Below are 72,089 nucleotides of genomic sequence, written 5' to 3' on the forward strand. Positions count from 1 at the left end.
GATATGGCTTCACATCCGGCCTCAAGTGAAAAGACCAAAAAGCCCCTCATTAAACCCAAAATAGAAAAAATAGAATTCTGTCGCTGGGCTCGTGCGCGGCGCGCACCCATGTCTGGGTAGAATCTGAGCTTTGTTTAATTACACAATGCTTCCTGCACTTTATGTAGCATAATTACACTTCCGTATAATAAATATTAGGATCTTACAACTCTCCCCCACTTAGAATCGATCACGTCCTCGTGATCCTCGTCACTTAACCAAATGGACCACACTCCACGGTCCTCAAACATAAGTCCCAACCGACCTTCCTAGGCAATTCTTCCCAATGAATCGCCTTTAAAAACTAAATCGTCACCCGCGATTTATCAAATCCACCAATCCGAGCACTAAAACCATGCTCATTCCCCAATATCGGGAGAATTCAACCAATCTCGTGCCGAGATATCAATCCCTCAGCGTACTCTTACCGAGTAAAACGCTAAAAGCAACCAAGTCTCAACCTAAGGTCAACAACCCGAAACGATGAAGACCGAACCAAACGAATCCTTACGGATAACACCAATCACTAAACATCCCTTGTAGTGCGCAATACGACCAATACGCAACTACCGTAACATCATAACAAACGGTTAAAACCGATAGCGCCCAAAACGATCATGGCAACGCTAGATCCCAAGGTGTACCAAATCGACTATCGTCACACCCGTAACAACATGTGAGCGAAACACGGCTATCGCATCACTAAATCATACAACATGGTCCTCACGACCCCACCATCGGTGTATAAACAACTGATAGTTCCCACAACATGGTCCTTACGACCCCACCATTGGTGCATAAAACAACCAATAGATCACACCACACGAAGGCTGGCCAAAAACACACGCGCCTTAGTGAATTCGAACTACACGCGACTCACTACCTTCACCACAACACAATCAGGAATGGCCGAACTACACGCGCCATAGTGAATCCGAACTACACGAGAGTCACTATCCCAGAGGAATGACCGAACTACACGAGTCATTTGTGAATCCGAACTACACGAGACTCACTCCTCAATACAATGACCGAAACCACACGAGTCATTTGTGAATCCGAACTACACGAGATTCACTTCCACAATAAGATGACCGAAACCACACGCGTCATCGTGAATCCGAAACCACACGCGATTCACTATCATGATGAAGTCAGCGGACCCGAAGATCATGCTTCACCAATCAATAATCCCATGATGAAGTCAGCGGACCCCGAAGGTCATGCTTCACCAATCTTAACATCGGATGAAGTCAGCGGACTCCGAAAGTCATGCTTCACCGATATAACACCTCGCTCATGATGAAGTCAGCGGACCCTAAAGGTCATGCTTCATCAATCACCAATACCATGATGAAGTCAGCGGACTCCGAAAGTCATGCTTCATCAATCAACGCCCTTTTAGCCTCGAACGACGAGTAGCGTAACATCGCGCTCTGCTACGCCATAGTGAATCCTAACGAATACCACTAACCATTCACCATACTTACGCGTACACAACGCTAATACAATCGAGCAAGAACCACCTATATCAAACATAGGTACCGAACAATAATTCTCCAAAAGAGAACCCGACACACACCTCCCTTAACCGAAGGATTTCACCTTGCTCGCCACACACGTCAATTATCTCTCAACGAGATTTACCACATTACCACCTCGGTGGAAATTTCCAATCCAAACCATAAGTACAATTTATCTGAAATCGTACTCTACCACAAATCGACCAGAACTAGGTCTCGACAAAATTTCCGGATCTACCAAAAACATCATCCGAAATCTCACACTAAAACTTCCTCGTGCGGGAGTGTAACTCCCCCACTTGGAACCACGTTCCGATACCACAACTTGTATACCCGTACAATGTTACCAAGGTAGACTTTACCAACAATTGGGTACACACGACCCATCACCACATCTTGCTCCAACCTTGAGCACACGATGGATTTTAAACCATCCTTAAACACTTCGAACGAAAAGTGTACTACGATTTCACAAACCATACCCTCGCAATCATCCAATTGCTTTAGTTTGTCAAATTTTACCTAGTCACTCATGTACCTAAGGGTTTCTCCAGGTACCCTAAGTACAATGTAACCACAACCTAATCGGAGTCGAACACCACGCTAGTAGGTATAAAAGAGGCACCTAATGTTGCGTCATAAAGACTCCATTACCAACACACATCGAGATTTAAAACACTCGATCTCAAGGGTTCCAACCAACTGACGAACCTCATGATTCATCACTTCATCATAAAAGCGAACACGCGCTTAACAACCAAACACCAAAACCATTTCCGTGGCTTGGTAGAAACGTTTCCCAAATACTAAGGAATGCTTGGTTGCACCAAGTCTTACGCCCTTTGCCCGTCAATCAAACATCAACATATGGTACTTCCTTTAGGAACGTCACCCACAATAATAACATGCACAACAAAAGGCATACTACACAAACTCAAACAGCACTTAATAAATAATCAAAAGACATATTTATTAAATTGAAACGTACCTTAACGTCTCCTTGTTGCACCCGTCCCCGCTAACTTGGGACATTCCGACTTACGATGTCCTTCTTTTTGGCAATTGAAGCACACCATACCATCACCCTTTGGTACCGAACATTCCCAAGACTTGTGACCCCTCACGCCACAATTGTAACATCTAGCCGCACTAGAATCCGACATACCCGTTCGCGTACCACCCGTGCTCACACTCGGACCCTTAGCCCTCTTACTCGGAGCACCATACGAAATGACCCTTCGCTCACTTGAAGGTTCACCCTTTTTAGATCGTGAATACGACTCGAAACCTCTAGCCAAGTCGAATAATTCCGAAAACGATTTCGCTTGACCCCGACTAATTTTACTTTTCAAGTCATCATTCAAGGTCCGATAGAAATCCCCCATCAATAAACGATCATTCCCCAAATACTCTGGACAAAAACGAGCCTTCGCCATAAAGGTCGTCTTGAGAGTACTCAAATCCATAGATCCTTGTCGCAAATTTCGCAACTCATTACGCAATTCCCACAAATCGGCCGAAGTCCGGAACTCCTCGAAGAATTCCTCCTTAAAGTCGTCCCACGATAAAGCCATAAACGTCTCGCCACCGACAAGATCAATCTTACCATCCAACCAATCCCTTGCCCAACCCCGCAACAAACTCGTAGCGAGTCTCGTCTTTCTCTCGGGAGGGCAATCAATAGTACGGAAACACCCTTCGACATCCGAAATCCAAGTTGTGCTTATCAAAGGATCCGGTTTCCCGTCATACATCGGGGGTTTAGTCCTCATGAAGCTCTTAAGACAACGCTCCATTTCACTACTACCCCGAAATTCAGAATACTTCCTATCCATTCTTTCTTCCAACGCACCCATTTGCTCCGCAACGGCGGCCGCAACTCTAGTATTAAACTCCTCGTCATTCGTCTCGATCTCGTTTCGCGTCGCCATTCTAAAGAATGCAAAACGATTAGTCCATGAACGTATAAAACCATACGCACCACACCGCCCCATCTTGCTAAACACTCGTCGTTCATCACTTGTTTGACACGATTTGCACCCGTAATAAGGTTTGCAAGTCCTTATTACGCACACACGCCGTATCAACTCGTTAGTACAACGACCGCTTCGCTCGATGATATAAACAAACACAAACAAAATTCTACGCGATATAAACACGCGCGAGAATTACACAACAACACAATAATATATTAATAATATCCGCATTACTAATATAAACGTTAGTCCACCTACAAACAAGGCACTAACTATAACCCATTCCGACTCGTAATCCTACAAGTCCCGCAACAAATTAAGCACACACAAAAGTCTAAGTCTAGGCACCTATCTCAAGTCACCTAAATCCCTTAGACCATGCTCTGATACCACTTGTAACAACCCAACCCGTTAACCAACCAAAAACACGGAATAAAAAAAATTTAAAACTGATCTGGAGGGTGCGCGGCGCGCACCACTGCCTGTGCGCGGCGCGCACAAGGCCTGAGACAGTTCTGATCAAAATGTCCATTTTTCGCGAAAAGATCTTCGACTTCCCGACACTTTTAGACCAAACGCTTTTCACAACAATTTATATTAGTTAAAACTAACGCGTTCCAATAATAAAATGAGTTTTACGAGACCGGGCCCACATCGGCCGTTTTACGACTTTCGTACAAAATACAAGTTTTCGACCACATGATTTTTAACACAAAATAAAGACCGAGCATGGTGATTGGGGATACGCTACCCAATCCTAATCAATCCAAAAGCAAGATCTTCTAAAGCAACTATGCAAGTCCTCTAATCCTCGCGCTTACCCGAGCCACCATCCGCATGCAATCTATAAAAAGAGTCAACAACGAGAGGGTAAGCTAACGCTTAGTGAATGATAATATACTACATACATATATATGTATAAAATGAATACGCCACACAAATATAAAATACCGCATACCGAACAACCAAGCATAAAGGCAAGCTAGTCTAGGCGTACCGTACAAACACTAAGCACGAGCTAAGATACAACAACAAAAATATAAGTTCACCAACGACGATGTGAACCACGCCAAATAGCTACACCCGGAGGGTTAGCTACAACACAACAATACATTAATATATAACAATATAAACGAACAAGGTTAACACCTTAACCCAATACCGAGAACCAAATACCACAATGAAGATTGGCCGAACTACACGAGCCTTAGTAATCCGAAACCACACGAGATTACTATCTTCACAACATCGAGGTTGGCCGAACTACACGAGCCTTAGTAATCCGAAACCACACGAGATTACTACCTCAATAAGATGACCGAACTACACGCGTCATCGTGAATCCGAACTACACGCGATTCACTTTTCCAACTCAAACCCACGGTCACGGGATTATAAAATCCACCACATCGGGGTTATCCACAACCACATCACAATACATGTGATAACGTACACACAAGTGTACACCTTGCCAAAAGGAGGTCAACCAAAACGCACAACCGTGCCAATTGGACTCATACCAAAGTCCATCGAATCCACCTATATGTGAAGTGAGCTCTATAACCGAGAACCACTTCACCCGACCCGCACCCATCCTACACATACATATGCACATAGGATATTAACACTCACCTTGTCGTCTTGATGAATGCTTCCAAGTAAACCGCAACTCGCCAATGGAAAGTACCTATTCCATTATCACATATTCAACAACACACTTAGATTGGATTTACAAACCAAACCAATTTGACACTTAATGCAAATTCGACCCAAATGCACTTCCAAGTACAAACCGCGCCCATAATTAACCAATAATCACTAACACAAGTGAGAATGGTCCTAACACGCCAATTAAACCCGAGCACAAGTGTTAAACACTTACAAATCTCCAAATTGCCTATAAACCCTAATTTTGACCCATAAGGTCGAAATCTCACCATTTACAAGTTTTGACACCAAAACACCTTTAACACGGTTTTATACTTCAACTTAATCCATTTTAAGTTTATAAACCTCATTAAATCGCCAATTGGGTCATAATCATCACTAAACCCTAATTTTGACCCAAAGTCAAAACTAGTCAACCAAATAACCCTAAATGGGTTTCAATACTTCCATAATCACTAACTTAAGTGATTGAACCTAATTTCAAGTCCTAATCATGGCCAATTAGTTCACCAACCCAAAATCCACCAACAATAACAACAAACCCGATTACTAGCATCACTAAACTCACTCCAAGAGTTTAAATGGGTTTCTCATCAATTTAAGTTCAAACTCTAACTTGATTATCAAAATCAAACAATGAAATTCGGAGTTAGAACTTACCACAACCACCAAAACGTAGCTAGGAATGAGGTGAACAACTTTAAAACCCGAGACTTGATCAATTCAAGCTCCTTCTTCTCCAAAACCCCAAATCTCTCTCTAGAAATCTCCCTCTCTCTCTAGAATGATTTGAGAGTGTTAATGGATGTGAAATGTGATCCAAAATTGAATCTAACCAGCTGATATGGCTTCACATCCGGCCTCAAGTGAAAAGACCAAAAAGCCCCTCATTAAACCCAAAATAGAAAAAAACGGAATTCTGTCGCTGGGCTCGTGCGCGGCGCGCACCCATGGGTATGCGCGGCGCGCACCCATGTCTGGGCAGAATCTGAGCTTTGTTTAATTACACAATGCTTCCTGCACTTTATGTAGCATAATTACACTTCCGTATAATAAATATTAGGGTCTTACAGATGCACCTACAAAGAATTCACTGCCTGCAAACCTTTGGAATTTGATGGAACCGAAGGGCCGATCGGATTGAAACGGTGGACCGAGAAGGTCGAATCGGTGTTTGCCATAAGTAAGTGTACTAAAGAGGACAAAGTGAAGTACGCTACGCATACCTTCACAGGTACTGCGTTAACATGGTGGAATACCTATCTAGAGCAAGTGGGACAAGATGATGCTTACGCACTACCGTGGTCAGCATTCAAGCACTTGATGAACAAGAAGTACCGTCCCAGAACCGAGGTCAATAAGCTCAAGACAGAACTTAGAGGGTTACGAACCCAAGGATTTGATATTACCACGTATGAAAGACGATTCACAGAATTGTGCCTATTGTGTCCGGGAGCGTTCGAAGATGAGGAAGAGAAGATTGACGCGTTTGTGAAAGGATTACCGGAAAGAATCCAAGAAGATATAAGTTCACACGAGCCCGCCTCCATACAACAGGCATGTAGAATGGCTCACAAACTAGTGAGCCAGATTGAGGAAAGAATTAAAGAACAGGCGGTTGAAGAAGCCAATGTGAAGCAAGTCAAAAGAAAGTGGGAGGAAAACGGTGATAAGAATCACCAATACAACAACAACAACAACAGCAATTACAACAATAATCGCAACAACTATTCCAACAATCGCAACATCAATCGCAACTACAACAAACGGCCCAACAACAACAACAACAACAACAACAACAACAGCAACTATAACAATCATCCCAACAACAATAACAACCGCAACAACAACAATAATCAGAAGCAGCTATGCCAAAGGTGTGAAAAGTATCACTCGGGGTTCTGCACCAAATTTTGCAACAAGTGTAAAAGAAATGGTCATAGCGCAGCGAAGTGTGAGGTCTACGGACCAGGAGTTAACAGAACAAAAGGAACAAATGGTGTCGGAAGGAGTAATGGTGGAGCAAGTAGTGTCGGAGCAAGTTATGTCAATGTAGTTTGTTATAAATGTGGAAAACCGGGCCACATTATTAGAAATTGCCCGAACCAGGAGAACACGAATGGACAAGGCCGCGGAAGAGTTTTCAATATTAATGCGGCAGAGGCACAGGAAGACCCGGAGCTTGTTACGGGTACGTTTCTTATTGACAATAAATTTGCTTACGTTTTATTTGATTCGGGTGCGGATAGAAGCTATATGAGTAGAGATTTTTGTGCTAAATTAAGTTTTCCATTGACACCGTTGGATAGTAAACTTTTACTCGAATTAGCAAACGGTAAATTAATTTCAGCAGATAATATATGTCGGGATCGAGAAATTAAACTGGTTAGCGAAACATTTAAGATTGACTTGATACCAGTAGAGTTAGGGAGTTTTGATGTGATAATCGGTATGGACTGGTTAAAAGAAGTGAAAGCAGAGATCGTTTGTTACAAAAATGCAATTCACATTATACGAGAAAAAGGAAAACCCTTAATGGTGTACGGAGAAAAGGGCAACACGAAGCTACATCTTATTAGTAATTTGAAGGCACAAAAACTAATAAGAAAAGGTTGCTATGCTGTTCTAGCACACGTCGAGAAAGTACAAACTGAAGAAAAGAGCATCAATGATGTTCCCGTCGCAAAAGAATTTCCTGATGTATTTTCGAAAGAATTACCGGGATTACCCCCACATCGATCCGTTGAATTTCAAATAGATCTTGTACCAGGAGCTGCACCAATAGCTCGTGCTCCTTACAGACTCGCACCCAGCGAGATGAAAGAACTACAAAGCCAATTACAAGAAATTTTAGAGCGTGGTTTTATTCGACCAAGCACATCACCGTGGGGAGCTCCTGTTTTGTTTGTCAAGAAGAAAGATGGTAAATTCAGGTTGTGTATCGACTACCGAGAGTTGAACAAACTTACCATCGAAAACCGTTATCCACTGCCGAGAATTGACGACTTATTTGATCAACTACAAGGCTCGTCTGTTTATTCAAAGATTGACTTACGTTCCGGGTATCATCAAATGCGGGGGAAAGAAGATGATATTCCAAAGACTGCTTTCAGAACACGTTACGGTCATTACGAGTTTATGGTCATGCCGTTTGGTTTAACTAATGCACCAGCTGTTTTCATGGACCTTATGAACCGAGTGTGTGGACCATACCTTGACAAGTTTGTCATTGTTTTCATTGATGACATACTTATTTACTCAAAGAATGACCAAGAACACAGTGAACATTTGAGAAAGGTGTTAGAAGTATTGAGGAAGGAAGAATTGTACGCTAAGTTTTCAAAGTGTGCATTTTGGTTGGAAGAAGTTCAATTCCTCGGTCACATAGTGAACAAAGAAGGTATTAAGGTGGATCCAGTAAAGATAGAAACTGTTGAAAAGTGGGAAACCCCGAAAACTCCAAAACACATACGCCAGTTTTTAGGACTAGCTGGTTACTACAGAAGGTTCATCCAAGACTTTTCCAGAACAGCAAAACCCTTGACTGCATTAACGCATAAAGGGAAGAAATTTGAATGGAAGGATGAACAAGAGAAAGCGTTTCAGTTATTGAAGAAAAAGCTAACTACGACATCTATATTGTCATTGCCTGAAGGGAATGATGATTTTGTGATTTATTGTGACGCATCAAAGCAAGGTCTCGGTTGTGTATTAATGCAACGAATGAAGGTGATTGCTTATGCGTCTAGACAATTGAAGATTCATGAACAAAATTATACGACGCATGATTTGGAATTAGGCGCGGTTGTTTTTGCATTAAAGACTTGGAGGCACTACTTATATGGGGTCAAAAGTATTATATATACCGACCACAAAAGTCTTCAACACATATTTAATCAGAAACAACTGAATATGAGGCAGCGTAGGTGGATTGAATTGTTGAATGATTACGACTTTGAGATTCGTTACCACCCAGTGTAGGTAAATGTGGTAGCCGACGCCTTGAGTAGGAAGGACAGAGAACCCATTCGAGTAAAATCTATGAATATAATGATTCACAATAACCTTACTACTCAAATAAAGGAGGCGCAATAAGGAGTTTTAAAAGAGGGAAATTTAAAGGATGAAATACCCAAAGGATCGGAGAAGCATCTTAATATTCGGGAAGACGGAACCCGGTATAGAGCTGAAAGGATTTGGGTACCAAAATTTGGAGATATGAGAGAAATGGTACTTAGAGAAGCTCATAAAACCAGATACTCAATACATCCTGGAACGGGGAAGATGTACAAGGATCTCAAGAAACATTTTTGGTGGCCGGGTATGAAAGCCGATGTTGCTAAATACGTAGGAGAATGTTTAACGTGTTCTAAGGTTAAAGCTGAGCATCAGAAACCATCAGGTCTACTTCAACAACCCGAAATCCCGGAATGGAAATGGGAAAACATTACCATGGATTTCATCACTAAATTGCCAAGGACTGCAAGTGGTTTTGATACTATTTGGGTAATAGTTGATCGTCTCACCAAATCAGCACACTTCTTGCCAATAAGAGAAGATGACAAGATGGAGAAGTTAGCACGACTGTATTTGAAGGAAGTCGTCTCCAGACATGGAATACCAATCTCTATTATCTCTGATAGGGATGGCAGATTTATTTTAAGATTCTGGCAGACATTACAGCAAGCATTAGGAACTCGTCTAGACATGAGTACTGCCTATCATCCATAAACTGATGGGCAGAGCGAAAGGACGATACAAACGCTTGAAGACATACTACAAGCATGTGTTATTGATTTCGGAAACAGTTGGGATCGACATCTACCGTTAGCAGAATTTTCCTACAACAACAGCTACCATTCAAGCATTGAGATGGCACCGTTTGAAGTACTTTATGGTAGAAAGTGCAGGTCTCCGATTTGTTGGAGTAAAGTGGGGGATAGACAGATTACGGGTCCGGAGATAATACAAGAAACTACCTCAACAACTTGCGAATGTACATAACACTTTCCACGTCTCGAATTTGAAGAAATGTTTTGCTAAAAACGATCTCACTATTCCGTTGGACGAAATCCAAATCAATGAAAAACTTCAATTCATTGAAGAACCCGTCGAAATAATGGATCGTGAGGTTAAGAGACTTAAACAAAACAAGATACCGATTGTTAAGGTTCGATGGAATGCTCGTAGAGGACCCGAGTTCACCTGGGAGCGAGAAGATCAGATGAATAAGAAATACCCGCATTTATTTCCAGAAGATACGTCAACACCTCCAACTGCTTAAAATTTCGGGACGAAATTTATTTAACGGGTACGTACTGTAGTGACCCGAACTTTTCCATGTTTATATATATATTAAATGAAATTGTTATTTACATGATTAAGTGTTTCCAACATGTTAAGCAATCAAACTTGTTAAGACTTGATTAATTGAAATAGGTTTCATATAGACAATTGACCACCCAAGTTAACCGGTGATTCACGAACGTTAAAACTTGTAAAAACTATATAATGACATATATATGGTTATATATATAGTTAACATGATATTATGATAAGTAAACATATCATTAAGTATATTAACAATGAACTACATATGTAAAAACAAGACTACTAACTTAATGATTTTGAAACGAGACATATATGTAACGATTATCGTTGTAACGACATTTAATGTATATATATCATATTAAGAGATATTCGTACATCATAATATCATGATAATATAATAATTTAAAATCTCATTTGATATTATAAACATTGGGTTAACAACATTTAACAAGATCGTTAACCTAAAGGTATCAAAACAACACTTACATGTAACGACTAACGATGACTTAACGACTCAGTTATAATGTATATACATGTAGTGTTTTAATATGTATTCATACACTTTTGAAAGACTTCAAGACACTTATCAAAATACTTCTACTTAACAAAAATTCTTACAATTACATCCTCGTTCAGTTTCATCAACAATTCTACTCGTATGCACCCGTATTCGTACTCGTACAATACACAGCTTTTAGATGTATGTACTATTGGTATATACACTCCAATGATTAGCTCTTAGCAGCCCATGTGAGTCACCTAACACATGTGGGAACCATCATTTGGCAACTACCATGAAATATCTCATAAAATTACAAAAATATGAGTAATCATTCATGACTTATTTACATGAAAACAAAATTACATATCCTTTATATCTAATCCATACACCAACGACCAAAAACACCTACAAACACTCTCATTCTTCATTTTTCTTCATATAATTGATCTCTCTCAAGTTCTAACTTCAAGTTCTAAGTGTTCTTCATAAATTCTACAAGTTCTAGTTACATAAAATCAAGAATACTTTCAAGTTTGCTAGCTCACTTCCAATCTTGTAAGGTGATCATCCAACCTCAAGAAATCTTTGTTTCTTACAGTAGGTTATCATTCTAATACAAGTTAATAATCATATTCAAACTTTGGTTCAATTTCTATAACTATAACAATCTTATTTCAAGTGATGATCTTACTTGAACTTGTTTTCGTGTCATGATTCTGCTTCAAGAACTTCGAGCCATCCAAGGATCTGTTGAAGCTAGATTCATTTTTCTATTTTCCAGTAGGTTTATCCAAGAACTTAAGGTAGTAATGATGTTCATAACATCATTCGATTCATACATAAAAAGCTATCATATTCGAAGTGGTAAACTAGTAATCACTAGAACATAGTTTAGTTAATTCTAAACTTGTTCGCAAATAAAGTTAATCCTTCTAACTACAGTTTTAAAATCAACTATACACATGATCTATATCTATATGATATGCTAACTTAATGATTTAAAACCCGGAAACACGATAAACACCATAAAACCGAATTTACGCCGTCGTAGTTACAACCGGGGGCTGTTTTGGTTTGGATAATTAAAAACTATGAAAAACTTTGATTTAAAAGCTATAATTGTGGGAAAATGATTTTTCTTATGAACATGAAACCATATCCAAAAATCATGGTTAAACTCAAAGTGAAAGTATGTTTTTCAAAACAGTCATCAAGATGTCGTTCTTTCGACGGAAATGACTACCTCTTTCAAAAATGACTTGTAACTTGTATTTCCGTCTATAAACCTATACCTTTTCTGTTTAGTTTCATAAATTCAAGTTTAATACGAAACCGTGGCTGCTTAAATCACTCAAAACGGATTAGAAACGAAGAAATGGCGAGCAAAACAAAATTGGTAAAAACTACTCATTTTAGCTACGTGAAAATTGGTAACAAATTTATTCCAACCATAACTTAATCAACTTGTATTGTATATTATGTAATCTTGAGATACCATAGACACGTATACAATGTTTCGACCTATCATGTCGACACATCTATATATATTTCGGAACAACCATAGACACTCTATATGTGAATGTTGGATTTAGCTATACAGGGTTGAGGTTGATTCCAAAATATATATAGTTTGAGTTGTGATCAATACTGAGATATGTATACACTGGGTCGTGGATTGATTCAAGATAATATATATCGATTTATTTCTGTACATCTAACTGTGGACAACTAGTTGTAGGTTACTAACGAGGACAGCTGACTTAATAAACTTAAAACATCAAAATGTATTAAAAGTGTTGTAAATATATTTTGAACATACTTTGATATATATGTACATATTTGTTATAGGTTCGTGAATCGACCAGTGGCCAAGTCTTACTTCCCGACGAAGTAAAAAATCTGTAAAAGTGAGTTATTTTAAAATCTAATATTTTTGGGATGAGAATACATGCAGGTTTTATAAATGATTTACAAAATAGACACAAGTACGTGAAACTACATTCTATGGTTGAATTATCGAAATCGAATATGCCCCTTTTTATTAAGTCTGGTAATCTAAGAATTAGGGAACAGACACCCTAATTGACGCGAATCCTAAAGATAGATCTATTGGGCCCAACAAGCCTCATCCAAAGTACCGGATGTTTTAGTACTTCGAAATTAATATCATATCCGAAGGGTGTCCTGGAATGATGGGGATATTCTTATATATGCATCTTGTTAATGTCGGTTACCAGGTGTTCACCATATGAATGATTTTTATCTCTATGTATGGGATGTATATTGAAATATGAAATCTTGTGGTCTACTGTTACGATTTGATATATATAGGTTAAACCTATAACTCACCAACATTTTTGTTGACGTTTTAAGCATGTTTATTCTCAGGTGATTATTAAGAGCTTCCGCCGTCGCATACTTAAATAAGGACAAGATTTGAAGTCCATGCTTGTATGATATTGTGTAAAATCTGCATTCAAGAAACTTATTTCGTTGTAACATATTTGTATTGTAAACCATTATGTAATAGTTGTGTGTAAACAAGATATTTTAGATTATCATTATTTGATAATCTACGTAAAGCTTTTTAAACCTTTATTGATGAAATAAAGGTTATGGTTTGTTTTAAAATGAATGCAGTCTTTGAAAAACGTCTCATATAGAGGTCAAAACCTCTCAACGAAATCAATTAATATGGAACGTTTTTAATCAATAAGAACGGGACATTTCAAAGTTAGTTACCGAGTGCCCACGGTTAAACATATACTTAAACATACGGATTTGGATTACTGTTTTGAAACGCTCTTTGTAGCACTGAAATCTCGTGGCCTACTTACATTACTGTTATACTTAAACTATAGCTCACTAACCTTTGTGTTGACGTTTTTAAGCATGTTTTTCTCAGGTGCTTAAGATTGCTTCCGCTGTTGTACTAGTCTTGGTGTAGACAACCCGCTGCTTTAGAGATGTCCCACATGAACTATTACTTTTGCATTCAAACCTTATTACAATTGAAACATGATTTGTAACGACCATTGGGGTCACATACAATGTGATGACCCGGGAATTTCCGATCAAATTTAAACCTGAATCTTATTTGAGTCCGATATGATAAGCAAAGTCTGTAATGTTGAGTCTCAAAAACTTTGAACTGTTTTATATATTCAATTGACCTTTGACCATTCTCGACGATTCACGAACAACTATATATAAATAAATACATATACATTAATTTGAAAATATTATTTGAAATAATATATGATTTAATTGTTGAAAATAAATATGAAAAATAATATGCGATGTAATGAAAACTATTATTATAAATATATAGATATATATTTATATATATAAATATGTATATAAATATTACTTGTAAATATATAAATTATATTAAATTCAATGGTTTAAAGATATATAATATATTTATTTTGTAGTTAAATTTGCTATTTAAAACTCTTTATATATAAAAAGAGAATATATTAAAAATAAATGATTTCGAGTCTAATTAAGTAAACGTCAGTAGCACTCGGTTGACAATTTGTTAGTTTTAATATAGATATTGTACATGTCCATGAAGGATTGAAATAAAAGTTGAACTGGAAATTGATTACAAAGATTTTAGATTTGTCAAAAATATTTTTACCCTTTTAAGATTAAATATTAGCACTCCGTACATATAAATTGGAACATAAAATAAATAACTATTTAACCTTTTCAATCAGGTTTCAAACAGTTAATGAGTGAAATAATTAAATTTTTTAATATAAAAGTTTGAGATTTTTAGGAACACTTTTATACATTAACTGTTTAGCAATGGGCACGATATAGCACTGTGTGCCAAAACTGTCGGTAGAATATAAACAAATGATGTTCACGAGATATAATTCATATTACTATTTAACACTATTACTTGTGCAAGTTGAAGTTTTAATTAATATTAATGTTACTGTTTTTTTTTTCAATCATGCATCTAATAGATTAATTATTATGATTATTATTAATATTAAATATTATATATTACCTAATATATATCTCTATATTCTACGTATGGGTGAGAAAGGGAGGGAGAGGAGAAACCATTTACTTCATCAACTCCATCTCCACCACCACCACGGTAGACATCACCCATGAACCACCATACACTACAACCGTCACCACTCTTTCTCAATCTCACTCGCCACCCTTCTAACAGTCGGCAACCACCATCCATAACCATCACGAGCTAACCACCCTCACCCACTGTGAGCCACCACCACTTTGTCTTCTCTTCTAAACCATCTCTCCATTGTCGACCATATAAACCACCGTATAGAATATCATCTTCCACCATTGAAACCACTTTTGGAAACATACATAAACTACGACCATTTAACAACCATCACCATGATCCGTCATCCATGACCACCAAAACTTACGGCCACCATCATCCGCCACTCTTTTACTCTCTCTCTCTTTCCATTTATTATTTTTTTCTCTGTTGGAGTAATGAACCCAAACAAGACACATCGGTCCCTAATACTTCTTGTCATTTGTTTCAATTACAAACCCAAACACAATCACTTCGAGCTGTTTCTACTGCAACTATCCTATCTACTACAGTATAAAGAAAACAATGAAAAACAATTACGTGGTCCGTGTAATTATTCCTAACTCTACGCGATCTGCGTAGTTTTGCCAAAAGATTAACCGTTTCATGTAGTATCCACACATTTCGCGTAATTAATTGTTATGATGATGATGTATCAAAAAAAAAATGATGTCGCGATAATGGTGTGAATATGATGATGTTGATATAATAATGATGGTGATCGATGTTGAAGATGACGATGTTGTAGATGATGGAGGAGTTGACAGAAAGAATGGGTAAAAGAATTAGTTAGGTCTTAAAACAGAAATGAAATGGATAGAGGAATGGTTTGGGTGAGTGGGTGTTTAACGAAAGGTCATGGGTTCGAACCCAGTCTTCTACATTTATATTTTTTCTTTCTTTTGACAATTAACAGCTAGACATGGTTACAAGTATTGGGCCGAAGGAACTGTTGGGCCGTGAATCATTACTTGGGCCATTAGTGTTGGGCTTGTGGAGTTTATACAATTAGGCTTAGTGTGGACTATTATTTCAAGAAACAACAATAAATAAAATTAAAACAGATACAAAGGTAGAAAATTAGAAATGGAGGAACGGTTAAGGGAAATTTTGATGAAGTGGGAGGTCGCGGGTTCGAGCCCTGCTCGAGGCATTTTATTTTAGGAAGGCTTTGAATGTAGTTTTATTTTATTATTATTATTATTATTATTTATTATTATTATTATTATAATTATTATAATTATTATTATTATAATTATAATTATTATAATTATTATTATTATAATTATTATTATTATTATTATTATTATTATTATTATTATTATTATTATTATTATTATTATGCGTATTATTGTTATTAGTATTGTTATCATTAGTTATTATTATTATTATTATCACATGTATCATAATTATTATTATTATCAATGCCAAAATAAGTATTAGTTATTATTTATATCATTATTAACACTATTATTAATATTAGTATTATCATTTAGATTAGTATTAGTATCATTATCAAAATTATTATTATCACCAAATTAATAATGTATACTATCATTATTATATGTATTATCATTACTATTAAATTTTTCATTTGAAACTACTATCAGTATTATAAGACTTAATAATAAAACTATCGTTAGTATTACTATTAATAGAATTATTAAATATTATTTCTCCTTAGTATTAACATGAGTATTATCATTATTATTATTTTTATCGTTACAAATATTATCTTAGTATAATTATAATTACTAATTTCAACAAACAAATGATAATCATGTAAAAATATATTTAACTTAACTATATTAATATTTTCATTTAAAAATGAATACATTTAATTAAATAATAAAATATATATAAATTATTAATACAAAGATTTTATTACTAATAATATATATGTTCGATTACAATTATGTATATTAATCATTATACAAATGATATAGGTTCGTGAATCCGAGGCCAACCCTATACTTGTTCAATGTCGTCATATATATTTTTACTACAAAATACATTAGGTGAGTTTCATTTGCTCCCTTTTTACTCTTTACATTTTTGGGACTGAGAATACATGCGCTGCTTTTATAACTGTTTTACATTATAGACACAAGTAATCGAAACTACATTCTATGGTTGAATTATCGAAGTCGAATATGCCCCTTTTTATTAAGTCTGGTAATCTAAGAATTAGGGAACAGACACCCTAATTGACGCGAACTCTAAAGATAGATCTATTGGGTCCAACAAGCCCCATCTAAAGTACCGGATGCTTTAGTACTTCAAATTTTATATCTTGTCCGAAGGAAGATCCCGGAATGATGGGGATATTCTTATATGTATATTGTGAATGTCGATTACCAGGTGTTCAATCCATATGAATGATATTTTTGTCTCTATGCATGGGACGTATGTTTATGAGAAATGGAAATATGAAATCTTGTGGTCTATTAAAGTTATGAAATGATTATTTATGATAAACTAATGAACTCACCAACCTTTTGGTTGACACTTGAAAGCATGTTTATTCTCAGGTATAAAAGAAATCTTCCACTGTGCATTTGCTCATTTTAGGATATTACTTGGAGTCATTCATGTCATATTTCAAAAGACGTTGCATTCGAGTCGTCAAGTTCATCAGAATTATTATTAAGTCAATTATAGTTAGATATATTATGAAATGGTATGCATGACGTCAACTTTCGATGTAATGAAAGATTGTATCTTCAAAAACGAATGCAATGTTTGTAAAATGTATCATATAGAGGTCAAGTACCTCGCGATGTAATCAACTATTGTGAATCGTTTATAATCGATATGGACTTCGTCTGGATGGATTAGGACGGGTCTCTACATACAATTACTAATTGCTTCTGTTCATTGAAGCATACTTTTGTTGTAAAACATTCGATGTTGGTTAAAACATCACTTTTGTTATGAATGCAAACTCTTTTTGAAGTCGCATATAGTACTTAACCTTGTAATGATCCTGTCGTTGATGGTCCGTAGATGATGATTTAGTACGGGGCATCACATTTGGTATCAGAGCATTGGTTGTAGGGAATTAGGATGCATTAGTGAGTCTGGACCGACCCGAGTAGGATTCACTAATAGGACTAATCTACAACTTGCTAGTTAACTTGTTTCTGCCAAACTTGCTGCATGCTGCTGCTTACTGCTATATGTTGTACACTGCTACATGTTTTCCCTACTGCATGCTACTGTGTTATATTACTGCATGTTACTGCTTACTTCTACTGCTGTATGAACTTACTGCATGCTATTATCTACTTTTAACATGTTACTTCGGTATGATACTGTTACTATTGCCATGCTACGTACTGCTGTAAACGATCTAGGCTACTGCAGTTGTTATGCCTGATTACGCTCTTGCTACATGCCTACTATTCGCTATAACGACTTGGAGAACTTATCCTTCCCAGTTCAGATGTTTTCCTGAACTACTTTCCCACTCGTCTAACCCTAAGAACTAGTAGTGTAATCCACCTGTTACTACTGTTCCACCGTTTCAGAGATCGAAACATTACTTCACGCAATCTAGAAGATTGTTCAGTTGACACATACCCTGTACGCTTTCATGACCGTCACTTAACTCTTTCATTCTTCACCACTGCTCGACGATCTAACGACACTTCTGGACTTAGGTCCCTACCACTCCTAGACATTGGATAAGTCGGCAGGACATCTCCTTTCACAAGGACATAGTATCTTCTACTGATGCTCAAACACATCGTATTACTACTTGCTACAAGTACAATCCGACGTGAGACTCGGATTGAATATCTAGAAGGAACCTAACAACGTTACCTGAATCCGAACCTTTGAAGAAAATTCGGGACACTTAGGCATTAATACATGATCTACGGAACCTACGCACCCACATCGAGAAACTGTGAGATTAGTTATGTTGATTCTGTTTTGAGATGGCATAGATAAAGCACCGTTAGATGAAATTGTGTATAATTGGAAGTGATCACGTTACATTGACCATATGGAATGGCATTGGAATGAGCGCAAGATTTAGTACAATATAATGACGCCAGGCCAGCGTGATTATATTGAAGTAAATCATGCAGAAGTTCCAATGTTACTACATGAGGAATATGGGGTGATTCAGGGAAAATTTTGGCAGGGATCACTTGAGCATACGCATTATAGTCCGTTAAAGGTGGGGAAGGGATAACCACGCAGCCCAGATACTGTACAAGAAGGGCGTTGATTGTAGAATTGATAACCCAAAAATGTGTTATAGAGATCGACACCCTGGACATTTAAGAAAAAAGTTCTCAAATAGGAAAAACTTTGTACTAACTTGAGGTAGAGCAATCGTTATCTCAGTTATGGAAACTCGCATGGATCCTGATTTTGGTTAGGGTATGTTTCATCACAACGTTTTATTGTTTCGAAGTTTTTTAATACTAGAACGATAGAAACCTTATATCTAAGCACCTTAGCGTTATGAATAATAAGCCATTAACAACCATGAGAGTTAAGTATTCTATAGGACCAGTAAATGGTAAGCTGGCGGAGATAGAGGAATAATTTAAGGTAGTACTTTAAGATTAACAGGTGGGTCATTTGGAGATGACCTCATGTTAACCAAACTTGGGAGTTTTAATGTAGTAGTTGAAAGGGATTAGTTACCTACATAAAGGCACATGTTATTTGAGAAGATTGATAAAAATTTTCACAGCAGTATAATAAGATTGGTTGGAATGAACCCTAAGATTAACCTACCACCCATCAATTTGGGAAATTGGATGCAATAGTGGGGATGAACTTTAAGATTAACTTAATACTCATCAAGTTAGGAAACTTGATGAAATAGTTGGAACGAACTGACTTTCAAGGATGAAAGCGGAATTTATTTATAATGAGGAAAATTTATTCGTATACCTCGCAAGAATGGTGAAACTATTATGGGGAGAGGTGTAGCCCGAAAACTGAACCTTATTAGTTACATGACAACAACCCGAAATCCCACAACGGAAATGGGGAGAAATTCATCACTAAGCTACCAAAGACGGTAAGGCGGTTAGGACATCATCTGGGTTATTATTGACCATCTCGCCAAAACTGCTCACTTTCTAGCCATGGAAGAAACCGATACAATGGACAAACTTGCACAACGATACTTAAAGGAATTTGTATTCCGTCACTTCAGCAATTCAAATTCTATATTGAAGATTTCCCAAGAATCTCATTTGATACTCATTCTTACGCAACTCTAAGTCCTAACTTATTACGAGGAATTTCTTATTCGATGATAACCACAACATCATCCTTCTTACCTCGATATTAGTCATACCAGTTCGAATTTTTTTTCTAAAATCAATGAGTGGTTAACTCTCATCCTCATACACTCCCATTCATAACTCACTTATAAGCAACAACTTCACACTTAAGCATTTTTGGTCAAAAGACTTATGCCCTACTAATAGTCGTCAATCACATATAAATTCAATGGTTTTTATTACCTCAAATATCACTCGAAATTTTCAAAAAGTCTTTTACTCGATTCTCATCAACCTTTTTCAACTTGTAACCTCCGAAATATGAAAATTTTGCTGCCAAAAATCTTACACACATTATTTTATTGTGCTACCCTCTCAAAGCTTTATAAAAAAAAAATTTTAATTTATTTTGTTCGCCATTCGCACAAATTTTGAAATCATATACGTTATATAAAATAAAGCAAATGATTACTTATTTTTGACAAATACAAGTAGAATTTTACTTTCAATCTTACAAATCAAATCTTTTGTTCAAAATATATTTTACTTTGAATGGTACGGGTTGTACATAACCCTAGTTTACTAGAACTTCATTTCTTTCTATACATTGTCACCTTAAACAATTTCTATAAAATCTTTCGTTGCTTGCTATATAAAATTCTTCATTGCTCATTCGTACCCAAGTCATCGTGAAGACTTTACAACCGTTGAAATCGAGAGATTTGTAGTGACCCGAACTTTTCCATGTTTATATATATTAATTGAGATTGATATTTACATGATTAAATGTTTCCAACATGTTAAGCAATCAAACTTGTTAAGACTTGATTAATTGAAATATGTTTCATATAGACAATTGACCACCCAAGTTGACCGGTGATTCACGAACGTTAAAACTTGTAAAAACTATAAGATGACATATATATGGATATATATATATATATATAGTTAACATGATACTATGATAAGTAAACATATCATTAAGTATATTAACAATGAACTACATATGTAAAAACAAGACTACTAACTTAATGATTTTTAAACGAGACATATATGTAACGATTATCGTTGTAAAGACATTTAATGTATATATATCATATTAAGAGATATTCATACATGATAATATCATGATAATATAATAATTTAAAATCTTATTTGATATTATAAACATTGGGTTAACAACATTTAACAAGATCGTTAACCTAAAGGTTTCAAAACAACACTTACATGTAACGACTAACGATGACTTAACGACTCAGTTAAAATGTATATACATGTAGTGTTTTAATATGTATTTATACACTTTTGAAAGACTTCAATACACTTATCAAAATACTTCTACTTAACAAAAATGCTTACAATTACATCCTCGTTCAGTTTCATCAACAATTCTACTCGTATGCACCCGTATTCGTACTCGTACAATACACAGCTTTTAGATGTATGTACTATTGGTATATACACTCCAATGATCAGCTCTTAGCAGCCCATGTGAGTCACCTAACACATGTGGGAACCATCATTTGGCAACTAGCATGAAATATCTCATAAAATTACAAAAATATGAGTAATCATTCATGACTTATTTACATGAAAACAAAATTACATATCCTTTATATCTAATCCATACACCAACGACCAAAAACACCTACAAACACTTTCATTCTTCAATTTTATTCATCTAATTGATCTCTCTCAAGTTCTATCTTCAAGTTCTAAGTGTTCTTCATATATTCTACAAGTTCTAGTTACATAAAATCAAGAATACTTTCAAGTTTGCTAGCTCACTTCCAATCTTGTAAGGTGATCATCCAACCTCAAGAAATCTTTGTTTCTTACAGTAGGTTATCATTCTAATACAAGGTAATAATCATATTCAAACTTTGGTTCAATTTCTATAACTATAACAATCTTATTTCAAGTGATGATCTTACTTGAACTTGTTTTCGTGTCATGATTCTGCTTCAAGAACTTCGAGCCATCCAAGGATCCGTTGAAGCTAGATCCATTTTTATCTTTTCCAGTAGGTTTATCCAAGGAACTTAAGGTAGTAATGATGTTCATAACATCATTCAATTCATACATATAAAGCTATCTTATTCGAAGGTTTAAACTTGTAATCACTAGAACATAGTTTAGTTAATTCTAAACTTGTTCGCAAACAAAAGTTACTCCTTCTAACTTTACTTTTAAAATCAACTAAACACATGTTCTATATCTATATGATATGCTAACTTAATGATTTAAAACCTGGAAACACGAAAAACATCGTAAAACCGGATTTACGCCGTCGTAGTAACACCGCGGGCTGTTTTGGGTTAGTTAATTAAAAACTATGATAAACTTTGATTTAAAAGTTTTTATTCTGAGAAAATGATTTTTATTATGAACATGAAACTATATCCAAAAATTATGGTTAAACTCAAAGTGGAAGTATGTTTTCTAAAATGGTCATCTAGACGTCGTTCTTTCGACTGAAATGACTACCTTTACAAAAACGACTTGTAACTTATTTTTCTGACTATAAACCTATACTTTTTCTGTTTAGATTCATAAAATAGAGTTCAATATGAAACCATAGCAATTTGATTCACTCAAAACGGATTTAAAATGAAGAAGTTATGGGTAAAACAAGATTGGATAATTTTTCTCATTTTAGCTACGTGAAAATTGGTAACAAATCTATTCCAACCATAACTTAATCAACTTGTATTGTATATTATGTAATCTTGAGATACCATAGACACGTATACAATGTTTCGACCTATCATGTCGACACATCTATATATATTTCGGAACAACCATAGACACTCTATATGTGAATGTTGGAGTTAGCTATACAGGGTTGAGGTTGATTCCAAAATATATATAGTTTGAGTTGTGATCAATACTGAGATACGTATACACTGGGTCGTGGATTGATTCAAGATAATATTTATCGATTTATTTCTGTACATCTAACTGTGGACAACTAGTTGTAGGTTACTAACGAGGACAGCTGACTTAATAAACTTAAAACATCAAAATATATTAAAAGTGTTGTAAATATATTTTGAACATACTTTGATATATATGTATATATTGTTATAGGTTCGTGAATCAACCAGTGGCCAAGTCTTACTTTCCGACGAAGTAAAAATCTGTGAAAGTGAGTTATAGTCCCACTTTTAAAATCTAATATTTTTGGGATGAGAATACATGCAGGTTTTATAAATGATTTACAAAATAGACACAAGTACGTGAAACTGCATTCTATGGTTGAATTATCGAAATCGAATATGCCCATTTTTATTAAGTCTGGTAATCTAAGAATTAGGGAACAGACACCCTAATTGACGCGAATCCTAAAGATAGATCTATTGGGCCCAACAAGCCCCATCCAAAGTACCGGATGCTTTAGTACTTCGAAATTTATATCATATCCGAAGGGTGTCCCGGAATGATGGGGATATTCTTATATATGCATCTTGTTAATGTCGGTTACCAGGTGTTCACCATATGAATGATTTTTATCTCTATGTATGGGATGTGTATTGAAATATGAAATCTTGTGGTCTATTATTATGATTTGATATATATAGGTTAAACCTACAACTCACCAACATTTTTGTTGACGTTTTAAGCATGTTTATTCTCAGGTGATTATTAAGAGCTTCCGCTGTCGCATACTTAAATAAGAACGAGATTTGGAGTCCATACTTGTATGATATTATGTAAAAACTGCATTCAAGAAACTTATTTTGTTGTAACATATTTGTATTGTAAACCATTATGTAATGGTCGTGTGTAAACAGGATATTACGTGTCTTTATTGCCTTTGCTGAACGACTTGTGTACTAGCTAGAATTATCTTCACAACTATCTTGTATCAAAGTTATTGTGTGCTATATTTCATGCTTTATGTAAAATAAGCGGTATTGTAAGTTTGTAAAATATTGTATAAAAGTTTGAACGCGAAATATTATTATAATCAGTTTTTCATATAGAATTGTAGTAGTTGAATTGTATATTAGCTACTAAGTATGAACTTAACGGGTAGGTACTACCCGAATTTAAACTTATAAAACGCTAATATGAAGAAAAAGCTTTTATAAATGAGTTCATATTATGCTACGAAATACTATTAACTACTCTTAATATTCTGTATGATTAACTTGTTCCATTTGACTATTTTGAAGGAAATGGCACCGACTACTCGACACACCGTGAATATGAATGAAGAGGAATTCCGTACTTTTCTAGCTTCAAACATAGCCGCAGTACAGGCTGCGCTACATACCAACAATAACCTTGGATCTAGCAGTACAGGAAATCGTGTAGGATGCACCTACAAAGAATTCACTGCCTGCAAACCTTTGGAATTCGATGGAACCGAAGGACCGATCGGATTGAAACGGTGGACCGAGAAGGTCGAATCGGTGTTTGCCATAAGTAAGTGTACTGAAGAGGACAAAGTGAAGTACGCTACACATACCTTCACAGGTTCTGCGTTAACATGGTGGAATACCTATCTAGAGCAAGTGGGACAAGACGATGCGTACGCACTACCGTGGTCAGCATTCAAGCACTTGATGAACGAGAAGTACCGTCCCAGAACCGAGGTCAATAAGCTCAAGACAGAACTTAGAGGGTTACGAACCCAAGGATTTAATATTACCACGTACGAAAGATGATTCACAGAATTGTGCCTATTGTGTCCGGGAGCATTCGAAGATGAGGAAGAGAAGATCGACGCATTTGTGAAAGGATTACCGGAAAGAATCCAAGAAGATATAAGTTCACACAAGCCCGCCTCCATACAACAGGCATGTAGAATGGCTCATAAACTAGTGAACCAGATTGAAGAAAGAATTAAAGAACAGACTGCTGAAGAGGCCAATGTGAAGCAAGTCAAAAGAAAGTGGGAGGAAAACGGTGATAAGAATCACCAATACAACAACAACAGCAATTACAACAATAATCGCAATAATTATCCCAACAATCGCAACATCAATCGCAACTACAACAAACGGCCCAACAACAACAACAACAACAGCAACTACAACAATCATCCCAACAACAATAATAACCGCAACAACAACAACAATCAGAAGCAGCTATGCCAAAGGTGTGAAAAGTATCACTCGGGGTTCTGCACCAAATTTTGCAACAAGTGTAAAAGAAATGGTCATAGCGCAGCGAAGTGTGAGGTCTACGGACCAGGGGTTAATAGAACGAAAGGAACAAATGGTGTCGGAACGAGTAATGGCGGAGCAAGTAGTGTCGGAGCAAGTTATGCCAATGTAGTTTGTTATATATGTGGAAAACCGGGCCACATTATTAGAAATTGCCCGAACCAGGAGAACACGAATGGACAAGGCCGCGGAAGAGTTTTCAATATTAATGCGGCAGAGGCACAGGAAGACCCGGAGCTTGTTACGGGTACGTTTCTTATTGACAATAAATCTGCTTACGTTTTATTTGATTCGGGTGCGGATAGAAGCTATATGAGTAGAGATTTTTGTGCTAAATTAAGTTGTCCATTGATGCCTTTGGATAGTAAATTTTTACTCGAATTAGCAAATGGTAAATTAATTTCAGCAGATAATATATGTCGGAATCGAGAAATTAAACTGGTTAGCGAAACATTTAAGATTGATTTGATACCAGTAGAGTTAGGGAGTTTTGATGTGATAATCGGTATGGACTGGTTGAAAGAAGTGAAAGCAGAGATCGTTTGTTACAAAAATGCAATTCGCATTATACGAGGAAAAGGAAAACCCTTAATGGTGTACGGAGAAAAGGGCAACACGAAGCTACATCTTATTAGTAATTTGAAGGCACAAAAACTAATAAGAAAAGGTTGCTATGCTGTTCTAGCACACGTCGAGAAAGTACAAACTGAAGAAAAGAGCATCAATGATGTTCCCATTGCAAAAGAATTTTCCGATGTATTTCCGAAAGAATTACCGGGATTACCCCCACATCGATCCGTTGAATTTCAAATAGATCTTGTACCAGGAGCTGCACCAATAGCTCGTGCTCCTTACAGACTCGCACCCAGCGAGATGAAAGAACTGCAAAGCCAATTACAAGAACTTTTAGAGCGTGGTTTCATTCGACCAAGCACATCACCGTGGGGAGCTCCTGTTTTTTTTGTCAAGAAGAAAGATGGTACATTCAGGTTGTGTATCGACTACCGAGAGTTGAACAAACTTACCATCAAGAACCGCTACCCACTACCGAGAATCGACGACTTATTTGATCAACTACAAGGCTCGTCTGTTTATTCAAAGATTGACTTACGTTCCGGGTATCATCAAATGCGGGTGAAGGAAGATGATATTCCAAAGACTGCTTTCAGAACACGTTACGGTCATTACGAGTTTATGGTCATGCCGTTTGGTTTAACTAATGCACCAGCTGTGTTCATGGACCTTATGAACCGAGTGTATGGACCATACCTTGACAAGTTTGTCATTGTTTTCATTGATGACATACTTATTTACTCAAAGAATGACCAAGAACACGGTGAACATTTGAGAAAAGTGTTAGAAGTATTGAGGAAGGAAGAATTGTACGCTAAGTTTTCAAAGTGTGCATTTTGGTTGGAAGAAGTTCAATTCCTCGGTCACATAGTGAACAAAGAAGGTATTAAGGTGGATCCGGCAAAGATAGAAACTGTTGAAAAGTGGGAAACCCCGAAAACTCTGAAACACATACGCCAGTTTTTAGGACTAGCTGGTTACTACAGAAGGTTCATCCAAGACTTTTCCAGAATAGCAAAACCCTTGACTGCATTAACGCATAAAGGGAAGAAATTTGAATGGAAGGATGAACAAGAGAAAGCGTTTCAGTTATTGAAGAAAAAGCTAACTACGGCACCTATATTGTCATTGCCTGAAGGGAATGATGATTTTGTGATTTATTGTGACGCATCAAAGCAAGGTCTCGGTTGTGTATTAATGCAACGAACGAAGGTGATTGCTTATGCGTCTAGACAATTGAAGATTTACGAACAAAATTATACGACGCATGATTTGGAATTAGGCGCGGTTGTTTTTGCATTAAAGACTTGGAGGCACTACTTATATGGGGTCAAAAGTATTATATATACCGACCACAAAAGTCTTCAACACATATTTAATCAGAAACAACTGAATATGAGGCAGCGTAGGTGGATTGAATTGTTGAATGATTACGACTTTGAGATTCGTTACCACCCGGGGAAGGCAAATGTGGTAGCCGATGCCTTGAGCAGGAAGGACAGAGAACCCATTCGAGTAAAATCTATGAATATAATGATTCATAATAACCTTACTACTCAAATAAAGGAGGCGCAACAAAGAGTTTTAAAAGAGGGAAATTTAAAGGATGAAATACCCAAAGGATCGGAGAAGCATCTTAATATTCGGGAAGACGGAACCCGGTATAGGGCTGAAAGGATTTGGGTACCAAAATTTGGAGATATGAGAGAAATGGTACTTAGAGAAGCTCATAAAACTAGATACTCAATACATCCTGGAACGGGGAAGATGTACAAGGATCTCAGGAAATATTTTTGGTGGTCGGGTATGAAAGCGGTTGTTGCTAAATACGTAGGAGAATGTTTGACGTGTTCTAAGGTCAAAGCTGAGCATCAGAAACCATCAGGTCTACTTCAACAACCCGAAATCCCAGAATGGAAATGGGAAAACATTACCATGGATTTCATCACTAAATTGCCAAGGACTGCAAGTGGTTTTGATACTATTTAGGTAATAGTTGATCGTCTCACCAAATCAGCACACTTCCTGCCAATAAAAGAAGATGACAAGATGGAGAAGTTAGCACGACTGTATTTGAAGGAAGTCGTATCCAGACATGGAATACCAATCTCTATTATCTCTGATAGGGATGGCAGATTTATTTCAAGATTCTGGCAGACATTACAGCAAGCATTAGGAACTCGTCTAGACATGAGTACTGCCTATCATCCACAAACTGATGGGCAGAGCGAAAGGACGATACAAACGCTTGAAGACATGCTACGAGCATGTGTTATTGATTTCGGAAACAGTTGGGATCGACATCTACCGTTAGCAGAATTTTCCTACAACAACAGCTACCATTCAAGCATTGAGATGTCGCCGTTTGAAGCACTTTATGGTAGAAAGTGCAGGTCTCCGATTTGTTGGAGTGAAGTGGGGGATAGACAGATTACGGGTCTGGAGATTATACAAGAAACTACCGAGAAGATCATCCAAATTCAACAACGGTTGAAAACCGCCCAAAGTCGACAAAAGAGCTACGCTGACATTAAAAGAAAAGATATAGAATTTGAAATTGGAGAGATGGTCATGCTTAAAGTTGCACCTTGGAAAGGCGTTGTTCGATTTGGTAAACGAGGGAAATTAAATCCAAGGTATATTGGACCATTCAAGATTATTGATCGTGTCGGACCAGTAGCTTACCGACTTGAGTTACCTCAACAACTCGCGGCTGTACATAACACTTTCCACGTCTCGAATTTGAAGAAATGTTTTGCTAAAGAAGATCTCACTATTCCGTTAGATGAAATCCAAATCAACGAAAAACTTCAATTCATCGAAGAACCCGTCGAAATAATGGATCGTGAGGTTAAAAGACTTAAGCAAAACAAGATACCAATTGTTAAGGTTCGATGGAATGCTCGTAGAGGACCCGAGTTCACCTGGGAGCGTGAAGATCAGATGAAGAAGAAATACCCGCATCTATTTCCAGAAGATTCGTCAACACCTTCAACAGCTTAAAATTTCGGGACGAAATTTATTTAACGGGTAGGTACTGTAGTGACCCGAACTTTTCCATGTTTATATATATTAATTTAGATTGATATTTACATGATTAAATGTTTCCAACATGTTAAGCAATCAAACTTGTTAAGACTTGATTAATTGAAATATGTTTCATATAGACAATTGACCACCCAAGTTGACCGGTGATTCACGAACGTTAAAACTTGTAAAAACTATATGATGACATATATATGGATATATATATATATATAGTTAACATGATACTATGATAAGTAAACATATCATTAAGTATATTAACAATGAACTACATATGTAAACACAAGACTACTAACTTAATGATTTTTAAACGAGACATATATGTAACGATTATCGTTGTAAAGACATTTAATGTATATATATCATATTAAGAGATATTCATACATGATAATATCATGATAATATAATAATTTAAAATCTCATTTGATATTATAAACATTGGGTTAACAACATTTAACAAGATCGTTAACCTAAAGGTTTCAAAACAACACTTACATGTAACGACTAACGATGACTTAACGACTCAGTTAAAATGTATATACATGTAGTGTTTTAATATGTATTTATACACTTTTGAAAGACTTCAATACACTTATCAAAATACTTCTACTTAACAAAAATGCTTACAATTACATCCTCGTTTAGTTTCATCAACAATTCTACTCGTATGCACCCGTATTCGTACTCGTACAATACACAGCTTTTAGATGTATGTACTATTGGTATATACACTCCAATGATCAGCTCTTAGCAGCCCATGTGAGTCACCTAACACATGTGGGAACCATCATTTGGCAACTAGCATGAAATATCTCATAAAATTACAAAAATATGAGTAATCATTCATGACTTATTTACATGAAAACAAAATTACATATCCTTTATATCTAATCCATACACCAACGACCAAAAACACCTACAAACACTTTCATTCTTCTGTTTTCTTCATCTAATTGATCTCTCTCAAGTTCTATCTTCAAGTTCTAAGTGTTCTTCATATATTCTACAAGTTCTAGTTACATAAAATCAAGAATACTTTCAAGTTTGCTAGCTCACTTCCAATCTTGTAAGGTGATCATCCAACCTCAAGAAATCTTTGTTTCTTACAGTAGGTTATCATTCTAATACAAGGTAATAATCATATTCAAACTTTGGTTCAATTTCTATAACTATAACAATCTTATTTCAAGTGATGATCTTACTTGAACTTGTTTTCGTGTCATGATTCTGCTTCAAGAACTTCGAGCCATCCAAGGATCCGTTGAAGCTAGATCCATTTTTCTCTTTTCCAGTAGGTTTATCCAAGGAACTTAAGGTAGTAATGATGTTCATAACATCATTCTATTCATACATATAAAGCTATCTTATTCGAAGGTTTAAACTTGTAATCACTAGAACATAGTTTAGTTAATTCTAAACTTGTTCGCAAACAAAAGTTACTCCTTCTAACTTGACTTTTAAAATCAACTAAACACATGTTCTATATCTATATGATATGCTAACTTAATGATTTAAAACCTGGAAACACGAAAAACATCGTAAAACCGGATTTACGCCGTCGTAGTAACACCGCGGGCTGTTTTGGGTTAGTTAATTAAAAACTATGATAAACTTTGATTTAAAAGTTTTTATTCTGAGAAAATGATTTTTATTATGAACATGAAACTATATCCAAAAATTATGGTTAAACTCAAAGTGGAAGTATGTTTTCTAAAATGGTCATCTAGACGTCGTTCTTTCGACTAAAATAACTACCTTTACAAAAACGACTTGTAACTTATTTTTCTGACTATAAACCTATACTTTTTCTGTTTAGATTCATAAAATAGAGTTCAATATGAAACCATAGCAATTTGATTCACTCAAAACGGATTTAAAATGAAGAAGTTATGGGTAAAACAAGATTGGATAATTTTTCTCATTTTAGCTACGTGAAAATTGGTAACAAATCTATTCCAACCATAACTTAATCAACTTGTATTGTATATTATGTAATCTTGAGATACCATAGACACGTATACAATGTTTCGACCTATCATGTCGACACATCTATATATATTTCGGAACAACCATAGACACTCTATATGTGAATGTTGGAGTTAGCTATACAGGGTTGAGGTTGATTCCAAAATATATATAGTTTGAGTTGTGATCAATACTGGGATACGTATACACTGGGTCGTGGATTGATTCAAGATAATATTTATCGATTTATTTCTGTACATCTAACTGTGGACAACTAGTTGTAGGTTACTAACGAGGACAGCTGACTTAATAAACTTAAAACATCAAAATATATTAAAAGTGTTGTAAATATATTTTGAACATACTTTGATATATATGTATATATTGTTATAGGTTCGTGAATCAACCAGTGGCCAAGTCTTACTTCCCGACGAAGTAAAAATCTGTGAAAGTGAGTTATAGTCCCACTTTTAAAATCTAATATTTTTGGGATGAGAATACATGCAGGTTTTATAAATGATTTACAAAATAGACACAAGTACGTGAAACTGCATTCTATGGTTGAATTATCGAAATCGAATATGCCCATTTTTATTAAGTCTGGTAATCTAAGAATTAGGGAACAGACACCCTAATTGACGCGAATCCTAAAGATAGATCTATTGGGCCCAACAAGCCCCATCCAAAGTACCGGATGCTTTAGTACTTCGAAATTTATATCATATCCGAAGGGTGTCCCGGAATGATGGGGATATTCTTATATATGCATCTTGTTAATGTCGGTTACCAGGTGTTCACCATATGAATGATTTTTATCTCTATGTATGGGATGTGTATTGAAATATGAAATCTTGTGGTCTATTATTATGATTTGATATATATAGGTTAAACCTATAACTCACCAACATTTTTGTTGACGTTTTAAGCATGTTTATTCTCAGGTGATTATTAAGAGCTTTCGCTGTCGCATACTTAAATAAGGACGAGATTTGGAGTCCATACTTGTATGATATTGTGTAAAAACTGCATTCAAGAAACTTATTTTGTTGTAACATATTTGTATTGTAAACCATTATGTAATGGTCGTGTGTAAACAGGATATTTTAGATTATCATTATTTGATAATCTACGTAAAGCTTTTTAAAACCTTTATCTATGAAATAAAGGTTATGGTTTGTTTTAAAAATGAATGCAGTCTTTGAAAAACGTCTCATATAGAGGTCAAAACCTCGCAACGAAATCAATTAATATGGAACGTTTTTAATCAATAAGAACGGGACATTTCAAGATTCATGTGTGTATGTATTGAGAACACTTCTGCCACGTCATTCAGAGCCTTTGGGCATCCACTGACACCTAAACCATTTAAAAATCATTACGTTACCCCAAGAATCTTATTTGCCACGCCTGTTGGAACAATGATCTTTCTTACGTAACTCTCAGTCCTGATTTATTCCAAGGGATTCTCATTTAGTGGTATTAATACCATCATTATTCTGACTTTAATACTAGTCATAACCTGTTTGGCACTTTGCAAATTTAAGAAGCAATTAACTTCTCACCCTCGTGCTCTATCCTTCGTACCTCACTTTTAGCAACGGCTTCGCACGTAAATATTTTTGGCCCAAAGACTTGTGTCCAGATAATAACCAAAACTACATTTATGTCATTAGCTTTCATTACCTAGTAACTAGTCATCCGATGAATTCAAAGCTTTTCCACTCAATCTTTTCCAACTCGTAACCCTTGCAATAAGGAAAACTATGTTATCAAAATTTTTACACATTGTTTATTTGTGCGGTCCTCACAAGGTTTACAGACAATGAAGGTACTAAAAACTTTTTTGTCACTTATACGATTTATAAAATCATATATGCATAAATTTATACTTACTTATTTTGATACTAAGTTATATCTTCAAATTATAAAAAAAAAAAAAAAAACCGCTCCTTTACCGAGTTATTCAACTTAAGTCAAATGGTTTTATGCAAAATGGTACACGTTGTACCTACTTCTAAATTTACTAGGAACTTCGTTCCGTTTACGTTGTCACAATAAACGGTTAAAGGTTTTGTTTTTCAAAACTCCCTTAGTTGATTTTATTAAAGGTTTTCATATTAGACTACACCATGTATGGATCACACTTTTTCTCGCCCTCTGTTAGGGATGAAACTTACAATTAAGATCTTTGTTAAAAAATTTTGAGCCACTTTGGATGGCGGTTTTATAAAATTTGTGAGAAAATCTCTGCACCCATAAAATGTTCTTTATAAAGCTAGACATGACAAAAATGCGGGCCGATAAATCAGTTTTCCAGGGTACACTCAGTGGTCACCCCATTGTAGGACAGGCACTAGGTGAGTTTCTACTCTCAAAATTTCACGGCTAAACGCAACACCCTCGTAAACATCATCTCTATGAATCAGTATGTTGAGATACAAGAATCATTTTGGAGATTCTTTTCACTCAGAATAAACCATTCTTTAGGACTAAGAGTTCACATATCTTCTCATCTGCTCGTCCCCTTAAGTACACAAATAAATTCAGAACGAACCACTCGAAGAGTTCACTCTCACGCCTTTCGTGTGACTTTCTTTTAGAAATGTAATATAAGATACTTTGAGAACCTATGAATCTCGTTATCCCTTTTGGGAAGAGACTGCTTAAAACATCTACGACACTCAGGTGGATACTCTATATATTTCTTCCTTCATTGGTTGCAACTGTATGTTGTTCTAGTTAACGTTAACCCTAACTTCAACATGTAACTGAAAGGATGAAGTTACATTGCGGAACTGTGTTTTCATTTCATCTAAGGATAGGTTCACCTGCAGTATGGTAAACTAGGTGATATCCCTCATTGTTCGTTCAGACCGTTCTGAAGACACTATGAATAATTATGGCTTGCAAGTCCGATTGATCACTTTTAGCTAAACTTCAATTCACTTATTCAAATGAAACGTTCTTAAATATCGGGTTCCTTACGCCTATGGTCTCCTTCCGAAATCAAGGGGTTAGTAAAATCCGTGGCTAACACTATCCAGACATCAAATCGCATGGTTGTGATCACCATGTTTTCCATTCTACCTGTCAGCTTTGCATTACGACATAAGCGCTCGATGTTTTGGATGAGCTTAGAAATATTCAGGATGAATTTCACGCATCCAGCGTACTGAAGGTGCTTGTAAGGCTAAACACACCATCTTTCCTTTTGTGGAGATACATTCAGATGACATACTCCTGTTAATCAGAAACGAAATCAATTTGTTGACCTCTTAGGATAAGAGACTTAATTAACGGCATATACCTATTCTCACTTTCATACGCCGAAGTACCTTTCAAGGTAAATAACTTACTTCTGAGCCCACGAGTCTCACGGAACTTTGATACACCCTTCTTATTCGAATACGGTACCATTGTTTGGTCACTCCTTAAAATTTCGGGACGAAATTTTCTTTAACAGGTGGGTAATGTAATGACCCTGACTTTTCCATCTTTAATTAATAATGGTTATTATTAATACTTGTGATTTAATGAATGTATTTTAGTACATTTACTTGGCACCGTACTTGACTTTTAAATGCCCGAAACGTCTTTGTGACACGCGTACATTACACGAATAATATTTTTAGAATATTATTTACATTCATGATTGATTTTATTAATCATTTTAATTAACTAAGGTTATTAGTTAATTACTTGAGCTTTTATTGGATTAAATTGTTAATTACTTGAACTTGGTCTTTCATTAGTGTTAATGGACTTTAGAAGCCCACCCTACTTCTTTAATGGACTTATTAGCCCATTTTAATTATGCAAGCATTACTTTAGAATGAAACTAGATTGATTAAGTTAAAGGAGAATCTAGTTACCATTTACTTGCACCATGTTCCCATGCAAACACCCCATAATAACCAACTTTTTAAGACATTACATGAAGTAACTTGTGGACCTTGCTCCTCCCCTTTTTTCCTTGCAAGCCAACGGCCAAAGAGGCCTTTAGAGTGTTTTTGGTTCATTTTGTTTTATTACTTCATTCACTAGTCTCCATTTTATTACACACACACAATACTTGTTTTCATTTTTCTCTCAAATTCTCTCCTTTCTTGTAAGTAACAAGAACTTCTTTTTCTCCCTTTTCTTTTGGCCAAAACCGAAACATGAACACCTCTCATCATCATTCTTTGTTGTTAATTTGTTACTTGTTCTTTGTTGTAGCTTACTTATTTGTTATTGTAGTTATTACTTACTAGTATTTAAGAATCAAACTCTTTAGTTTGTTCTTCTTTTTATCTTGTATTTACAAGAACACACAAGAACTAAACTTTCTAGTTTATGTTCTACATTTAATGTGTTAAAGATTGTAAGTTCATGTTTTGTTAAAATCATACTTGTGTTCATGAAGTAAACTTAAAGTCTACTTCCTTAAAGATCAAATCTTTGGTTGAATCTTTAAAGTATGAACAACCCATGAATTTGTTTCTTGTTCATTTAGTTTACTACTTCATTTACTTGCACTTTAATTTCATGTTTGTTGGTTGTTATTGGTCATATGTTACTAGTTAACTTTGATCTCATTAATCTTGAACTAAAATTAACTTTAAAAGTCCAAGAACATGTAAGTAAGTTTCTTTAATTATAACTTGGTACACTTATGCTAGATCTAGACTTTTGAGTCTTGGATCTTCAAGATCAAACTAAAGAACTATGTTCTACAACTCAAGATCTTGATTTCATGAGTTTACTTTTAAGTTTGTAACTTATTATTAGTTTTAAAGTTCATGTATGTGTTAGATCTAAGACTTTGATGTAACTTTGGTTCATCAAAACACTTGCAACACTTAAGTGAGTTGTGCTTCATGTCTTAGACTTACACTTGGGTTATGATGGTCAAACCTTGGTGAAAATGATGCAAACACATCAACGAGTTGTACACTTGAAGCTATATGCATCAAGGATGAGAACCATGATAAGCATCGAGCACCAAGAACTACCGGAACCTACTGACCCTACTGTTTTACTATTTTTGTGTCTGACCCGTATGACCTGGGCTACTTTAATTATGATTTTCAAATATCTATGTTCGAGTAGATAACTTTTCATATAGGACTCGTCTTAATCCGAGTTACGGTTTAGGATTTATGGCCCTCCGATCGTCACTATGTCCTTTTAACGTTGTGCAGAAATTTCTGACCTACTCGCACTTAGACCGTCGCCACGGTCAAACGAAGACGAGTTTGCTTCTGTAAATTTTACCACACTTAAAGGACTCATAGACGGAGCCATGTCCACTGGTCTCACATTATTTCAGTAGGTGTAGAGGCCGTGGTGACTGACCGAACTCAGCCTTTGTTTTAAACTACTTTCATAAACGAAACCTACTTTACACCTTTTGTTTGATGATGAATGATGATGACCTTTAAGACCTTATTTAAATACTTTTAAACCTATTCAGATGATTTACTGACTTAGTACTATTTGACTTAGGTTGAGGACCCGTTTGGACAACCTTCATTACTTGCTTACTTTCCGAGTCATACTTTACCGCTACTTTATCATTGTGAGTTATAGCATTCCCTTTTTACTTTAACTTATTTTGGGAACTAAGAATACATGCGGATTTTATGTTTTACATACTAGGCACGAGTACTTAAACTTGTATATGTGTGGGTTATACAACGGCATAAACATTCCCTTTAGCTCGGTAACGTTTAATCATTGGTTTTTGAACCGTGAATGCGAATCTTAGATATGGATCCATAGGGTTTGACAACCCCACTCGGGCTAGTCGCGCTAGCATTTAACGAGTGTTTAATACTTTGTAGACATACGCACTTGCCAAGTGTACTTTCAGGGGGTATAAACGTTAAGTTAGTTACCGAGTGCCCACGGTTAAACATATACTTAAACATACAGATTTGGATTACTATTTTGAAACGCTCTTTGTAGCACTGAAATCTCGTGGCCTACTTACATTACTGTTATACTTAAACTATAGCTCACCAACCTTTGTGTTGACGTTTTTAAGCATGTTTTTCTCAGGTGCTTAACATTGCTTCCGCTGTTGTACTAGTCTTGCTGTAAACAACCCGCTGCTTTAGAGATGTCCCGCATGAATGTTTACTTTTGCATTCAAACCTTATTACAATTGAAACATGATTTGTAAGGACCATTGGGGTCACGTACAATTACTAATTGCTTCTGTTCATTGAAGCATACTTTTGTTGTAAAACATTCGATGTTGGTTAAAACATCACTTTTGTTATGAATGCAAACTCTTTTTAAATTCGCATATAGTACTTAACCTTGTAATGATCCTGTCGTTGATGGTCCGTACATGATGATTTAGTACGGGGCATCACATTATGTGGTCATAGTCCTAAATGAGACGCGTTTGACCAAAATTATGTCGCATTCACTTGAAAGGTGTATGACTTGCAAAGTTAAGTTTACCAAACGGTTCGACAACAAGTATAAGTTTACAAAAGTTATAAAGTATAAATGAAAAAAAATTGCGACATAATATAAGTTGAAAATCACTAAATGCTATCTATAGCGTATGCATGTATGCATTAAGTTTGAATCCAAAGGTGCTATCAATAGCGAATGCATGTATGCTTGACCCCAAGCATAATCAAAGTGTGCGGAAGCATGTATCAAGTAGCCAAGTATGAACCTGAGAAACATATAGAAAACTGTCAACGAAAAAAAACGCTGGTGAAATCATAGGTGTATTTGTAAACGTATGTTTTTGAACCACAAGATTTAGTATAAAGTTGATTATCCAAATCGTTTGCATTCCAAAGATGTTGTTTGTTTGTCGAGCATCCAATTATCAAGGCTTAACTGAATGGTACCTCTGCATCATAGTGTTAGAACCTACACTATACCCGAAAATATATTTCATCCGCCAACGGTAGCGAACCGTCCGAATGAGGGCTTGTCAAGCCCGTATGGATCCACACAACATAAGTTCTCGCTTACACCCTACAAGTGTAACTAATAATAATTGAATTGAGGATTTTTGTTCTAACTCGTATGTGGAATGTTTGTTTTCGTACTTGTGTTCAAAGTATAAAAGTATAAACCGTATATGTTTCTCATCCCATGATTTAATAGAGTACAAGTTTTTGAAAAGATGGGACTATGATCTCACCTTGAGTGCACGAGCATAATGTAATTCACAAAGTAAACGTGTGCATGAAAGTTGTTTAGTCTTGACCTAAACAAGTAAGTTGTATCAATACCGGGTAAGACACAAGGTCGGTCGAAATGTGTTCAATTAGTCCTATGGCTCGTTACGACTCGATTATATAGCATGTAAATCAAGTTGTCAAGTTTCATGCAAGAATCAAGTATAAGAGAAAGGTTATAACGATTAAACAAAGTATTGGTTAAGTTTGAATAAAAGTCAACTTTGGTCAAGTCAAAGTTAACGAAAAAGTCAACACGTTCTGGTCGGGTCTCGGACAATTTTTCTGACTTATATAATCATATATGAGCATGTTAGAACAAGTTACATGTTAATCAAAGGTGCGTAGCATAGTTAGAATTAAATGTGAAAATGCGAAATTAAACAACCCACTTTTCAGGCAAACGCCGCGCCGCGGCAAAGTACCTGGGCTGATTCTTGGGATGTTTCAAGTGTTCAAGTCTCGAACCAAAATTCACCAATTCACAAATAATGAACCACAAACATTCAAAACATGTATCTTATATCGTTGGAAAGGTAATTTAACGAGGAATACAACTAAGCACAGATCATCAACCAAAAACACCATTTAAAATAACCAAATCCTCGTTGAATAATCGTTAAAAGTTCATCATTAAAGTTTCAAGTTCATAAAATGCATTTCATGATTCGGGAATCCAATTTACACATACGATATGTCGTTTCGAAGGTAATTAAACATACGTTGCAACTAAACACTTACTAACAACGTTTCATAGCATTAAATGCATCAAAAGTTCGTATTTAAGTCTATTAAACCCTAACCAAAAATCACAAAATCATTAATCATGTTAATGAAGTTTTTCCAAGTCAACCTACACATCAAATTGAAGCTAATGATGCTAGTAACACATTTAATACATGAACTTTAACATTTAATCAACATTTAATCACCCAAAATCAAAGATTCAATAAACCCATTTCAAGTGTTCATGCTAGTCATTCAAAACAACAAAATCGAGCAAACCATTTACATACACAACAACCTAGTGAGCCATAGACACTAACTAATACCATTTCAAGTCCATAAATCAAATTTAGAGAAATCTAGAGTTTTTAGAAACCTTAGCCCAAGTAGTGAAATTAGTATCAAAACGTAGAGGATGAAGAGAGGATTCCAAAAGTACAATTTGTTTGAGTTCAGGCTTGCTAGATCTTGAATAGATGATGAATCTTTGATGAGTGGGTTTGAGAGAAAATGGAAGTATCAAAAGAAAAGGGAGGTGAATGAATGAGTGGAGGAGGAGGGATTGACTAGTTGACCTAGTCAACTAGTTTGGTCCCTTGGCAAGTTTAGTCCCTTGAGTTTTGAAGCGGGTGCGTGAATTAACCATACGAATTATTTTAAATACGCTAGGGTAACGAGAGATGTTATAATTAAATAACGGGAAATACTAAAACGCTACTCAACAGAAGATACGAATTTAGATAACGAAAGATATTATTAAAAAAAGACGGGGTTAAAATAAATTAACAGAAAAATGCGGGTTATTACATTACCCACACCTTAAAAGAAATTTCGTCCCGAAATTTAATTGGGAGTAGTAGTTGTTGTTTCTCCCTCAAGACCTTGCGATGCCAATTCTACGAATAAGTGAGGGTACTTCCTTCTCATTTAATCTTGGAATTCCAACGAACTTTGACGATCGGGATTTTACTTTGTTCTTAAGGTTTGGTTTCACGATTCATAATTTCAACCGGTTTTCCCATGAAGTGGAGTTTGTCATCGATAGTAAGCTCATCGAAAGGAATAACAAGTTCTTGTTCGGCAAGACACTTCTTCAAGTTTGATACATGGAATGTAGGATGAACGGGACTCAATTGAGTCAGAAGGTCTAAACGGTAATCAACGGGTTCAATACGCTCCAAGATTTTAAAAGGATCGATATACCGCAGATTTAGCTTTCTACATTTCCCGAAAAGGATTACACCTTTCCAAGGTGCGACTTTTATCATTACGCGGTCATTTACTTGGAATTCGAGGGGTTTACGTCTAACATCAGCATAGCTCTTTTGACGACTATAAGTCGTCTTGAGCCTTTCTTGAATTTGAACGATCTTAACGGTTATTTCATGAATGAGTGCGGGTCCGGTGATTTGCTGGTCGCCTACTTCGGCCCAACAATTAGGGGAACGACATTTGCGGCCATATAAAACTTCGAAAAGGTACGACGTTAATACTCGAATGATAACTATCATTGTAAGAGGAATCGGCTAAAGGCAATAATACAAGTTCGTAATATGTCTTCCAAGGTTTGAATCATACGTTTGCTTGGTCCGTCGGTTTGTAGATGATGTGCGGTACTCATGTTTAAACGTGTCCCCAAGGCTTCTTGTAAGGCACTCCAAAATTTAGAAGTGAAACGAGTATCTCAATCCGAAATAAATGACAACGACACACCATGTCGAGATAGAATTCCTATAATGTATAGTTGTACAATTCTTTCCCATCTTGTCGGTTTCTTGAAAAACGTTTGTTAGAACAAGTTTCTTATCAGTTTCTGAAAACGTTCGTTAGGACTATTCACCCTCGTGGCGAATACTAGTATAACGTGAAGAGTCTCTCTCTCCATTGAGAATTTAGATAAAAGATTTCCTTATACGGAAGTACGAGTGTAATGCGAGAGAAGTTTTCGCCTCGATGTGAGCATATCAAGCATTTTGTAGTTCGTCGATAAAACTGTGTGAAAACAAGATAGTATGTACGTGTAACATATGTTTTGAAGTTGAAAGAATTTGCCATTTATTCAGAAGCATCAATATGGTTTGGCAATAATCAAAGGTGTGTCCTTGGTATGGTTGTTATCAATATTCTCGGAGTTTTCGAATGTTCAATAAAGAAAAATAAAGTCATGTAACATGGCACATGGTGGTGATTAGGTTGATCGAGTTCAATCATCATCACGAGTCATTAGAACTTTAGTATGACTTACCATAATATAACCACGTTGATCGAGTGTCGTTATATTATGCTAACGCATACCTTCATTCCCACATCACTCCATAGAATTTAGTTCGTGTAATCATGAAGGTTTAAAATGACCAAAGTGTAACAACATCTCTACGACTCGTATTTAATCGAAAGAATTAGTGCAACCCTGAAGATGCGTTTCCTGAGGGAAGTGTAAAACGGGTTGTTCGCGTCAATGCGGTTCAAGCCAAACAATAATGTCTTTAGGTACGAAAAGAGCAACGCATTATGATAACGAGTAGTACGCAACCGTAGTGATAAGTAGTGATGACGATACTCACCTAGATTAGTGGTGGTAGTAACAAGAAGTGGTAGATAGTGAAGAACACCAGTGTAACATTGGTAGTGGTTAGTGATTGCCATAGTGGTGGAAACTTTACAGCACTCGTGGATAGTAAGCTGGGACGGTGGTGAATAACAACCTGGGAGACAAAGTTCCCGAACTAGTATAACTAATGAAGTCGTCGTCATCCTTGCGCGTATAAATCTTGAATTTACGTGTGTTGCCGGTAAGTGGTAAAGTACGGGTTCACATGACGAGAGTTAGGTACAATTAAGAAGTTCACCTATGAAAAGATTCAAGTATAATGCACAAGTAGTCAAGTAAGTGCTATCTATAGCAAATGCAAGTCAGAATGCCATGGTTAACTATCAGCTGTAGTCTAGACTCACTAATGTGTCCTAACGACTCTGTCAGACACACTAATGCATATTCTAGATCCCTACAACCAATGCTCTGATACAAACTGTGACGACCCGACAAAATTGCCATTGAAGGCGCCGTCAACTTAGGTCCCGTTACGTAGTCATAGTCCCTAAATGAGACGCGTTTGACCAAAATTATGTCGCATTCACTTGAAAGGTATATGACTTGCAAAGTTAAGTTTACCAAACGGTTCGACAACAAGTATAAGTTTACAAAAGTTATAAAGTGTAAATGAAAAAAATTTGCGACATAATATAAGTTGAAAATTCACGAAATGCTATCGATAGCGTATGCATGTATACATTAAGTTTGAATCCAAAGGTGCTATCAATAGCGTATGCATGTATGCTTGACCCCAAGCAAGTAATCAAAGTGTGCAGAAGCATGTATCAAGTAGCCAAGTATGAACCTGAGAAACATATAGAAAACTGTCAACAAAAAAAACGTTGGTGAAATCATAGGTGTATTTGTAAACGTATGTTTTTGAACCACAAGATTTAGTATAAAGTTGATTATTAAATCGTTTGCATTCCAAAGATGTTGTTTGTTTGTCGAGCACCCAATTATCAAGGCTTAACTGAATGGTACCTCTGCATCATAGTGTTAGAACCTACACTATACCCGAAAATATATTTCATCCGCCAACGGTAGCGAACCGTCCGAATGAGGGCTCGTCAAGCCCGTATGGATCCACACAACATAAGTTCTCGCTTACACCCTACAAGTGTAACTAATGATAATTGAATTGGGGATTTTTGTTATAACTCGTACGTGGAATGTTTGTTTTCGTACTTGTGTTCAAAGTATAAAAGTATAAACCGTATATGTTTCTCATCCTATGATTTAAAAGAGTAAAAGTTGTTGAAAAGATGGGACTATGATCTCACCTTGAGTGCACGAGTATAAAGGTACTTCACAAAGTAAACGTCTGCATGAAAGTTGTTTAGTCTTGACCTAAGGTAAGTTGTATCAATTCCGGGTAAAACACAAGGTCGGTCGAAATGTGTTCAATTAGTCCTATGGCTCGTTACAACTCGATTATATAGCATGTGAATCAAGTTGTCAAGTTTCATGCAAGAATCAAGTATAAGAGAAAGGTTATAACGATTAAACAAAGTATTGGTTAAGTTTGAATAAAAGTCAACTTTGGTCAAGTGAAAGTCAACGAAAAAGTCAACACGTTCGGGTCGGGTCTCAGACAATTTTTCTGAGTTATATAATCATATATGAGCATGTTAGAACAAGTTACATGTTAATCGGAGGTGCGTAGCATAGTTAGAATTAAACGTGAAAACGCGAAATTGAACAACCCACTTTTTAGGCAAACGCCGCGCCACGCCAAGGATTGGCCGCGCCGCGGCAAAGTACCTGGGCTGATTCCTGGGCTGTTTCAAGTGTTCAAGTCTCGAACCAAAATTCACCAATTCACAAATAATGAACCGTCAACATTCAAAACACGTATCTTATATCATTGGAAAGGTAATTTAACGAGGAATACAACTAAGCACATATCATCAACCAAAAATATCATTTAAAATAACCAAATCCTCGTCAAATGATCGTTAAAAGTTCATCATTAAAGTTTCAAGTTCATAAAATGCATTTCATGATTCGGGAATCCAATTTACACATACGATATGCCGTTTCGAATGTAATTAAACATATGTTGCAACTAAATACTTACTAACAATGTTTCATAGCATTAAATGCATCAAAAGTTCGTATTTAAGTCTAACAAACCCTAACCAAAAATCACAAAATCATTAATCATGTTAATGAAGTTTTTCCAAGTCAACCTACACATCAAATTGAAGCTAATTATGCTAGTAACACATTTAATACATGAACTTTAACATTTAATCAACATTTAATCACCCAAAATCAAAGATTCAACAAACCCATTTCAAGTGTTCATGCTTGTCATTAAAAATAACAAAATCGAGCAAACCATTTACATACACAACAACCTAGCGAGCCATAGACACTAACTAACACCATTTCAAGTCCATAAATCGAATTTAGAGAAATCTAGAGTCTTTAGAAACCTTACCCCAAGTAGTGAAATTAGTATCAAAACGTAGAGGATGAAGAGAGGATTCCAAAAGTACAATTTGTTTGAGTTGAGGCTTGCTAGATCTTGAATAGATGATGAATCTTTGATGAGTGGTTTGAGAGAAAATGGAAGTATCAAAAGAAAAGGGAAGTGAATGAATGAGTGGAGGAGGAGGGATTGACTAGTTGACCTAGTCAACTAGTTTGGTCCCTTGACAAGTTTAGTCCCTCGAATTTTAAAGCGGGTGCGTGAATTAACCATACAAATTATGTTAAATACGCTAGAGTAACGAGAAATGTTATAATTAAATAACGGGAAATATTAAAACGCTACTCAACGGAAGATACGAATTAGATAACGAAAGATATTATTAAAAAAAAGACGGCTTTAAAATAAATTAACGAAAAAAGGCGGGTTATTAAAGGTAATGGTCTGCCTCTCTTAGCGAGAGGTCAGGAGTTCGATTCTACTAGGCTACAACATTTCACTCAATGTTATCCTTGACCTGAAGTATTCATCCAGGTCGCTTTCGCTTCGTGTGGGGGCAACGGGGAGGGGGAGTTTTACCGGCCATGCCTTCGGATTGGTCCGGGTTTTCTTTACGGCAGTAGTTGGGGGCAGATTATACAACTACGGGAGATGAACACGTGGGTGGTTTAGTCTCCCTAAGTGATCCCAAACTGATGTAAAAAAAAGTGTATTGAAAAGTAGAAGTTTTAAATTTATATTCATACTTTATTTATAATACAAACTAGTTGTGGAACCCTCGCTTCGTGCCGGAGGTTCGGTTTTCAATGTATTTTATTGCATTTAGTTTGTAAAATTATTTCATGGCTAACGATGATGTCGTTGAAGCGCAACTCGAGTCGAACTAAAAGCTATAACCCATCAAAGATTTAAATGTTATTTTAAATTAATAATATAGGTGCATCTCCGCGTTTCGCTATGGAATTGTTTACTTTTAAAATTTTAACGCAATTAAGTCGTTATTTTGTGGAGAAAAATATAATGGAAACCAAAAAATAAAAAATAAAAAAAAAATGTTATAACGGGTAGTGAAACGCCCCGTCATAATAATCCATGACGACCAACGTTTACTCGGTCCCATAACCTTGATCGAAAACTCTATATGAATATTTTAAACAACCATTGCATTCATTTATTTAAATGGATTACCCAAAAAGGAAATCCAACATTTTAAAAGTTTTAAAGACAACCAAAGGAAATAAATGTTGGCTCAAACGTCAACCAACAACCATAATAACCGAATGTATGAAAACAGAATGCAATATTATACATGTTTAAACAAAAATCTGCGACACAATATGCAGACTCTCTAGCCAGTGGAAGCAAATAATCAATCATCACCTGAGAATAAAACATGCGAGTAAAAGTCAACAAAAATGTTGAGTGAATTATAGGTTTAGTATAACAACAGTGTAAAATTAGACCACAAGATTTAATGTTGAGAAACGTCTTAAAAATATTATTACATCTTCCGTGAGCACTTGGTAACTTAACTTGTCTCATTTTATTTACCCTTGCAATATATAATATACACAGAAACATGTGTATCTTCTAACGAAGTACTAAACATTCCGTTAAAAACTAGCGCGACTAGCACAGAATGGGGCGGCCAGGCCCGATAGATCTATCCATAGGATTCGCGTTTACCAGCAAGAACCAGTAATTAAAAGTTACCAAATTAGGGAATATTTGTGTTTCAACTCACAATGAATAATTTACCATGATTTGCCACTTGTGTCTAATAGGTAAAACAAAAAGCATGTATTCTCATCCCAAAAGATTTAAAATAGTAGAAAAAAGGTGGGACTATAACTCACCTTAGATAGCACAGTAGATAACTTAAACCAAAGATCTGTAAGAATGTTCTGAAGCGTTTAACCTAGAGTAATAAGGTTGGTCAGTGGTCATACAACACCTTTATAAAGTATTTTCATATTCTATGTATATTTGTATAGTTTAGTTCTATTCTTTAAAAGTTGTATTTGGGAAGTAAACAGTGATTATGAAATTCTTTTACTTTAGTATTTTAACACTATTTATACTCTAGGAGCTAAAAATATAATTTTTAATAAATCAAACATTTGAATTTGTAAATCTCGTGAATTAGTTGCTCTATTCAATTATTAATTTTACAAACCAGTTACTATATTTTAATAGATACGAATTAGGCTTTCTTTATATATTTAATTTCTAATTTTGTAAGCTACTAAATGATTAAGGGACTAAAATCGTAATTTGCATCTACATATTTGAGGTTAGACCAACAAAAATATCGTATTTGTATTTTGTAATTTAATGGATGGTTCAGGGACTGAACATGTACTTTTTCAAAAACTTGCAAGTAAATATTATAACTAGTTAAGTAAGGACTTGTTTAAAGTAACTTTAGTATATAAGGAGGTAAATTGTAATTGCGAAAATTATTTACTCATATTTGTAACTTTAATCATAGACCAGGGACTAACTTCGTAACTTGAAGTAATATCATCATCTACCTTCTTAAATTTTGACGTACAGAGTATATATCAACTTCGATTCATTTTAGTTATGGAATTAATTATTTTATTTTATTTATTACCTTTGTAAAACTTTACATATTTCAGGGACTGTTGTTGTAAAATCATAAAAATCATTCATCCTTTGTATACGGATGAACCAACAGAGAACTCAAAAATATAATTTTTGTTTTTATTCGTTCATTCCCATCTAATTTATTTATATATGAAATATTTAAAAACTCCAAATTTAATTGGTAAAACTTATTATGCTTTAGGGAATAAAAACTTAATTTATAAAATATCAAGCCATTTTCTATGTTTATGTAGAGACACAACAAAAACGTAAACAATATTATTAAGATTAACTTGTAAATGTAATACTATCTTTGTAACATTATTTTAATATAATCATTTTATTTCTCTATATGTGTCCTACAAAGACAAATAGAACGGAGCAATATTTTGGATTATATGTGATCATTTAAACTTTGTTTTAGAACTCATACTTTTTGATTTCGTCGTACAACATCTTCCTAATTTAAAATCTTAAGTTTTATGTAAACTTTAAGATACTAACAAGAATTTTCTCATAAGGTGGAGTATTACTTTAAATCTCAAAACTTTGTAATACAATTGACGATAGCGCAATAATAGTTAGTTAAGAGTCGTTTCGATTTGAAGATTAGCTTAAAATTATATGATAGGTGATTAATTATTGTTGATATTAATTTAATATTTTTACTTATTAATATTAATATTAATAATAAAATTAGAATAGAGTATACCTTCAAAGCGAAAGCAAATTGTGGCCGATGATATCTAAAGCTCCTCGTTCGTGTTTAACCTTCCTTGCCACCGGTTCTTTATACGTAGATTTTACGTCTTTTTAGTTATTGGTTTGTGATAGTGAATTCAATATTACTTAAGACTGAATAAGGTGGATATGAAGTATAGTATATATATGTAACTCGTTGTAACCGATAAATCACGTTATAAGGAGGTGAAGAACTTGTTGATATGTGTTCGGTTAGGGTGTACATGGTGGTTTATATATATAGAACTTGTACCCATTTCCAAATAAAGTAATTGTAGAATTAGGTGCAACCACTCAACTAAGTCTTGGAGTTTGGGATAAATTTTGATAGCTTTTGGATTGTTAAATAAATCAACCACATGATGTGTTCATATTCCCATGAGTAGTTACAAAAGAAATGGAATTCCAGTTGTACTAGTTGAGCTTAACTTATTTGACTACATCACTTTATTTTATTTTATTTAATTTACTTTTAAACAACTTCATACACAATTTGACTTTATATTCTCAATTATTTTGTTCAAAGTAGTTTAATATAAATCACAATTTATATTTTATGTTTATGTTTATATAATAGGATATAAATAATCACGGTTGTATACGTATCACGAAAATTGTGTTGATATAATTAGAATCACTCAATTCACATTTATTTTTAATTTATGTATGTTACCTTCTTTTTGAAATTAACCAATTGAAATCTCTTAAATTGTAAGGATGTTTCCTATACAGTAGTAATACGTTTTACAAAGATAAAGTCTCACTAAATTGTTGGTGAAGCATTTTTGAGAGGACCACCTAAGTTTACAAGAGTTAATTACCAATATAATATAAATATTTTACACTACTACTCATGACTCGTGAAATGAGATATATAAAAAAAAAAAAAATTGGTTGTTTAGTGGATTTGGTATTCAAGTTCTCTTTTGTGAGTTGTAAAGTAAAAAGAGATACATATATTAACAAAGTGGCCGACAAGCTGGAAGTTGTCAACATTCTTTCCTATCCTTTTATTTTAAATTCCAAGCTTAATTTAAGATAAGTATTAATATACTAAAGCAATAGTAGTAACTAGAATATGTGATGGTAGAGTTGAAATACATATGTTCTGTTTTCAGTCTCTTTAAACTTATGTAATTTAATTTGGAATTATTATAATATATTCTACTTGAAATGATTTCGTTATTTAAGGTGGTGACCAATATTGTGATAAGGGAGTTTGATCCTAAGAGTAACTTTAAACTTATAATATGCAAAAATTTGTCCGAAAGATTATACAGAAAGAGAAACGAGAAAATAACGTTACGCGATTTATGAAATGCGAGAAGAATAATAATTCATGAAATAAAACATAGGAATATTTTACTAACTCATACAACATTGGAATATTGTATTAAAATAATTCGGATTTGGAATCACGAATATATAATCGCTGGTTTGGAAACCGAGACGATTCATCGAAAATAAACGTTATATGTAGGAACATACTAACACAGTATCACACATTTTCATTCAATAAATAATATTGGAATATTATTTAAATTATTTAGAATGTAATAAATCATATAGAAATGACATGGCAAAGCTATCAGTTAACGAAAGTTAAATATTTAATAGAAAAAAAATAACGGAAAAATTAGGGTCATGACAGTACCTGCCTGTTAAAGAAATTTCGTCCCGAAATTTAAGCAGGTGTAGGGGTTGACTCGTCATTTGGGAACAAATGCGGGTATTTCTGCTTCATCTGATCTTCACGTTCCCAAGTGAACTCGGGTCCGCGTCTAGCGTTCCATCTAACTCGGACAATAGGAATTCTGCTCTGTTTAAGAGTCTTAACCTCTCGGTCCATGATTTCAATAGGCTCCTCAATAAAATGCAATTGCTTATCAACTTGAAGTTCCTCCAGAGGAATAGTCTGATCGGCCTCGGCCAAACACTTCTTTAAATTCGATATATGGAAAACATCGTGAACAGCACTGAGCTCTTGTGGCAATCTCAAACGATAAGCCACTGGTCCAACTCTTTCAATGATCTCAAATGGTCCCACGAAACGAGGACTCAACTTTCCCCTTTTACCAAAACGGATCACACCCTTCCAAGGCGAAACCTTTAACATAACACGATCACCAACTTGAAATTCAACATCTTTCCTTCCCTTATCGGCATAACTCTTTTGCCGACTTCTAGCGGTTCTCAATCTTTCTTTAATCTGCACAATCTTCTCAGTAGTCTCGTGAATAATTTCTGGACCTGTGAGTTGAGCATCCCCAACCTCATTCCAACAAATAGGAGACCTACACTTCCTACCATACAAAGCTTCAAACGGTGCGCCTTTAATACTTGCATGATAACTGTTGTTATAAGAAAACTCAGCCAGCGGCAAATATTTATCCCACCCATTTCCAAATTCAATAACACACGCCCGCAACATATCTTCTAACGTTTGAATGGTCCTTTCACTTTGACCATCCGTTTGAGGATGATAAGCGGTGCTCATATCCAATCTAGTACCCAAGGATTCCTGTAAAGATCGCCAAAACCTTGATACAAATCGACTGTCTCGGTCGGAGATAATGGATATAGGAACACCATGCCTACAAACAATCTCCTTCAAATACAAACGAGTGAGTTTCTCCATCGAATCTGTTTCCCTAATCGGCAAAAAGTGAGCTGACTTAGTAAGTCGATCTACAATTACCCAAATGGCATCATAGCCACCCGAAACTCTTGGTAACTTTGTAATAAAATCCATAGTAATACCTTCCCACTTCCACTCGGGAATTTCAGGTTGCACCAAAAGTCCAGACAGCTTTTGATGTTCAGCTTTGATCTTAGCACAGGTCAAACACTTAGCCACATACTTGGCCACATCACCCTTTAAATTATGCCACCAATACAGCTCCTTAAGATCCTGGTACATCTTTCCTGAACCAGGATGAATAGAGTACCTAGTCTTATGAGCCTCATCTAACACAAGTTGTCGGAGACCTCCAAATTTTGGAACCCAAAGACGTCCCGCAAAGTACCTAGTACCATCAGCTCGTACCTCAAACTTCTTATCCACGCTTTTTATATTCTCCTTCACGAAATTCTCCTCCTTTAAGGCTTCTTGTTGTGCCTCAAGAATCTGCCTAGCGAGGTTAGTTCGGATTGTCATATTCAAGGCCCTAAACCTGCGAGGTTCAGCCCTCTCTTTACGACTTAACGCATCGGCAACAACATTGGCTTTACCCGGATGATATAAGAGCTCGCAATTATAATCGTTTAACGTCTCAATCCACCTTCGTTGTCTCATGTTCAAATGTTTCTGATCGAGGATATGTTGAAGACTTTTGTGATCTGTGTACACTGTACTCTTAACCCCATACAAATAATGTCTCCAAATCTTAAGCGCAAAAACAACGGCCCCTAACTCTAAATCATGAGTTGTGTAGTTCTGCTCGTGAATCTTCAACTGACGTGACGCGTACGCAATAACTTTCTTTCGTTGCATCAAAACACAACCAAAGCCCTGTCGCGACGCATCACAATAAACAACAAAGTCATCATTACCCTCCGGTAGTGACAATATCGGAGCGGTAGTCAACTTCTTCTTCAAAATCTGAAAAGCATTCTCTTGTTCATCCTTCCACTCATACTTCTTCCCCTTGTGCGTTAAAGCAGTTAGAGGTTTCGCTATACGAGAGAAATCTTGAATGAATCTTCTATAGTAGCCTGCCAACCCTAGAAACTGACGAATCTGTGTAGGAGTCTTCGGAATTTCCCACTTCTCAATTGCCTCAATCTTGGCAGGATCAACTTGTATTCCCTGTTTACTAACAACATGTCCAAGGAATTGAACTTCTCTTAACCAGAAATCACACTTAGAGAATTTAGCGTACAACTCTTCTTTCCTCAACAAATCAAGTACCAACTTCAAATGTTCTTCGTGTTCTTCATCACTCTTGGAATAAATAAGAATGTCGTCGATGAAAACAATAACGAATTTATCCAGATAGGGTCTACACACACGGTTCATGAGGTCCATGAACACAGCAGGTGCATTTGTCAATCCGAATGGCATAACAAGGAATTCGTAGTGACCATAACGGGTACGAAAAGCGGTTTTCGGAATATCAGATTCTTTAACACGCAGTTGATGATAACCGGAACGAAGATCGATCTTAGAATAAACAGACGAACCTTGTAGCTGATCGAACAGATCATCAATTCTAGGAAGAGGGTAACGGTTTTTAATAGTAAGCTTGTTCAATTCACGATAATCAATACACAAACGAAACGAACCATCTTTCTTTTTGACGAACAGAACAGGAGCTCCCCACGGGGAAGAGCTGGGACGAATGAAACCTTTCTCTAATAAATCTTGAAGTTGACTTGCAAGTTCTTGGAGTTCGGATGGAGCAAGTCTATAAGGCGCACGGGCTACAGGAGCAGTACCCGGTGCTAGATCAATTTGAAACTCGACCGCTCGGTGCGGTGGAAGTCCGGGTAAATCTTCAGGAAACACTTCGGGAAAGTCACGGACGATTGCTACGTCACTCAACTGTCTTTCTTTTGGATCGGGTTTTCTTACGTGAGCAAGAATAGCATGACACCCTTTCCTGAGATACTTCTGAACTTTCAAACAGGTAATGAGGTTCAACTGCTTGCACTTCCTATCACCATAGATCATTAACGGTTCTCCATCTACTTGAAGAATACGAATAGCCTTCTCATAGCAAACGATCTCAGCTCGATTCTTGGATAGCCAATCCATACCAATGATTACATCAAAACTTCCTAACTCAATAGGTATCAAGTCTAAATCAAAACTTCTATCACCCAAAGTTATACTACAATTACGATACACTTTTTCAGCCTTAAGTAATTTACCATTAGCTACCTCTACAGTATACTTTCCGTCTAAGGTCGATAATGGAGTGATGATTTTAGGACTTAGTTTGCTAGACACGAAACATGAATCCGCACCAGAATCAAATAGAACATGAAGCAGTAAATTATTGACTGAAAACGTACCAGTAACCAACTCAGGATCCTCTTCCGCATCTTTGACATTAATGTTGAACGCTCTACCACGCGCGTTCCCACCATTTTTCTTCTTATCCGGGCACGAATCGATAAAATGTCCTGGTTTTCCGCACCCATAACAAACCCTCGGTGCAACAACTTTATCCTTCCCATTAATAGGTTCCTTTGCAGCAGTATTAGAAATAGAGCTCTTACAATCTTGAGCTATGTGTCCCTGTTTGTTGCACTTGGAACACACAGCTGTACAGAACCCAGTATGGTTCTTGTAGCATCTTGGGCACCTTTGACGCTGATTACCCTGCTTAGAACCTGAGTTATTATGCTTCTTATGCTGATTGTGATTTGAGTTGCGGTTACTTTCCCATTTCCGCTTCCCGCTCTCATCTTTCTTAGCAACCTCATTGCCAGTTTCTCCAGATGAAATCTTCTTTGCCTTACGCAAAATCTTGTCGTTCAGCTTGTGTGCCATAGCTATGGCAGCTTCAATAGTTTGAGGTTCACTGGATTCAACCCCAACTTCAATCAAGTCAGACAATCCTTCAATATAAGCCTCGATCTTGAGGTCTTCGGTAGGAAAAACATTTGGACACAAAAGAGTCAACTCAAAGAACCGCTGGTCATAAGCATCAATATCATTTCCCTTCATTTTTAGATTTTTCAGCTCAGTCTCTAGTTTCTTAAGTTCACCTCTTGGACAGTAGCGGGTGATCATTCTTTGCTTGAAAGCTTCCCAACTAAGGCCATATGCCACATCATTCCCAATAGTACTAACATGATTATTCCACCAGGTCAATGCACTATTTTTCAAAGTGCAACTGGCGAAGTTCACCTTATCCTCTTCTCGGACCCTGCTAGCTCGGAATATAGATTCCAACTTCTCAAACCAACGTGAAAGACCAACTGGTCCTTCAGTACCACAAAACTCTTGAGGTTTACTCCCCATGAAGGTCTTGTGAGAACAACCATCATGGTTCCCATTTCCATTCCCATTATTGCCATTGTTGTTGATATTATTCTGAAGAGTTGTGGCCATAGCAGCAGTGGCAGCAGCGATACCCTCTACTAACAATCGCTGAAAGCGAGCTTCGGTAGATTCACGAGGAGGCATGATCTTAGCACGAGAATAAAGAAAGATAAGATAAGAAGAAATCACGGTTAGTCACGTAAATCACATGCATATATATAGTAGAAATAACATTAAAATCTAACTTATAATAAATCAGATAATGTTCATTTAACGCATAATAATGCTATAATCATAAAAAGGTCAGGCTGTAGACTAGACTCTAATGCACCCTATTGACCCAGGGTTGACCACATTACGACCACCTAGTTCCCTACAACCAAAGCTCTGATACCAAATGAAACGCCCCGTCATAATAATCCATGACGACCAACGTTTACTCGGTCCCATAACCTTGATCGAAAACTCTATATGAATATTTTAAACAACCATTGCATTCATTTATTTAAATGGATTACCCAAAAAGGAAATCCAACATTTTAAAAGTTTTAAAGACAACCAAAGGAAATAAATGTTGGCTCAAACGTCAACCAACAACCATAATAACCGAATGTATGAAAACAGAATGCAATATTATACATGTTTAAACAAAAATCTGCGACACAATATGCAGACTCTCTAGCCAGTGGAAGCAAATAATCAATCATCACCTGAGAATAAAACATGCGAGTAAAAGTCAACAAAAATGTTGAGTGAATTATAGGTTTAGTATAACAACAGTGTAAAATTAGACCACAAGATTTAATGTTGAGAAACGTCTTAAAAATATTATTACATCTTCCGTGAGCACTTGGTAACTTAACTTGTCTCATTTTATTTACCCTTGCAATATATAATATACACAGAAACATGTGTATCTTCTAACGAAGTACTAAACATTCCGTTAAAAACTAGCGCGACTAGCACAGAATGGGGCGGCCAGGCCCGATAGATCTATCCATAGGATTCGCGTTTACCAGCAAGAACCAGTAATTAAAAGTTACCAAATTAGGGAATATTTGTGTTTCAACTCACAATGAATAATTTACCATGATTTGCCACTTGTGTCTAATAGGTAAAACAAAAAGCATGTATTCTCATCCCAAAAGATTTAAAATAGTAGAAAAAAGGTGGGACTATAACTCACCTTAGATAGCACAGTAGATAACTTAAACCAAAGATCTGTAAGAATGTTCCGAAGCGTTTAACCTAGAGTAATAAGGTTGGTCAGTGGTCATACAACACCTTTATAAAGTATTTTCATATTCTATGTATATTTGTATAGTTTAGTTCTATTCTTTAAAAGTTGTATTTGGGAAGTAAACAGTGATTATGAAATTCTTTTACTTTAGTATTTTAACACTATTTATACTCTAGGATCTAAAAATATAATTTTTAATAAATCAAACATTTGAATTTGTAAATCTCGTGAATTAGTTGCTCTATTCAATTATTAATTTTACAAACCAGTTACTATATTTTAATAGATACGAATTAGGCTTTCTTTATATATTTAATTTCTAATTTTGTAAGCTACTAAATGATTAAGGGACTAAAATCGTAATTTGCATCTACATATTTGAGGTTAGACCAACAAAAATATCGTATTTGTATTTTGTAATTTAATGGATGGTTCAGGGACTGAACATGTACTTTTTCAAAAACTTGCAAGTAAATATTATAACTAGTTAAGTAAGGACTTGTTTAAAGTAACTTTAGTATATAAGGAGGTAAATTGTAATTGCAAAAATTATTTACTCATATTTGTAACTTTAATCATAGACCAGGGACTAACTTCGTAACTTGAAGTAATATCATCATCTACCTTCTTAAATTTTGACGTACAGAGTATATATCAACTTCGATTCATTTTAGTTATGGAATTAATTATTTTATTTTATTTATTACCTTTGTAAAACTTTACATATTTCAGGGACTGTTGTTGTAAAATCATAAAAATCATTCATCCTTTGTATACGGATGAACCAACAGAGAACTCAAAAATATAATTTTTGTTTTTATTCGTTCATTCCCATCTAATTTATTTATATATGAAATATTTAAAAACTCCAAATTTAATTGGTAAAACTTATTATGCTTTAGGGAATAAAAACTTAATTTATAAAATATTAAGCCATTTTCTATGTTTATGTAGAGACACAACAAAAACGTAAACAATATTATTAAGATTAACTTGTAAATGTAATACTATCTTTGTAACATTATTTTAATATAATCATTTTATTTCTCTATATGTGTCCTACAAAGACAAATAGAACGGAGCAATATTTTGGATTATATGTGATCATTTAAACTTTGTTTTAGAACTCATACTTTTTGATTTCGTCGTACAACATCTTCCTAATTTAAAATCTTAAGTTTTATGTAAACTTTAAGATACTAACAAGAATTTTCTCATAAGGTGGAGTATTACTTTAAATCTCAAAACTTTGTAATACAATTGACGATAGCGCAATAATAGTTAGTTAAGAGTCGTTTCGATTTGAAGATTAGCTTAAAATTATATGATAGGTGATTAATTATTGTTGATATTAATTTAATATTTTTACTTATTAATATTAATATTAATAATAAAATTAGAATAGAGTATACCTTCAAAGCGAAAGCAAATTGTGGCCGATGATATCTAAAGCTCCTCGTTCGTGTTTAACCTTCCTTGCCACCGGTTCTTTATACGTAGATTTTACGTCTTTTTAGTTATTGGTTTGTGATAGTGAATTCAATATTACTTAAGACTGAATAAGGTGGATATGAAGTATAGTATATATATGTAACTCGTTGTAACCGATAAATCACGTTATAAGGAGGTGAAGAACTTGTTGATATGTGTTCGGTTAGGGTGTACACGGTGGTTTATATATATAGAACTTGTACCCATTTCCAAATAAAGTAATTGTAGAATTAGGTGCAACCACTCAACTAAGTCTTGGAGTTTGGGATAAATTTTGATAGCTTTTGGATTGTTAAATAAATCAACCACATGATGTGTTCATATTCCCATGAGTAGTTACAAAAGAAATGGAATTCCAGTTGTACTAGTTGAGCTTAACTTATTTGACTACATCACTTTATTTTATTTTATTTAATTTACTTTTAAACAACTTCATACATAATTTGACTTTATATTCTCAATTATTTTGTTCAAAGTAGTTTAATATAAATCACAATTTATATTTTATGTTTATGTTTATATAATAGGATATAAATAATCACGGTTGTATACGTATCACGAAAATTGTGTTGATATAATTAGAATCACTCAATTCACATTTATTTGTAATTTATGTATGTTACCTTCTTTTTGAAATTAACCAATTGAAATCTCTTAAATTGTAAGGATGTTTCCTATACAGCAGTAATACGTTTTACAAAGATAAAGTCTCACTAAATTGTTGGTGAAGCATTTTTGAGAGGACCACCTAAGTTTACAAGAGTTAATTACCAATATAATATAAATATTTTACACTACTACTCATGACTCGTGAAATGAGATATATAAAAAAAAAATTGGTTGTTTAGTGGATTTGGTATTCAAGTTCTCTTTTGTGAGTTGTAAAGTAAAAAGAGATACATATATTAACAAAGTGGCCGACAAGCTGGAAGTTGTCAACATTCTTTCCTATCCTTTTATTTTAAATTCCAAGCTTAATTTAAGATAAGTATTAATATACTAAAGCAATAGTAGTAACTAGAATATGTGATGGTAGAGTTGAAATACATATGTTCTGTTTTCAGTCTCTTTAAACTTATGTAATTTAATTTGGAATTATTATAATATATTCTACTTGAAATGATTTCGTTATTTAAGGTGGTGACCAAGGAGTTTGATCCTAAGAGTAACTTTAAACTTATAATATGCAAAAATTTGTCCGAAAGATTATACAGAAAGAGAAACGAGAAAATAACGTTACGCGATTTATGAAATGCGAGAAGAATAATAATTCATGAAATAAAACATAGGAATATTTTACTAACTCATACAACATTGGAATATTGTATTAAAATAATTCGGATTTGGAATCACGAATATATAATCGCTGGTTTGGAAACCGAGACGATTCATCGAAAATAAACGTTATATGTAGGAACATACTAACACAGTATCACACATTTTCATTCAATAAATAATATTGGAATATTATTTAAATTATTTAGAATGTAATAAATCATATAGAAATGACATGGCAAAGCTATCAGTTAACGAAAGTTAAATATTTAATAGAAAAAAAATAACGAAAAAATTAGGGTCATGACAGGTAGTGAAAAATATAAAGGAAAAAAAAGCTACAGCAAACAAACCGAAAAAAATTGCTACAATACCGTTGCTACAGTAAATAGGTAAAAAGACGAAACTGCCCCCTGATACTATTCATCATTTTTGTCTAGCAGTTAATATGGTACTACCTCCGTCTCATTCCAATAGTCCAGTATTCTATTTTGGGCTGTCCCAAATTAATAGTCCACTTCCATAAATAGAAAGGAAAGAAGATATTTCATTGGTGAATATGGAGAGAGAAGATATTTCATTGGTAGAGAAATAAAGTCAGTGGAATTTCCTAAAACTGCGTATTTTTTGTCTGTGGACTATTGGAATGAGACGGAGGGAGTAATAGTTAGATATATAGATAATGTAATAAAAAGTTGAAAAACTTGACTATTCATGATTTTTATCAATTAGTATATATAGTACTATTCATGATTTTTATCAATTAGTATATATAGGATTGATGACCCGCGCGTAAACGTTTGATTCGTTGAGTGTTTTAAAAATGGTTGACGGTTTGTTAGTTTGTTAGTAAATAGGACTGAGAAAGTAAGAGTTAAAAAGTAGGGGACAAATTATTGGAAAATAGGACTGATAAAGTGAGAGTTAGAAAGTGTGGGTGGTAAAGTGTATGTAAGTAGATTAAGGAGATTATGAGATTAGGCATAAAGTTAAAGTTATTTACGGGTTTGCCATCATCTATTCACCATTTTTATCTAATTTATCCCTACATACTTGTGACGCCCCGTACTAAATCAACATGTACGGACCATCAACAGGATCATTACAAGGTCAAACACTATATGCGTTTTCAAATCAAGTTTGCATTCATGATAAAAGGTGACATCATAACCAACGTCAAATGTTTTACAACCAAAAGTATGCTTCTATGAATGGAAGTAAGTAATAATAGTACGTGACCCTTAGGTCGTTACAAATCATTGTTCAAAAGTAATAAAGTTTGAATGCAAGATAAAATGTTTCATGCGGTAACATCTCTAATAAGGCAGCGGGTGGCTAATCAACAAGACTAGTACAACAGCGGAAGCAAGCAACCTTAAGCACCTGAGAAAAACATGCTTAAAAATGTCAACACAAAGGTTGGAGAGCTATAGTTTAAGTATAACAGTAATGTAAGGTAGGCCACGAGATTTCAGTGCTTCAACAGCGTTTCAAAACAGTATGAAAAGTATATGTATAATCGTGGGCACTTGGTAACTAACTTAACGTTTATCACCCCCTAAAAGTACACTTGGCGAGTACGTATATTTACTAAGTATTAAACACCCGTTAAATGCTAGCGCTAGTAGCCCGAGTGGGGATTTCAAACCTTATGGATCCATATCTAAGATTCGCGTTCACCGGTTCAAAGACCAATGACTAAACGTTACCGAGCTACGGGGAAAGTTTATGCCGTTGTATAACCCACACATATATAAAGTTTAAGTACTTGTGCCTAGTATGTAAAACGTAAAATGCGCATGTATTCTCAGTTCCCAAAATAGTTAAAGTAAAAAGGGATGCTATAACTCACAGTGGTTAAGTAGTAAAAGTTGATACGCGGTAAAGTAAGCAAAGTAGTTGGTCCGAAAGTCCTCAACCTAAGTCAAAAGGTACTAAGTCAGTAAATCGTTCCCAAAGGTTTAAAAGTATGTAAATTAGGTCTTAAGTATCATCATCATTCATCATTTAACAAAAAGTGTAAAGTAAGTTTCAAGTAAAGACTAGGGTTTGAAACAAAGGCTGAATTCGTTCAGTCGCCTCGACCTATATACAAACTTAAATGAGGTGAGACCAGTGGCCATGGCTCCGTATATGAGTCCCCTAGGTACTGACCAATTTACAGAACCAAAATCGTCTTCGTTTGACCGTGGTGACGGTTTAAGTGCGAGTAGGTCAGAAATTTTAGCACAACGTTAATAGGGTGTAGTGACTTTCGGGAGGCCATAGATCCTAAACCGTAACTCGGATTAAGACGAGGTATAAACGGAAAATCATCTACTCGAACCGAACTAACTGAAAATCACCTTTCCAGTAGCGCAGGTATTTTGATAAGACCCGAAAAACAGTAGGTTAAGTGTTCTGGTGGGTTCTTGGTGCTCGATGCTCATCACGGTTCTCATCCTTGATGCATATAACTTCAAGTGTACAACTCGTTGATGTGGTTGCATCATCTTAACCAAGGTTTGACCATCATAACGCAACTGCAAGTCTAAGATTGAAGCACAACTCAATTAAGGGTTGCATGAAGGTTGATGAACCAAAGTTACATCAAGATCTTAGATCCGACACATACATGAACTCTAAAAGTAATATTAACCAAGTTTTGACTATCATGACACTAGTGTAAGTCTAAGATATGTAGAACAACTCACTTAAGAGTTGTATGAAGTTTGATGAACCAAAGTTACATGAAGATCTTAGATCCAACACATACAAGAGTTATAAAAGTAATATTAAGCTATAAACTTGAAAGTAAACTTATATAAACAAGATCTTAAGTTTGTAGAACATAATTCTTAGTTAGATCTTGAAGATCCTAGACCCAAAAGTCTAGATCTATCATAAGTGTACAAAGTTATAATCAAAAGTTTTACTTACATGTTCTTGAACTTAAAAAGTAGTTTCAAGAAATATGAGATCAAGATTAACTAGTAATACTTGACCAAATGAACAACATCACAACTTTAAATAAATGAAATGAAGAAATAAATTAAAGCTACAAGTATTATGTTCATATTTGCTTCATACTTGAGAAGATTCAAACCAAAGTTTAGATCTTAAGAATTCAAGTCTACAAAACATGAACATAAAGAAAATCATCAAGTTTATGAACTCTAGATCTTGAAAACACTTAAGTATAGAACCACAAACTAACAAGTTTTAGGTTCTTGTTCTTGTTTCTTCATCAAACAAAAGATTGAAGAAAGCAAGATTCATGGAGATGCAAACTAGGAAGTTTGATCTTGAATAACAACCAACAAACACAAGTAACAAGTAATCAACAAGCAAATGATGATGATGTAGCTATATGCTACAGTTTTTAGAGGAGAAAAGGAAGAGGAATAATGTTGTTACTTACTAAGTTTTAGAGATAATAAGAGAGAAAATTGAAGTGGTGTTTGAATGTGTGTGTAAAAGTGAGGTAAACTATCAAATATGTAACAAGTAAAAATGAAAATGGATCTCTCCTCATAGCTCTCAAAACTGACGGTATTGGGTGGTAAAAGGGGGAAGTCAAAACTTGCTTTCTAGTGTGGGATAATGGTGTTAGCTAGAATGAGGTATAAGTTAAAGTGTATGGAGAAATGGTCATGCATGCTTGTAGTACTTTGTCTCTTCATTAAGCTAATTAATCCAAGCTTATGTTTAATGTAATACTAGCACAATCCATGGGCTTACAAGTCCATTATGGGTGTAGGGTGGGCTTACTAGTCCATGTAATAAAAGTCCAAGCCCAAGTAATCAACAATTAAATAAAAGGCCCAAGTAATTAACCACTAACACTAGTTAATTAAAAATAATTAATAATAAATAATCATGAATGTAAATAATATTCAAAAATATTATTCGTGAAAAGTACGCGTGTCACAAAGACAAGTCGGGCATTGTAAGTCAAATACGATAACAAGTAAATGTATATAAATACATTTATTAAAGCGCAAGTATTAATAATAAATATTAATAATAAACGTTGGAAAATTCCGGGTCGTTACATCGCCTACCTGTTAAAGAAAACGTAATTATATAATTTTATTAAAATAAAAGAAACTAATTCTACCCGAATTTTTAACGGGTCCGATCTTCTCGCTCGGTGCGAGTTAAATTTTTCCGAGACCACCGTTCAACTCGAAAAAATCTGATGAACACAACGCGACTAACTATACGCGAAACGGACATCGTTAAAAAATACTAAATAACGGGCCCTATATTCTCGCTCGGTGCGAGTTAAATTTTTCTGAGACCACCGTTCAACTCGAAATAATTTTACGAACACAACGAGACTGACTATACGCAAAACGGACATCGTTAAAAAAATATTAAATATTTCGGCCTGTATTTCATACATATACATACATGTCCAACAAACAACCCAACCTATTAGATATATTAGGTACCAAACAACGTATATCCAAATTCGACCGCGCGTTGAATACAACCGTAGCAACACGCGGTCGAATTTTTTTCTAGTTAGTATATATAGATAATAGATAATTTCACTATGTTACGATAAAAATAGAGTTCTAAATGACGTGCATATCATCCATTTCTTTTCTTCCATTTTTTCATAACAATTCTAAATTTCTTGCCTTTTTGATTTGAAATTTTGTGAATAAGACAAAATATTTATTTGGAATTATGAGACTTAAAAAAGTCGCAAGTTCCACATGTATCCGTAGATCCGTACAAATAACAAAGTACGAGCTTCTGGAAGAATGGCTAGAGTGGATGTCAACGTAATGGGACCCATCGCCCTATATGCCACGTCAGAAGTTCCAACTTCCAACTTGGTGGGTGGAAGCGTACGGTTGTTTTGATGTGGACCTGAAAGTTGAAACACACACGCGCAAAAGTCCAATTTCTCGGCAAAAAAGAAATGTTTCTCCACTTTCCAAATTATAATAATAATAATTATTATTATTATTATAATAATTATAATTATAATTATAATTATAACCCGTGCATTGCACGGCGACTCTTAATTAAACAAACCGAAAACGTAACATGTTATATCAATTAATGGTATGATAAAACCACAAACTCGTATGCATCTCTCAATGTTTAATCTTTAACCATGTTAACCTAAAATGACACCAACTTTAGCACTCATTCAAAGTGAGAACACGACCCATACCACAAAATTTCCCATTTAAACCTCAGTTCATTGTACCACTTGTAATCATATTCACAGAAAATAAAAAATACACATACTTTAACTAAAATAACATAATTAAAAAGAGAATTAAAAATTTATAAAGCCAAACAGCGATGAAAATGCACAACCACAACAAAGTAAACACGATCAAAGGTGAACATGAAAAACAAAAAGATTGACACATCCGTATTATGTATTATCCGTAATTTCATCAGTATCATAGATTTTATATATATATATATATATATATATATATATATATGTATATATATATATATATATATATATATATATATGTATATATATATATATATATGTATATATATATATATATATATATATATATATATATATATATATATATATATATATATATAATATCAACTTCATAAGAATGATAAATAAACATACATAAAAACCACATACAGTGATTGTTCGCATACAACTAAAAAAAATACAAAATACGACATTGTTGACGTCGAACCCATTTTGACCTAAACATGAAGATGACCATTTTGACAATTTAATGTGCATCAAACCCATTTTGGCATGAACCCATTTTGACCAAAACATAAAGATGACATTTTGACCCAAAATTAAAAATGACTCATTTTTTACATCGAACCCATTTTGACACGAACTCATTTTGACCATTAGTTCACATTACCCGTTACCATCTTTAACTTAAATGGAAATCCAAAAACATCCTTAAAGATTTGAACTTTATCCTTATAATAGATTAATAACCCGATTTGCTCAACGTTTATCACCTGAGACGGTACACCATCAGGAAAAATGGAACTATCATATCGATAAGGACCTAGCCAGTTAAACAAAACACCACCAGGATATCCAAGATTAACCCCATTTTCAATATCCTTCCTTAGGTCCTGTTTCAAATAACAACTGTATTTAGTTACCTAAAATACACCTTTAACACTTACCAATAACAAATACAAAGTCAAATTAAATCAAACCTTATGACTTCTTACAAACCAGTCACCAATAGCCAATGTAATGTCCCCATCTGGCATTCCAAACGGTACCGCAATAACATCCCGATTGTTAACAATGATTCCGCCATATCCACCTGCAGCCTGTTGAAAATTTGTTGAAGAAAAATTCGAGAAACCCATACGAATACAAACATTTCGCTGTGTTGAAAATAAAATAAATAAAATGAACTTGAGGATCCCTAATTGAACCCTAAAGTGGCACGAACTGAATGAAATTCCTAAAGTGGCACATATTCTAACTCGAAAACACTCCTTACTACTTAACATGAGTCATTAGAGATGCTTTTAACAAACCTCGTTTGCCTTCTATCGTGGCCTACTAACTAATAACTTCAACAACTATGTGGTTGTTGTATATACCCTCGATAGCCACCACAGATGTTGAAGAGTACCCGTATAACGACCCGTCCTAATCCATCTAGACGAATACATTACAATTGGTTACATCGCGAGGTACTTGACCTTTATATGATACATTTTACAAACATTGCATTCGTTTTTAAAAGACAAACTTTCATTTCATTGAAAGTTGACAGGCATGCATACCATTTCATAATATATCTAACTATAAACGACTTAACAATAATCTTGATGAACTCAATGACTCGAGTACAACGTCTTTTGAAATATATTATGAATGACTCCAAGTAATATCTCTAAAATGAGCAAATGCACAGCGGAAGATTTCTTTCATACCTGAGAATAAACATGCTTTAAAGTGTCAACCAAAAGGTTGGTAAGTTCATTAGTTTAACATAAATATTCATTTCCATCATTTTAATAGACCACAAGAATTTTATTTCCAGTTCTCATAAATATACGTCCCATGCATAGAGACAAAAATCATTCATATGGTGAACACCTGGTAACCGACATTAACAAGATGCATATAAGAATATCCCCTATCATTCCGGGAAATCCTTCGGACATGATATAAAACAACATCGAAGTACTAAAGCATCCGCTCCAACGGATGGGGTTCGTTAGGCCCAATAGATATATCTTTAGGATTCACGTCAATTAGTAGACTGGTTTACTAATTCTTAGGTTACCAAGTAAAAAGGGGCATATTCGGCTTCGATCATTCAACCATATAATGTAGTTTCGATTACTTGTGTCTATTTCGTAAAACAGTTATAAAAGAAGCGCATGTATTCTCAGTCCCAAAAATATATATTGCAAAAGCATTTAAAAAGGGAGCAAATGAAACTCACCTAATGTATTTTGTAGTAAAAATACATATGACAATATTGAACAATGCAGTGTTGGCCTCGGATTCACGAACCTATATCAATTGCATATCTATTAAAACATATAATGGAAATCACATAATTTCCTTTATTATATATTATTTATGTGTTTGTAGTTTATATTGAATTCCCTTTAAAAAAATATATACTTATATTATATCTTAAAGTATATGTTATATGTATTCATTTTATATATATTTAAAATGATTAACATCTATACATTTAGTTATATTATTATATCCATATATATATATATATATATATATATATATATATATATATATATATATATATATATATATATATATATATATATATATATATATATATATATATATATATATATATATATATATATTTAGTATTATATTAAAAATATCTAATTTGTTGTATGTAAGTGTTTATATAAGAAATACTAATATGTCTTATATATTGTTATATAGAATATTTATATAATTGTAGTATATGTAATAGGTATGTTTTATGTACAAAATATTTATTTGTTAAAAATGATAGTTTTGATATTAATAGTCCTACTAATAATAACTTTATTAATAACCATAATACTAATAATAAAAATGATAATGATAATAATGATAATAGATATGTTAATAATGATTCTAATAATACTAATAAGTACATAATGATACTAATACTAATATTATTAATAATAATAGTTTGTGTTATTTTGATAATAATAATAATCCTAATCATAATAATAGTAATAATACATATATTAGTAATAACGATAATGATAAAAATTATAATTTTAGTAACAATAACAATAATAATAATTTTGGTAATGAAATCTACCTTCAAAAGCCTTTCTAAAAAAAATATGCCCCGAACGGGATTTGAACCCGAGACCTCTCGCTCACCCACAAACACCCTTAACCATTCTGCCATTCATGTCCTACTTATTTATTATGAAACCCAAATATATATATCTAATATCTATTTCAACTTGAATCATCTTCTTCATCTTCTACCTTAAATCCATTCAACCATGGAACTTCAAAAATTAAAATAACGAATTCGGGTTTTCATTTATGACTTGTAAACAACATGAAATAAAAAAATAAAAGTGTTCTTGTATTTAAAAAAATTGAGAAAAAAACTGAAAAAAGCTACTGCTTGCTCGTAGCTCCTAAAAAAAAATTAATACTTTCAAATTTGAGTTCGTTTTGGATAATCTTTACAACATGAAATATGTTTCAAATCATTCCTAAAAACTTTGTGCATCATCAATTTCAACAGAAACATCAATTAGAACTCGAATTTGATTGTAGAATAATAGTTGACTTTTTAAAATTAAAACTTTGACTCACAAATTCGAATTCGTAATTAAGAATTAGAACTTGAGATTTTACAGGAAGTTTAAGTAAATGATTCCTAACAACTCTGCATTTTTAGTTTTTAAAATTTGTTTCGAATTCAAATTTTTGTATCTCACTGTCAAGAACACATGAACTCAAAATTTGGTTTTTAGATTTAGAATGTTATAGGTTATGATTACAACATGTATTGTGTTGCAAATCATTCCTATAATCTTTATGGATCATCAAATTAACTGAAAACATCAAAACAAATTTGAATTTGATTCAAGAACACTTAATTGACTTTTAAAACCCAAAACTTTGACTCTCAAATCAGAGATTAATAGAAAGAATTGAGGATTGAAAACTTACAGATAGTTTAGATAGATGATTCCTAATAAGATTGTATTATTACATTTTGAAAATTCATTCGAAATCAAAATATGGTTAAAAAGATGAAGAACTGTAACAACCCAAACCAAAACACAAACGAACCCGCGGAAAATATAAAAAAAAAAAAATTTTGTTTGATCAGCAAATGGCGCGGCGCGCCATTCTGGTCTGTCCCAAAAGTCTTGAAATGCGAAAAAAATTGGCCACTTCCCGACATAATTAGACAAAACGCTTTTAACAACATATTCAAATATGTAAAACTAACACATTCCATTAATAAAATGAGTTTTACGAAGCGGGGCCCACATCGGCCGTTTTACGAGTTTAATACAAAATATGAGTTTCGACCATCAAAAAGTTTAAGTACCAAACTACACTACGAGCATAGTGTTTGGGATTAAACTACCCAAGTCTCGGTCAAACTCCAAAAGCTAAATATCTCAAAAGCGTTCTCTAACAACGACGGGATCTTTAATCCAAGATGATGCCCTTACCCTTGTCCACAACCGAACCTATAAAAAGGTAAACAACGAGAGGGTAAGCAAAGCTTAGTGAATGCAATAATTACACATACATATATATAACGCATCTATTTGCAATCAGATTCACCAAATACCTCATACGAACTTGTAACTCAATTAGCATGTCATCGTACCCAAAACACTTAACAAGTCGTACATTAACACAAATCCGCATTAGCATATACTCAACACAATATATATATATATATATATATATATATATATATATATATATATATATATATATATATATATATATATATATATATATATATAAACAATATTCTAAATAAATGACAATCTCAATATGGTTAACCATAAACGCTATGGTGCTACCGGCTCGTGGTTCACACCATACGCAATTGAGTCATACTCTTTTATAGTGCTACCGGCTCGTGGTTCACACTCGATGCTACCGGCTCGTGGTTCACATCTTATTTTATAGTGCTACCGGCTCGTGGTTCACACTCGATGCTACCGGCTCGTGGTTCACATCTAGTTTATAGTGCTACCGGCTCGTGGTTCACACTCGATGCTACCGGCTCGTGGTTCACATCTTATCGCACACATGTTATGGCACTACCGGCTCGATGGTTCATACCATAACACCCACAAATAAACGCATCATATACACATACGTATAATTACTCCACTCACCTCAAAATCTCTTGTGAAAGATAATCAATCTCAGAAATCTTCAATGTAACGTACCTATTACATTATACTCCCTCCGTCCCACTACAAGTGTCCACTTCCTTTTTGCACACAGTTTTAGGAAATTCCACTAACTTCATTCTCCACCAATCAGAATTCTTCTCTTTCCAGAATAACCTCTTCTCATTGGTTGAAATACAAAGTGGACACTTGTAATGGGACATCCCAAAATAGAAATGTGGACACTTTAAGTAGGACGGAGGTAGTACATAATATCAATCACAAACTCAAGTTGGTCAACCAACTAAAACTCCATTCTAGTGTTATCTTGACCCATGGTGCAATTTTGACCCATTTACACCCTTAACTCTAATATTTGGGTTAACATCCCCAAAACCCTAATCGTTAGCCAAGTTAGGTTTAAAACGCATTTCAACACAAGGTTTATGCATTACAGAACAACATTAACTAACTTAGGTCCATCTTGACCCATTTGACCAAATTAAGGTCAACACACCCATTTCGGGTCATCCCCCAAACCACACAACACCCATTTACTTATCTCTAGGTGTGCTAGTAATTAACTAACTAATTTAAGCTCATAAACATCAATTAATACTTCGAAAAACCCTAGTTAATCATCTTTAGGTCTTCATGACCCAAATTCACCCAAAACACCCAATATACTAACAAAGTGGGTTTTAAGTTCACCATTAACCCTAACACTAACCCTTTCACAAAATTAAATTAGGAAATCAGGATTAGAGCATACCACTACAATCAAAACGTAGCTAGAGGATAGATGAACAACCTTAATGCTTGCACTTAGACCCGAAATCAGCTTCTTCTTCCTTGATTTGAGTTCTCTCACTCTAGAAAACCCTTTCTCTCACTAAATTAATTTGGAAGAGGTGAAGTAGGTGAAAATGGTGTTATGAGGCTCACCAAACTAAATCTAGAGCCTTAAAGTCGGCCCTTTAGTGAATTTACCAATTTGCCCTCAAAATATCTAATAAAAAAGAAAGGAATCTGTCACAGAACAATGGCGCGTCGCGCCAAATGCCCAGATCAGGTTTTCTGCATTATTTTTAATATGTACAACCAAAACCCCACTTCAAGTACATTAACTACACTTATGTACACTACAAATAAACGGGTCTTACAACTCTCCCCCACTTGAATCGGAGCGGGTCCTCGCAATCCACGCCGCATGACAAGAAGGAAGATAAACCAACACAAACTCTTCGGGCTCCCAAGTAAACTCGGAACCTTTACTATGACGCCATTGAACTTTAAAAGTTCTCACCTCTTTATTTCTCAACAGTTTCACCTTCTCATCAAGTATAGCAATCGGCTCTTCAACATATTCTTACTTATTGTTTAGCTCAATTTCGTCTAATGGCATCCATGAAGAATCATCTGCAAGACACTTACGGAGATGGGAAACATGAAATGTATTATGAATCCCCGCAAGCTCTTCGGGTAATTCCAAACGATACGCGACTTCACCAACGCGATCTAAAACCTTAAATGGCCCAATAAACCGAGGAGCTAACTTTCCCCGTTTTCGAAATCGAATGATACCTTTCCATGGCGAAACTTTGAGCATCACCATGTCACCTTCTTGAAATTCGATCGTTCGTCTACGTTTATCGGCATAGGACTTTTGTCTATCTTGAGCCTTCTTCAAATGATCCCGAATAATATCAATCTTGTTATTCGTCTCTAAAACCAAATCGGTACTCCCGATTTACTTTTGTCCCACTTCACCCCAACAAATCGGGGTTCGACATCTACGCCCATAAAGCATCTCATATGGCGGCATCCCGATACTAGTATGATAACTATTATTGTACGAGAATTCCACCAAAGGCAAATGCTCATCCCAACTACCACCGAAATCAATAATGCACGCTCGTAACATATCTTCCAAAGTTTGATTCGTACGTTCGGTTTGACCGTCCATTTGAGGATGATACGCCGTGCTTAATTTTAATTGCGTACCCATATCTTCATGAAATTTCTCCCAAAACCGAGATGTAAAACGGGTATCTCGATCTGAAATAATAGATATAGGAACTCTGTGTCGAGAGATAACTTCCTTGATAAACAACTTAGCCAAGGTCTCCGACGATATTGCTTCTTTAATGGGAAGAAACAAAGCACTTTTCGTCAATTGATCAACTATAACCCAAATCGAATCAAATTGGGTTCTCGCCATTTTAGGTAACTTTGTGATGAAATCCATGGTAATGTGCTCCCATTTCCACTTTGGGATTTCTAACGGTTGTAACTTACCATACGGCTTTTGGTGCTCGGCCTTAACTTGCAAACACGTGACGCATTGCTCAACATACTTCACAACATCACGTTTCATGCCCGGCCACCAATAGTCATTCTTTAAATCAAGATACATTTTCGTCGCGCCCGGATGAATGGAATACTTTGACTTATGTGCTTCATCAAGTAGCACTTGTCGATAATCTCCCATCTTAGGCACCCACACTCTTCCTTGAAAAGACAACAAACCACGCGAGCCCATAGTAATGAACTCCGATTGTCCCATGATTCATTCCGCATGCTTGTTGTGAACGTAAGCCTCTATTTGAATCACACCAAGTTTTTCAAGAAAATCGTTAGTAATAATCATACGTAACAATCCCAATAGTAACGCCGGGTGATGACTCTTTCGACTTAACGCATCCGCGATCACATTCGCCTTGCTCGGATGATAAAGTATTTCACAATCATAATCTTTCACCACATCCATCCACCTACGTTGGCGATAATTCAAATCTCGTTGATTGAAGAGGTGTTTCAAACTCTTATGATCCGAATAAATTGTACTCTTGACACCATACAAGTAATGGCACCAAATTTTCAACGCATGCACAACCGTCGCCAACTCAAGATCATGAGTCGGATATCTCGTTTCGTGTTCCTTTAGTTGTTGAGAGGCATAAGCGATGACTTTACCTCTTTGCATTAGAACACACCCGAGCCCATTTAACGAAGCATCACAATAAACCATCATGTCTTTCACTCCTTCCGGAAACACTAACACCGGAGCTTGACACAATTTCTCTTTTAGCAATTGAAAAGCAATTTCTTGCTCGTTCTCCCAAGTAAATCTCGCGTTCTTCCTCGTCAATTTCGTCAACGAAGAAGCGATCTTAGAAAAGTCTTGGATAAACTGACGATAATAACCGGCCAATCCGAGAAAACTTCGGATTTTCGTAGGCGTAGTCGGTCGTTCCCAACTCTTCACCGTCTCTATCTTCCCCGGATCTACTTGAATACCGTCTTTGTTCACAATGTGGCCAAGGAATTGGACCTCCCTTAGCCAAAATTCACATTTGGAGAACTTAGCATACAACTCCTCCTTTCGTAACGTCTTCAATACTTCGCGCAAATGACGCTCATGTTCGTTCATACTTTTCGAGTAGACTAGTATGTCGTCAATGAACACAATCACCGACTTGTCCAACATAGGTTGGCACACTCGGTTCATAAGATCCATGAATGCCGCCGGTGCATTCATAAGACCAAAAGGCATTACCATAAACTCAAAATGCCCATAACGCTTTCGAAAAGCCGTTTTCTCGATATCTTCCTCACGGACCCGCATTTGGTGATAACCGGATCGTAGGTCGATTTTAGAGAAATACGTTGAACCTTGGAGTTGGTCAAACAAATCGTCAATCGGAGGTAATGGATAACGATTCTTGATCGTCACTTTATTTAACTCCCTATAATCGATGCACATCCGCATAATACCATCCTTCTTTTTTACGAATAAAACCGGAGCACCCCATGGCGAAGCACTCGGTCGAATGAAACCCTTCTCAAGTAACTCTTGGGTTCGATTTAACAACTCTTGCATTTCCATCGGCGCTAAACGATATGGAGTTTTAGCAATGGGGATAGCCCCCGGAACCAACTCAATGCGAAATTCAACTTGTCTTTCCGCCGGAACACCCGGTAACTCGTCCGGAAAAACGTCTTCGAACTCACTAACCACCAGAATTTCACGAATGGGTGGTGGCTCATCACGAGTATCAACAACATGGGCAAGAAAAGCCATGCCACCACTATCGAGGAGACGACGTGCCCGTGCAAAAGTGCATATCGGCACAAGTCTTCTACGCTTATCACCGTGAATAATTAACTCTCCCCCACTTGGGGCCTTTACCTGAATAAATTTTTCATGGCATGCAATATCGGCTCTATTATGATCGTGCCAATCCATACCAACAACGATATCGAAATCGCCCAAAGTCATCGGGATAAGATCAATCTTAAAGTTTTCGGC

At 35.2% G+C, this 72,089-nt stretch overlaps 1 protein-coding gene across 1 annotated transcript; it reads right to left on the reverse strand.

The window, feature by feature from the left end:
• Positions 1–15,261: 15,261 nt before the first annotated feature.
• Positions 15,262–53,571, reverse strand: LOC139900872 (uncharacterized). The gene is made up of 2 exons (XM_071883623.1): positions 51,783–53,571; positions 15,262–15,377 (listed from the first exon to the last, which is right to left on the reverse strand). Exons 1-2 carry the CDS (start codon positions 53,569–53,571, stop codon positions 15,262–15,264), a joined length of 1,905 nt encoding a protein of 634 aa, XP_071739724.1.
• Positions 53,572–72,089: the final 18,518 nt, after the last annotated feature.

The sequence above is a fragment of the Rutidosis leptorrhynchoides genome, chromosome 3 (genome assembly GCF_046630445.1).
Source record: "Rutidosis leptorrhynchoides isolate AG116_Rl617_1_P2 chromosome 3, CSIRO_AGI_Rlap_v1, whole genome shotgun sequence".
NCBI classification, from domain to species: domain Eukaryota; kingdom Viridiplantae; phylum Streptophyta; class Magnoliopsida; order Asterales; family Asteraceae; genus Rutidosis; species Rutidosis leptorrhynchoides.

What these genes read in the sequence shown, in the direction of transcription:
- LOC139900872 (XM_071883623.1), bottom strand. Translation starts at nt 53,571, where the DNA reads ATGCCTCCTCGTGAATCTACCGAAGCTCGCTTTCAGCGATTGTTAGTA. An exon ending in TCAAGATTTATTAGAGAAAG is followed by an intron (nt 15,378 to 51,782) that starts GTTTCATTCGTC and finishes TGTTTCCAAAAG; the next exon opens with TGGTTTCAATGGTGGAAGAT.